Genomic DNA, 52,367 nt, shown 5'->3' with positions numbered 1-52,367 from the left:
AGGTCACCAAAGCCGCATATGAGCATCCACTGCATCCAGACCGGGGCTTTAAATGTTCATCTCTATATTTAGAAACCTAAAACCAAATGGCCAACTTTCCTGATGACTCAGCACCCATACTGACTACAGAAAAACGTGGATCCCCAGCAGGCCTCTATTTTATGAAGTGCTTAGAAAGTCAGCAGTTAAAGCTATGGCTTATACACTTTTCCAGACCAAAACGATACTACCATTGGTTTTAGGAAGAACTTCTAAGCATACAACCTTTTTCTTTTACCTTATGTTAAATATCTCTTCAAAGAACTTCTTTTTTCTCGTGCCTGGACTTTTCTTTAATTGGATGCTGGCCAATTTCCATTTCTCTACCTCCCAGCCTGCTGATGTTCTCTATGTTCTCATTTTATTTTTATAGACACACACACATATATGTATGTATATAATCTAAACCCTTTAGGCTTCTCTCTGGCAAGAACTGTTTCATTGTGCTTTTTAAAAAAAAAAATCAGGGCAAACCGAAATACTTGGCAGCATGCTCAGAGAGATTAAAAAAGTCGCTCTAGGCTCCCCTGGGGAAAGTTTGCACGCTCATTGCTGATCTCACCTTGCAAGCTGGGGATGAAAACCAAGAGGCCTGAAGCTGTCATTGTTCATGTAGTTACACGTGGAGATTTATGTGAAACTTTGTATTCATTGGCTTTATGAATACAAATAGTAATATTTAGATAATTTAAGTAATACGTAAGTAATAGTCAGTTACATTTCACTTGGGAATATCCAAAAGCTTAATAACGTAAAACAAGAAGTAGGGTAGTTGGAAACAAGAAGATGACAATTACATGAAGAACCACAATCCTCCATAAGGTATAGTATATCTCTACTAAAAATTGTGCTGGTAACATAGAGATGAAACTGTCCCATTCTTGATCTCACAGATGGCAGGAAAATCCACTGGAAACAACACTCAGTTAATATTTGCCTGCATTATCATCAACAATTTTGGCTTTCAAAGAGGGTTATGATGTTTGTTTTCTTTTTTCATCTGATGGACTGATTTAGGAAAAGAATAAACAATTTGGGAAAAAAATGGAAGCCCAAAGCAAAATGTAAGTTTAAATTATACTGTTTTACTGGCATTTGTTTCGAAACACAAACCACTATGCAAAGTTTTTTGGTAATGGAGTAATACAATTTCTATGAAATCTAAAAAGATAGAGAAGCATAAATATGCATTTTCGCTCCCCGACAATGCATTTTGAAAAGACATTTTTCCCTTACTGTTTTTTTTCAATCTTATCTTCACAATTTTTGTTATTTTGGACTTCGGAGGACTGTAAAGAACAGCCACAGTTTTTCACAGGTACTTTCTCAAGTATTTGAGAGAGAAGCACAGTGAAAATTAACGTCCTAAGCATTTTATTGTAAATCAGTTATCTTAATCAACCATGCTCTAGTTGGTTGTCAAGTTTCATACTTACTACCCGTTAGAGAATGTTGGAGGAAAGCAAAATGCTGAAAATCCTACACTAAAATATAAACACAGATATGTAAGCATCTTGAACCCAAGTGAGATTTCAACCCTTACGCAAAGTCAGAGCAGTAAACAAAGCTTTTGCCCCTGCGCAACTGATTTTTAATTCAGTTTTTTAATTATTAATGTAGATGTTCTTACTGACTGAATATTTTTGTACTATATGTTCACACCAGCTAATCTGGATTCTAATAGCAAGCAACTAATCAACATCTTGAAGTGACTCCATAGACTTCAAGAGTCTTCTGGACTTACATTAACATTAATGACCTTGGGAATCTGGGTCAAAGATTTTTTTTTTTTTTCAGGTTTAACCTTGAGGCCTTTTATTAACATTAATTGTTTCAAAGTAAAATAAATACTTACTGTTCCTGATACCCTGCCTCAAGTCAATTGAGGTGAGAAGAGAGTGTGGTCTGGTCGTTTGCTAAATATCTTAAGTAATATAATACTACTTACACACTTTGCAGAATGCGTGCTATGCAGTTTCCTTTTTCATCTACTTTCATTTGTACATGCAAAATAAAAAGAAACTAAAACCAAGGTTCTTGTTGATTATATTGATTCCTTGTAAACTTCAGTAAAATAGAACTTAGTACCAGCGTGACTTTGTTTTTCTCTCTTGGTACAAACTAGCTCAGTTTGTTTCAATTTTAAAAAACAGACCTTATTTCACAGTTTGATAACTATCACCACGTATTTCTTCAACTGACTAATATTTGCTCTTAAATAACAAGACAAAATGTTATCTAAAATAAGATTATGAGTGTGTTTGTCATAATTTTTATCTCAAAGCAAGTCATGCTCAGTGACAATCCCAGCTTTGTCACACCATCTTTTATTAATAAAAACATGTTTGGTTGTTAGATGACAAAAATTTTAAAAGGATTAAATGATTGATTTTGAACAGCATTATGTATCATCTTTGGATTTAGCTCAGACCCTGTATAAACAGGCTTAGCATTGTCATTGAGAATTACACCCATTTATGACAGGGATTAACATGCCAGTCTCTCTCTCTGTGAAATCACAGCTCCATTCAAAGATGCAGCTCCTTGCCACTGTTATTTTCTCTTCATTTTAAGTAAATGGCCATTTAACTACAAGCTGCACTGGTAATTTGCGAGGATGGAAATTCAACCTGAAGTGAGCACAGGAGATTCAACTCTGCTCCACTTCAGAGTAAAAGCTGTTTCTCAGAGGGATTGTCACCCACATGCAAGTGCTGGAGTGAAACCTCCTCCTTGAAATGCCTCACACTGTCTTTTCACTTCTCCACCCACCACTCTTTCTCATCCTCTCACTGTTGAGTTTAATCAATGTCATTGGAAACTAAGCTGCCCGACTCCTGAGAATGACATCTGACTACTGTGCTTAATAGGGTATGCAGCAAACAGACACATTAAAAATGGCAAAGCTTTTCCTAGCACAGAATAAAAGACTAGTGGTAGGTTCGGATTCTCTAAGCCCATCTGCTAAATCCTACACTGCACAACAACCCTTTCATTCAAGTTCAAAGATGCAGCTCCTCCATTTAAAGAGTACTAGTTATTTGGGAGGAAATGGAGGCTAAAGATTGCCTGACACTAAAGAAAGAGAAAATGAATGTTGGCTCTGCAAAGAAACCCTCCAATACAGCCAGTCTGACCCAAGCATAATTAATCAATTGTATGTGCTTTTAGTAAACCAATTACTTTTGGGTTTTGGCTTTCGGCTTTTCCAAATGCCAATTTACAGTGATAGGAAGTGTGGTAAGACTGATGTCTCTCTTCCTCTCAGGCACTGTACTTAATTTGTCACACTATATAAAACACTAACTGCTTTATGATTGCTACAGGACTACATGTTGTCATGCCACTTAGTATGTTCTCTTTTTTTCTACTTTGCTCCTGCTCCTGTCTTTTCTTTATTCAGTAAACTGTGCCAACTAGACCCATTTGGTATTCATGTTTACTCTCAAGCTCTACTACTGAGCCATGTTAGCACCTCACAAAAGGTAACGGGAAAGGCTGTAGGATTGTTGTTGGTCGGGTTTTGGGGCTGGATTTTTGGGAGGGTGGTGGTAATTTGGGGTTTTTTTGTTTTGTTTTTTAACTGGAGGCATTTTAAATTTTTTAACAGTAAATATGCAGATTTTCCTTTCCACAAATACAAAAAAAAAAAAAAAAGGAAAGATCAATATAACTCTTTTTTGGTAACTCACCAATCTTTCAGCCTTGTGAACATTGTGATTCCTCCTCTTTTTATATTATACTGCACACTGTACATATTTATCAATGTAGGTTTGTTGCCTGCCAACTTATTTACCCAGCATTTCGTATCATGTGCAGGGATAAACTACCTTCTACATACTAAAACATAATGTTACATGCCATCCTCGCTTTGCCCATGATTGGTTTCCTTAACCTGCCTTCAAATAGAGGGTTTAGAGAGGAAGCCATATGAGAAGCAGCTAAAGGCACTTGGTCTGCCCAGCCTGGAGGAGACTGATGGGAGCCCTCATTGCGGTCTACAGCTTCTTCACAAGCGGAGGCCGAGCGGGCACTCTCTTCTCTCTGGTGACCAATGATGGGACCTGAGGGAATGGCAGGAAGATGTGCCAGGGAGGTTTGGGTTGGATATTAGGAAAACGTTCTTCACCCAGAGCATGATGGAGCACTGGAACAACTCCCCAGATAAACAGTCACAGCACCAAGCCCAACAGTATTCCAGAAGCATTTGGACAATGCCCTCAGACACATGGTGTGAATACTGAGGTTGTCCTATGCACAGCCAGGAGCTAGACTCGATGATCCTTGTGGGTCCCTTCCAACTCAGGAATTTTTCTGATTCTTTGATTCTATATGAAGTTTTTTCATGTCTCTAGGACATTTTGATTGGCTTTATAACTAGCAGCATACACCAACACATCTGTGTTTTTTATTAACTTAATACACAGGAATACTCAGATGGCTCTTTGAGCATTTAAATTGTATATGTCATTAGTGGGTTTTGGCTGTCATTAATTCACTTGCTTTCTTAATCTTTCATGTTTCCTTCAAAATTGTAGCAACTTGATCAATAGAACATCCATGAAAATAGGACTGTCTTGTTGCTAACTTCTTTTTCACAGTAACAATTGACAAGACACCTTTGGCTAACATTAAGCTAACATTAGATTTGATACTCATGATGATGTACATTATACCTCAAAGAATCTAAGTTTTCAGCCTCTTGGGTGAGTGCTCCCCTGCAACCATGAGAGTGTTTTAAAATAGCAAACATATTCCTTCTCTAGACTGTTGTAATCCCAGATAAAACCTAAAGATCATTCTACTATTTTCCTTTTATATTGTATTTCTAGTTTATACAAATTCATTTAAGGTCTGTTGAGCAGATGTAAGTATAACAGAAACTGAGATTGGAAGGCACTTCAAGGTGATAATCTGCAGATGTGGTCTTAATTTAAATGGGACATCAGAACATATGGAGTAAATTTAATTGTCCTACCTTAGTGAACACTATCAGGAGGCAGACACTTCAGTTATTCTTTTGTATTTGCTTCCCAGGAGGCTAGGAGTGCAGCTTCAGTCACTGGAGAATTCTACTTGAAAGAAGTTAAAGACATTGTTCCCTAAGGAAAAAGCAAAAGCAGGTGTATCGTAAACCTGCCTGCACTGTTGCAAACACATGTGCATAGCACGTATGAGGTACAACAAATGAAACATTACATCTTTGTAATAAATTGAACTACACTGTGCACATATGGATAAAAGACAAAACTTATAATATTACATTACAATGTGAAAATACAGTGCCACTTGGGAGAAAAAGACTTCGAAGATAGGTCTTTCCACCTCCAATCCCTACCCCAGTTTCTTTGTTTAGCCAGGTTTCACCCTATTTCTGTGACACACCAGTCACCGTTTTCCTCTTGCCTCCTCCATTTCATTTCACTTATTCCTAGGACCAATGTACTCACCCTGCTGCACTGCTTCCTGTTATACATCTTCCTATATGGTGGCCTTCCTATATGGTGTTCAGATATGCATCTCACTCTTCTTGTTTTGTCAGTCCACCCAAGCTTCTTTCTTACCTCAGTTCTGAGAGGAAACACTCACTCCTCTTGTCTGCCTTTGAGCTGCACCTTCATCTTCCTCCCCTCCTGCCTGTATGGCTCTGGTTTTCAAATCAGGCAGGTTCTTCTTTTAGCTGCTTGGTACTAGCAAAGCGTGGAGGATTGTCACTGGACAGAGAAGTTCCCTTCTCAGCTCAAAGCCTGGTCCAGGCACGACAAAGAACCTGCTCAGATGGTCATGGCACCCTGTGTAGTTCTTAGTGCCTATATTAACTGTAGTGCCTTTAACAGGCTTGGACTTGTCCAATTTCTGGCTGATTCTCAAAGGAGGGCAACTGGCACATAACTGATGTAAAAAACCATTCATGTCCAATCTGTCTCAAACATAGAGCAAAGTTTACAGGTAATTACTGAAAGGCAAAGTGACCTGTATTATTAACAACAGCAATGTTTAACCACCCATTATGAAGATGCTCTATGAAGAAGAAATGGCTTATGTATGATCTGTCTACCATTATCACTGCAAGTACCAACAACATACACGAAGGTATATTTGGCTTAAAATAATAAAAAATACAGCAATACTACTATATTAATTTAGCACCTACACAATTCATTGTGTTCACACAAAACCAAAAAGAAATCTGTTCTGTACAGAAGAAAATAAAATTCTTGCTTTGATCCCAGAAATAACGCAGCCAGCAAACTTTACTGCAAATGTTTGTGTATGTAACTCCTGTGGAAACTTAATGTCTACTATGCACAGGAAAAAAGGGAAATGAGGGATATGTCAACAGATCAAAGAGCACAGTGGAGCAGTGAATAAAGATCACACCACAAATCAAAATGAAGTAGCAAAGTTTGTCTCCAGTGATTTCCACTGGTGTTTAATACAAATTTCAGGATGGTTTGTTACACGTTTTTAGTCAGTTTATTAAACAGCAGAATCTGCAGATTAGCTGAGTTGCAAGCAAAAGATAAACGAGAAACAGCAGTTTCCAATACAAGAAACTTTTCCCTAGTCTCACTAGAGTTCCTGCTGTCTCCACAATGCCTTGCATTTTGGCTGTCCTCTTCAGATTCAGTGAATTTGTAGATAGGGCACAAGCACTTGGTTTTGCTGGGGGGGGGGAAATCAACATTTTTAATATCAGTTAACTGGTCTTGACTAGATACTTCACAATTAGTGTAGGAAAAAAGGTTGGTCACTTTCTTGACCTTGTATCTGTCTTTTACTTGCTCAAAAACTAAAAGTAAGAGCTAAAACACTAAGTACTGTTCTCATGTGTTCCTATACATAAATGTTATTCGATACCAGTGGAGACAGGCAAAAATGTACACACTGTGGATAAAGCAAGCCAAAGCCAGTGGAAGCAAAGCTCAATTCTAACAAGACTGTCTTTCTCTACATCACCATTTTTATACATTCACAAGTGCTATACCAGCATAGGAAGTCATGCTGAACGGAAAAAAAACCCAAAAAAAACAAACAACAAAATCAGTTGCGATTAGCAATTGAAACATTCAGTATTTATATAATGTTTATTTCTATTAATTTATATAATTAGAGATTTCAGATCTGATTAAAGTAATTTCAGATTTCAAAAGTGAAACTTAAAGCCTTTTTCTATACTAGGCACACTTTACAATGGCCTAATTTTTCATTCCCCCAGAAATTAATTAAGTATAAGCCATTTTAAACTGCATTTCCCATGTAGTTGTCTACATCTTTTTTCTTTCAGTACTTCTACTTGCCTTTCTTTTGCCAATATTGTAATATTAATTTTCCCAACTAATACAGATAATTTGAAGGCATTTGAAAAATATGTCCTTGATTTGGCTTTCTGAAACCTGAAATGTCACAAAGCCAAAATACAGAAAGTCTTACCCAGATCCAAAAGTTCTTATCAGGAACAATGTCTTTGTCCACTTCCCCTTCTACCAATCTTACAGCTGTTCAGACTAGTTACAGTTCACTTTACAGTGGATATTCTACACTTACAAATAGCAGCTGATCTCATTACTTCTAAAACAGGCACCATTATTCTTAAAGAGGCAGCCAATATTTACGCTGCAAGGTGTGGAAAAGAAACAGCCGATTTTGCTCAAGGCTGTAAAAGAATTCTGGGTTTGGTTTCTTCTGATGTCACATTTTTGTTAAACTAACAAGACAGCATATTAAAATCTTGCCAGAATCAACATATCAGTGCGAGAGCCAAAGCAAACACGGAAAATCTATGTCACACACATGAATAAGACTGCTCAATGCTCAAAAGCTTATCATCACCATCACCCCCCTGGAAAATTCTACTACTGAAAATGCTGTGTACTAGACTAAGAGCTATACTCAGAAGTCACAATTAATAGCACAGGGTAGCAACCTAATTAAACATTTCCATGCAGATGTTACAGCTTCTTAAAACTTAGGGCCTGAAGAAACACAGTATGTTTTGACCTTTGATTTATACCAGAAGAGTTTTATTGCAGGTTACAATAATGCCATTGCTAACCAGAGCTTCCGAAGCCACTTAATTAATAAAACAGTACCTTACTCTAGTGGGAGTTTAGAATACACCAGAAATGCAGGATCAGATCTCACACTCAAAGACCCTTTATTGTACCTCATTCCTGAAACAGATCTGGGTTTATGGAAATGAACCAGGTCTCTCATCTTGTCAAAGGGGATGAAGATACTTAGTTAGCATCTTAACTTAGGTAATCTGTTTATTTTTTCTAGAAAACAATCAGTTTCCTTAACCTACCAGCTAACAACTTGCAAAAAAATGGGTTGTCAGCTGTGACATGCTTACCCTTCAGACTAAAATAAAAGCAAGAAAAGAGATTTTGAGAGTGTCACTATATTAACAGCACTCAAACCCACATGCGTTATAGATAACAGGCATTCTATATCCTTGTTGAAGTGCCTTCTAATGCTTGCAGCTAACTGATTGTAAAATTAGACTTAAATAGCAGAAGTGGCATCTTTAAATACTAGGTCAGCAGCTATCATGGTCTGCATCCAAAAACAGTGCTTGCATTTTGGTTTTCCACTTAAAAGCACCTTACATACTAGAATAGTCCTGTTATTTTACTGTATTTCCACAGGGTCAGGACAAAACCTATTGTGTCTTTTTTCTAAGACCCAGGCTCTAAGAAACCAACCTCTGTCTGTAAACAACAAAAATATCTCAGCTGCCATGCAGATTGCCATTTTAGTCTGATTACATTACCCCATAACGATATTAATAAAATGTATTCTGTACTCTTTTTACTCCTCTCTCCAATGTATCTGACATAGGATAAAAATAATGCATGTATTTATTCAGGCAAATGTTAACAACGACTTAGTTTCAGAACTATTTTGGCAATTCTTTTCTACATGATGTTCAGCTTACAACTTAAGGAACTTTAAATATGATGTATGTGTCTCTAAGCTGTTATAGAAACTCTAGTTTGGCATGTTTCTGATGAACATGTAGATGGAAAGGGGAGACTCAGAGGATTAGGACAGTCACAGTGGGGGATGCCAATCATTTACTGATCTGATACCTGTGCACATCACATGCAGTTAGTATGAAATAACAACTTACATGCAAATCACAAAGAGATTTTGTCTTCATTATTTATGCATCAAGAAATTTCACCCAAAGAGGAAATTCAGTTGCAAGACACACAGTGGATAAAAGAAACAAGACTCAGAAATTAACATGGCCCAGCCTGTAGTGATAATGAGAAAAGATATTCTGTTTCTCCATATCTCTGAAACAATTATGCTTCAGTCTTAAACTTTTTACATATTGTGAATTTCAACAGGAACAAGATACATGATTATATTTATTGACTATTCATATTCAAGGAAGTAAAACAGTGCCTGGTCACAGTTATAAATAAATTAAAGCATACCCCTTTATTGCATATAATGCAGAAGTCAGGAATGCTTTTTTCTTTTTTTCCAGATCATTTTCATCCACATATATTTACAAAAAAAAATCCAGGAAAGGATTCAAGTTCAATATATTTCTTCTTTTCAGTGGCTAACGCAAGATTTGTAGGAAATATACATACTCAAATTTGCTTCAGTCTCTGGAGTTCATGGTCCCATTATCTATAAGGGTGCCTTTCCATGTTTTTTCAGGATTATTCAGAGAGTGTGGCAATGGTTTCTGGAACTTGCTTTGTATCCAAACTCGCTGCATTTTCACTTTTTTCTTCCTGTTTACTTGTAATCGTCGATCAACTAAATTCTGTACTTCAGTTAATCCAGCCAAGTTGAACATGTTCCATACCTCATCTGTTTTCCCATATGAAGAATTATTGCAATTAAAAAAAAAAAAAAGAAACCCAAACATTTGTAGAATGCAGTAATTAACAACCTGCAGTTCAACCAAAGATAGAACTGAATCTGGTTTGTAATTTGGCAGATCAAGGAAAGTGCTTGTAAGTGTTCTGTTAGAAATTAATTTTCACAGCTCTCCATTAATATTACAGTAAAAAAATGTTATGCTGAGGCCTGAACCACATTGGTTATCATTCATGGCATTCATAGATCTCCCTTCTTGAGAGGGCTCAGTATGCCTGAGTTAAGGAAAATCAGATGCAAGCCATGTAGTCACTGTTTCCGTATTATCAAGATAAAGCTATTTCACCTGCCAAATGACAATCTACACATTAATGCCAACATAATTTTGTCCTTATCAGACACCACTGGAAAACTTTAAGCTTCTTTGTCATGAGTAAGAACAAAAGAAGCACTTAAAAACTAAGAATGCTCTTTGAATTCAAGTGATTTCCCATACGTGTCCCAGATCTTCATTCTCACTTCTAAAATTACTCAGGTTGGGAAAAATCCTGATCCATCTCTATTGCTTAGAGTCTAAGTTGCGAGGGTAAAACGAAAACAGGAATTGAAATACTGTGATGCTCAATTTCAGTTTCCACTAGTTGAGCTAAAACATACCAGTCTAAACAGACTGCCAACAGAACCAAGCGAGCGAATGGGCAAAAAGCAACAGTATCCACAAGCAGGAATTCCAGTTTAGCTCCTGCATGAAGAGCAGACTCTACAGATTCATCAACACAGCACAACAAACTATCAGAGCACTGCTACTAACTGTCCTTCCAAGCATGTTTATCTCAATTTTAACAAAGAAATCAATTATCCCTTTAAATAATAGAATCTGAGCATACCACCAGACACAAGATGCTTAGACGAAAAGGAATTCCAGTGATGTCTGCAAGTAATCTTTCAGGACCCCAGATGCAACAAGCGCACACATAAAGGGAATGATTTTTCATACCACAGTTAGCTTTGGGCTTCATAAAAACAGAGATTTTTTTTATAAAGCAAATAAAACCGTATTTAAATTTCTGTTCTAAGATCAGCTTTTACAACCCAAATAGCCTTGAGAAACACTCAACCCTTTCTATAAAACTACACAATTTCATACCTTTGGTAAAGAAATAGACTCTGGTTCCATCTCCTCGTACGTAAAAATTTTCTGACAAGCAATGACCTAAGAAATTAGAACAGTAATGAAAAAGCATGGGATTTTTTTAAGAAAAGAATTAAAATGAACAGTGAACTACAAATGGGTCCAAGTATTACCTTTTTTAAAACGAAGTTGAGCTCTATCATATCTTCCATAGTCTCGAAATAACAACATTCCTCCAGGTTTCAGTAGTTTAGCCAACCTATTTACAACCCCTTGCATCCTTAAAAAAAGAAGGCACACAGGTAAAATTTGTAAACTGTTTTTTTTCTAAACGGTTGGAATATACATAGATTTCTGAAACTTCACTGAGAAGATGTGTCTACATTTACTATGAAAAGGCCAGGCGCTAGTGAACAGGAAGAACTTTACAAAAAAGCCTCTAAACTAGAAACTTAAAAGGAAACGTAACTAACATTCTGGAAAGAGAAAAGGGGACCCTTTCATTCACTTCAAGAAAATCTCAAGGATGGATAAAACACAGATTGAGTATATGGGTCACATGGGACAGCTAGATACATGACAAACAATCATAGAATTGTTTGGTTGAAAAAGACTTTTGAGGTCATCAAGTCCAACCATACCTGTCCACTACTAAACCATACCCCTAAGGACCTCATCTGCCCATCTTTTAAACACCTCCAGGGGTGGTGACTCAACCAACCTCCCTGGGCAGCTTGTTCCAGTGCCCAATAACCCTGTTGGTGAAGAAATTTTTCCTGATGTCTAATCTGAACCTCCCCTGATGCAGTCCAAGGTCACGCAGAATGAACAGTTAGCTCTGTGCATTGGCAAGCTAGACTGCGTCTTCCTGATGTACAAAGCAAATCAAAGGCCTGGAAGGCAGACGGTACTTACCCAATTTCTTTACTAAATCAGTATCTCCAAGCCTAATGGTTGAGGATAGAAAGAAGAATCTGAGCTGCACCTCAGAAGACGAATCTAGCAGAACTCCATCTGGAGATATTGCTAGTTAGAAAAGGAAAATCTGCGTTCTCCAAAATGTTGACATGTTTGTGAATCTTTGTGGTATTTAACATCAGCTTTTCCTTATCAAGACTGCAACAGACTGCCATAGGTATGATAGGAGTAAGTACCATACACACTACTCTTCCTTTCACTAAACCAGAGCATCTTCATTCCTCTCTTTAACCTTACCTTGGAGCTTCTTATAAACACATTTGCATTACTCTGCAAAATATATTACTAATGAATAATGGATTGGGTTTGCCTCACTCTTTCAGAATAAACTACAGGACTCTAGTTTTCCAGTCATGAAAGATCACAAAAGGCAGTCTGCACCTGGCGGGCTGCAAGGTAGAAAAATCCACTTCCATAATTCAATCCCTCCTCCCACTGGGAAGCAGACAGGCTGTGTAGAAGACATGGAGCCAGACTGAATACAAAATTAATAGAAAGGCAATGCAGGGTGCAGTACCCGAAAAGAGCTAAAGAAGAGTAAGTAGTACTTAACTTCACAAAATCAGAGTACCATTACGGTGCACCAAGAGAACATCCTTACACTATCCCTGTCTCTGAGGTGGCCTCAGCCCCTTGCCACAAGAACGTCAGAACTCAAGCACTAATGTCTTTGGTCCTCACTCAACAGCAGCGCAGGCACTCTGCCTTAATTTTTAAGGGATAGAATTCGGAGGCAGTTCAACTGAAAATAAGATCATATCTACAAACAAACAAGCAAGAACAAAAAGCAGCATACACTCTTAAGCATGGAATTCCCTCAGAGGAATCCAAGTCCCTTTAAGGTTGTCCTCTTTGTTCGTGCTCAACACGGGCAACCAAGTGTGCTGTCACAGAGAGAAAAGGCAGCACTACCTAAGAATTAGAGACTGTTCAAGACAGGCAGGTTACAGATTTTGCCTATACAAATGTAAGTTTTGTGCACATTGAAAAAAAGGTACATGCAGAAAACGTGAAAGTGCTTTGAGAAACCTCATCCCACGGGACTAGAACACATTAATAATGTAGCTTGAATAAAGTTTAATCCCTCTCAAATTCTGCAACAGACTTTCAGAGGGGCCTTGTAGCAGAATTGAAGTGTGTTAAAAATGGGGTAAAAGAGTAGCAATTATCAAAAAACAAACACAACAGCCTGGAGAGAAATCACTAAGTAACAATGGTAGCAGATACCAAGGTGTGCCTCCCATGTATATTTTCCAGGTTTCTAAAGTACATAATTTCTGCACCATGATTCTCTTGGTTTTCTTTTTCATTTCCCACTTTCAAAGTTTCCAGAAAAAAATGTATATTGAGCAAGATGAATCTGGATTACATTTGCATTTATGTAGTCATTTTAATTCTATGAGATGACAGTAATAACTAACAAATCTTTGGAAAGTGGGTCTTACAACACAGATAATTACACGGAAATCTTTATGTGCACACACGTATACACACACCCAAAAGCAACCATGTCAGACTTTAGATGCTGACACTGGGAGCGAAAAAAAAAAAGACCAACACATTCTCAAGCGAATAAAAGGAAAAGATCCACAGAAATTCTGACAGAAATTCTGATTACTACTTCTCCAGGCTAAGTGATTGAATGAATGTGCCTCTATTGTCCAATTTCTTCCTGGCAGCATCACTGCAGTTAGAGATCTGAAATCTACCGCTTGAATTGTTTTTGAAATCTGGACCCAGACTTTGCATGACTCATGTGCTCATCTCTGAACAAACAGGAAGGGGTAATATCCTATATGTGAAAGATTTTTCTGTAAAGCTAATCATTAATAACTAAGGCAGGGAAACAGTTATCAGACTCAAGCAAATACTGTTCTGCTTGCCAAGCCCATTTTAATAACATTCCTAAAGTAATAAATGTATTACCACATATACAACCTGCATTTCCCTTCACATGATCTGGTTAAAGGAAGAGTCAAGGAGTTTAACTTACATGCTCGCTTTTGCATTTTCCTATTAAAAAAGGGCATTTTCACAAACAGCCAGTCTCCAGTCATAAAGTTTGGTTCATTAGACCTTATTAACAAGGCTAACAGCACTCAACATAAAACTATCCCTGAGAATTAGATCAAGTTTTCTTAATTCAAATAGATTACAAAATTCTGAATACATTTTGGCTTAAAAGGCCTTTGTAATGTAAGCATTTGTGTGTGGCTAAATCAGCAACCTAAGTCTTTATCAACACATTGTAAGGTGTTAAGTCATGAATGTTTTGGTTTGATATTAAAAATAATTTCCTTCTAGAAGATTAGAGTCTGGTTTTTAATTTGTAATTTTATTTTAATAGGGATGTATTTAGTTACAATATAACCCTTGTGTTTTGATGGAGACAGGAGGCTCACTAATGAATTAGCCTGACCGGCTTTTCTCTTAAAGCCTGACAATGGGAAACAGCATTTAAAATACCTTGGTTTATATATATTGGAGCTTACTAAATAATAAATTAAAGATTGATCATCTTCTTGAAAATCTCCAGTGATAAAACCAATTTAACCCATTTGCTTTGCCCTTTAGTCTTCATTTACCTGTCAGGATGAATAGTAGAGAGCACAAAGACAAGGAGAATGACATCCAGGATCTCATCTGGAAAAGGATAGGGTAAAGCATCATCACACACATCATGAACAAAGGCAGAACACCAGGCTGAATTGTAGGACGAATGTGACTGTCAGGAAAAAGATGAAAAGAGGCACAGAGAGAACAGTTAGTAGTTAATACGTTTACTGTGACTCAAGAAACTTTTTTTCTTCAATTATTCAGCATTGTAAAACATCCAATATAAAAGCCTATTCTGTCTGGTATCTTATTCAAGCTGAGAAGCAAGCTCACTGATGGTATTCATTCCTCTCTGCATAGAGTAAGACTTTGTTCTTTGGAATATGGAAAACTTCAGTTAAAAGTTGTCAAAGCCATCATGTTCTTTTTCATGAAGACGGCTTCCTGGCAGCCTCCTGAATTACAGGCTTATAAGGTACTCTAAAGCAAGCATATGAATTACCTTCACCAGCTCCACTGCTCCTGAAGCAAAATCACAACAGTACAGAAAGGTTCCAGGTGTATTGCTAGGAAAACAAACCCAACATCAGTTAAAAAATTGTTATTGTAAAAGATTAAAGTCTACATCAGTGTTCAAGGAACTACAGAGGGCCTTTTGGGGTTCTCCACAGGTTTGATCAAGCGTGCCTTATTGATGTCTGGCACATGGAAAGCTACATAGTTCGTAATGAACCAATAGGGCAGACAAATTCATAAGAATATCAACAGGCAGTTAGTACAAAAAAGGAGAATTATAGCCTTGTCAGGGAGGAAGTGAAAACGAAAAGAAAGAAGGTCACAGAGGGCTGCTAGGACTGATGACAATGTCCTGATGCTGTATTACATAAATGCACTTTAATAGGTCACATTTTTTTAATGAAGCACTGCATTAAGTCTCTATCATTAGCCCACATATGCAGTTTAATTAGCAATATGCTTTGGGCAGGGGTAGGCTGTTGCAGAAGTCATCCATAGTTCTGTAGAGGTTTGGTTTCCCATGTGCCTTCTTGCTGTGCTGTTGATTAGATTAAGCAGTATTGGTTGTTTCCCTCCATTATCCCCTTTGTTTTGCAAGTCCAGATGAATAAGAATTTCCTGTATTGCTGTTTTCCCTTCCTTTCCCATCCAAGACTAAGCCAGCTGCAAATTTCCTCATACCATTTATCAGATACAAGTAACTCCAGGGATAAATTATTTTCATCTCTAAAAACCACTCCTGAGAGAAATTGAGCAAGCTTCTCAAAACCTGCTGAGGGATGACCCGTGGTCAACTCATGATCTCTCAAAAAAAAAAAAAAAAATCTGAGATTTTGGACAGGCAGTTTCTTTAGAAAGGAAATTAATGACCTCTGGCAGTGCCTAGAAGATCTAATAGTATACACAGCTGAAGGCTCAACAGGAGAACCCTGGTGGACCAAAATATATTCCATCCTTGTTGCTGAACAAAACTTCTGTCAGCTCTGTGCCCACCATGAGAGTTGATTAGTTTAGGTATTTATCATGGATAAGGACAAGCAGCCAGCCTTTGGACCCAGACAGTCCTTTGGAGAAGGTTATGCTGACTGAATCGGTAGGATGTTATTTCAATTTTTTTAGAGCAGAATAGTAGCTATGTAGAAAGTCAACTTAAAACAAAGACATACATTGATCTGGATGGTGATTTCATGATGCATTGTATTAAAAAGTAGTAATAGGAAGGAGTTTAAAAGTTACATTACAAACCTAAGTGGAAAATTTTTTTGTAGCCAGGCTACACTCATGCTTGACACTGTCTTCTTTTTATATGCATACAAAAGGCAATTTTTACATTATTAAATTCAGAGTAAACCCAAATGTGCTATAAAGTTAGGACTGTTAAGAGATAAGAGATGTTTCCATCAGGGCATATATGAGACAAATGCATGAGCTGTTCACTGTACCAACCAATGCGACTGACTGAAAGATTTGCACAAGAAAAAAGATCTCCAGGAAAAAATACCTAATTGACTGGATTCTTAATTTTCAGAAATATCAACCTATGACTAATGACTCCTGTGGGGAAAATAGGAAGTTTATCTTGTCTTTTTTAATACAGACACCTGATATCTTTTCCCTATGTAGTGTTACTTTCCGAACTTTTCATTTGAAACAGGGCTCCCCTTTCATTACATGCTGTCTAAAGCAAAGAATTTATTGTAGAATGAAGATGCATTATTAACACTAATAAGTTTCATGTATGACCATGGCGCGTCACTAGACTTCCACTTTCTGTTTCCATATCTGCAAAATGGAGTATTTTTTGTATAGTGCTGATGCTAGCAATCAGAATTCATTTATAGAATAACCAATTGTGCCATACTCAAGCTCTTGGACGCACGAATAAAAAGAAATCTATCTCAACCCTTGATACATACACAGACTTCCCAATAAAACCCTCCTGCCTATATGGAAGGGAGGACATGCTGTCGTAACAGCGTTTTCTGAAATCAGAAGCTAAGTAGATTAAGATGTTTCAAGGAATTAAGTAATGCAATACAGGGCTTGTGCCTTCCTTGACACTAAAACCTGAAGCAATATGACAAAGACTACCAGACAAATTCAGAAATAATACAATTTCTTATGAGTAGATCACATGCCAAAATCTACTGTCTCTAATTTTGGCCTTTTGAAGAGGTATTTGGTAGCTTTATGGTGACATATAAGACAAGAGAATATTTCACTGGCCTGAGATTAACTACAAGAAATCAGTCTGAATGCACCTAAAGACAAACCTTGTCAGCAAATATGGTCCCCCCAAGAGTAGGATTGACCAGTATGAGGAGTCTATCAACATTATCTGTAGTCTACTACCAGTCAGAATTTCAGGGTTGTAAAACAGTCCACTCAACACTTCCTGCAGCACTGGCCTAGCACCAGTATTTTAAGAAGTCAAGAACAAAAGAATAAAATGCTTGTATTTTAAAATCCAGCACTACGTACCATAGAACTTTCAAAATAGGAAAGACACTGTTTCCAGCACCACAACCAACCTAAAATAAGGACAGAAATAAAAAGGTAAAATAAACAAGCAAATAAAACCTCGTATTCTTTTATTTTTGTCTTAAATTAGTTGGTGGATAGGATCCACTGAACTTGAAGATATTGGACAGAAAAGGTATAAACAGCCCATACCACAATTCCCAAATAACTTCTAAGATCTCTTTTGTCCTCAATGTCTTTCTAAGTTAAGAGAGAATCCATCTCTCAAACTGCATACGAAAACTCAACATTCTTGTCCAATTTCACCATTTGGCGAGAATGCATCAAGTACTTGGACTTCAAGACAGAGTACTTTAAGAACAGAGCACTTTAAGGCATAACTTTCCTTAGGAAATATGAAACCCCACTTCCACTGGGGGCTGGGGAAACCCCACCAATCTGACCAAAACTCTGATTTGAGAGAAACTTTAAAGGGAAAACACAGCCCAGATCCTAGGTTTCTCTTAAACTTTCTACCACAAATGAATACAGTATGTCAAATTCTAAGTGTTTATTTTCTTGATAGTTACTGTCTTGATCAGACTTTTGACCAATTAAGTGAAGTTCTGCATGAACATTTGCAGTGCATTACCTCTAGTATTCTATAAGTGGCACCACTACCAGGGAAGGATTCTAGACTGCCAAGCTCTTCTCTACAGTTTGCACCTTGTGGATTGTCAGTAAGTGATTCTCCTTGGTTTTTATTACATGCATTTCCTTGAGCAGCAGTAGAACGACCTTCATAATTCTTCCTGCAATATTTTTCTCCTTCCTCACAAATCTTTTTTTTGTGTGAAAAACTGTTTGTACTATTCATTTTTGTGTTTTCTGAAGATCTTCCTTCTGATTTCAACTCTTCTCTCTTTCTTTCTGGAAGAATTTCTGGAAACTCCAGAAACAGCCAATTCCGATCCTTGAAAAAGTTACTTTTATGAGTCTTGTAAAATTCATTCCAATATTTACTAGCTTCTCTCTCATATTTATCTGAAATTAAAACAAAACACATGAATATGAGCTTAGCTACAAGATATAATAAAGCAACATTAAATTTGGATCCCAAATTTACAGTTTAAAAAACCCATAGTTTCCCACATTGTACACATTTAAATACAAACATATGGGCTTGGGGTCTTACCTTAATATGTTCTCAAAATAACTCCCATAAGGGTTTAACTAGATTTTATGTCACTTAGGATGGGGCAGACAGGCTTTCTGTATCATCTTTTTTTTCTTTCAAATATAGTGACATAATAGAACAGCATCACCAAAACATGCAATCGTAATTTGCTTAGGCTTTCATTCCTCAAATTATGAAAGCAATGCATCTTTTAAATTAAACATTCTCTGCGTTTTTTCTATTTAAGAAATACTAAATTAAAATTAATTTCACAATTTATGAAATTGCAACTTTGTTGGTAGCTCATCACCTCTCAAAACCCCCACCAATTAGAAATCCAGTTCTGTTAATTGGAGTGATGAATGCTACTACATAGCAAATAGACAGTAATTCACTCTGTCCAACAATGCTGTTTAGACAAAAAACAATACAGTCAGAAGCAACATACTGGTTTTCTTACTTTAGAGAGTCTTAGAACAGACCTTTGTGTAAACTTCTATTCATAAAACATTCTAACTGAATATCAAAGAATAGTACTGGAAGGGATTTCACACAGTTAGGGAATTCATAATCCTCTCCACAGAAATTTGTCCAGCTTGTTCCTAAAATACCACCTTTCACATAGGTTTGACAACTTTCATCAGTAATATATTACTGTCCTTCACCATCTGTACAGTTAGAAACTTTTTCCACTACCTAATCTGGAATTCCCTTATTGTAATTTAAGTCCAGTAATTCTTGTCCCATTAACCAAGCAAATAAAGCAAAAATTCCTCACTTCTCCTAGCAACACCTATTTACTTATCTGAAGTCTTTTACTGTGTCTCCCACAAACAATCTCTTTTCTAGATTATCTAAACTGTCTTCTGCTTTCCACAGAAGTCACAGCATTTAGATGACTGAGAATTTTCATTTTTCTTCTCTAGATTCTCTCCATTTGTTTTACTACTTTTTGGTGCTGTGTTCTGGTAAAGGCATTATCAACGCAGAGCAAAAGGAATATTTTATGAGGCTTACAGGCTGTAACCCTGTTTATAACTCCCAGTTTGCCATTTTGCAACAGCGTGACACTGCTGATTCAGCTGCTGATTCACCACAACACTCAGATCTTCTTCTGCAAAATGACTACCTAGCCAATTGTTCCAGAACTTGGTATTTTTTTTCCTATGCAAAGCATTGTGTATTTATTTTTAGCAAATTTATAACTTTCAGATCCCTTTTTCCCCAACATTTGTCCAGATCTTTCTGAATTCTAATCCTGTCCTTCACCACACTTGAAACCTCTCTTCCCTCGATATCATCTGCAAGTCTCCCAGTTCCTGAGGTCACTAATGAAAATACCATGCAAAACTGGACATGGAACAAAATGCTTCTCTGCCCAGCAGAGCCTTCCATTCTGAAAGGATCTCTCTAGGCATTCATTCGCCCAAAAGCAGTTTCATTAGCTCTCGCTTGCCTAACTTGCTTATGAAAATGTCAAGTAAAGCAAGTCAGAAGCCTGACTAAGGATAAATTTCAGGACGTTTGCTGTTTTTCTGCTTATCCCCAGGGCTTCTAACCTTCTCCAAGAAGGAAATTAGCTTGATTTCACATGATTTATTCTTGAAAAACATTTGTTGGCCGGTATTCATCTCCTTTTTTCTTCCAAACCCAGTGTCTGCAAGCTCTGGATTATCTCTTCCAGCATTTTTCCAGGAATTAAAACTAATTATCTGACTCTTCTCTTTTCCCACCTCCCTTTTTTTAAAAAGTAAATACACTCTTTTCTGCTTCCCCAGTCATCCATGTACTCTATGGATGTACTTGGTAACCTGTTCTTTCTCAGTAGAAGAACAAGATCTTTCCTCCTTCTAACCAGCACTAACTGTTCTAGTCACTGAGCTGCAGCTAACCCTTTCAAAGCAAGGATGATAAAAAGATAAGAATTACAGCTTTTCCAGTGTCCCTTTTGTTGATGGGTTTCCTTTCCTCATCCCATCTGAGTACCAAACCAAATCTTTTTCTTGTTTGTTTTTTTTCCCCTCATTCCCAAAGCATTTACAGAACTGTTTCTTGTTACCCTTGGCACTTCTTGCTAAGTGTATATCATGTAATGTGTTGCCTTTTTTATTTTGCCCCTATTCTGTTACACCGACCCATTAGTTCTTGTAATATAAAGGCATAGAATAAATACATGGTGCACTTCTCCTACCACTCTCACTTAAATCTTAACGTATTATTCCCTAAACTGCTACAGTTTTTCAAAGATAAACAAGGCTGAGAATTATCATTAGAGACACAGACAGGCAGTGGGAAGTGGCAAGGAGGTGGCAGAATGCCTTGTCCTAGAAATCCGCATAATTTTTTAAATTTAACATTTAATACATCCAACTGTATTATTAAAGGGCAGCACCCAGCCATGCAGAGTAATTGTACAGACTTGTTTTATAATATAAGTGTAGAGCTGATTGAGGTCCTATGTATCAGATTTCAGCAGTGTACGCTGCACATTCATAGAGTGCTCAGCTTCACTATAAAAAACAAATCTTCTGCTGAAAGGTTCTTAAATCATTATCACCCATGGTTACTGCCACTACTTTTCTACAAGTCTGCTGAGAACCACTAAAATTCCCATTAAGCTTTTCAGATTTCAGAATTGAAGGAAAGCAATGGCTGAAGTCAGCCTTTCAAACCATATTGGTAGGGTATTACATAACTTCAAGCAAAAGAACAATTTACTTTCCATACTTTCACTGCCTGCTCCACTGTGTAATAACCAGGTACAGAGTTTTATTATCAATTTTTTGTTTCATTTGCATATTTAAGTAGCCTGACTACCAGATTTTCCAAGGCATCTAAAAATTGCAAAACAAATGAACATACAAGTTTCTGAGAAAAAAAATCCCTTACTTAGCCAACTGATTTTTCTCCTTAACAGAATCTTTCAATATTAACAGGTATGCCTGAGAAGAAACCGGACGTGCTAATAAGAAAAATCAAATCCCTAAAGGTGGTATCATGAGTTCATTCAGTTTAACTTCCCTGGTTAGAACCAGGCTCACCAGAACTATTCTCTTTCAGTGACATAATAGTATTGTTGAAATCTGTCTTGTCTTTTTCCCCTTTCTGTAGCTTCCAAGGCCCTAAAATAACCTGCTCGTTAGCTTCAGTCTAGTTCATTGTTTACACAAATAGGACAAAATGTACTTTCACTTGCAGAATAAAGCTGAAGCTTTCTGAAGGAACGCTATCAGCAATGCTCACCTATTCAAGTTCTGAACAGAGGAGTATTCATAGGAAATGTCCTTGTATTCTTGTATTTCTTGGCAAGAGACAAATGCCTGATTATTCCATTTCTCACCAGCACAAACTAACTTCTAATTGATTGTAGATGAAGAATGAAAGGTTCTGTGAGCCATGTAGTTATACAGCTTACTTTCCAATTATGAGCTCTTTTTCAATTTCTTATACAAACCAAATGAAAATATTAAATGTTATTTTTGAAAACCAAACATTGTACTCCTGTATTTTGATAGAGAATGCAAGAGGTAACAGAAAAGGGCAGAATGACAATCCCAGAGCATTCAAAGTGATGAATGGCATACAATCCAAGACACATTCACAGCTAATTTAAGTAAACTCCAACATGTGCCCTAGTTACATCAATGAAGCTGAGCATAGGATCATAATGACACTACCTAATTTGATAGCTTCAAGACATGCTAAGTAAATTGAGGCCAAAGACACCCAAGTTATGGTTTTCAGAACATCTTTCTAATAAAGGAACAAATTAAGAATTCAGCCTTCTCTGTTACCATCAAGCTGACACTCAGCTTTACCATACATAACTATCCTAGAGTCTAGGATAGACTACATCTACGGTTTAGTTTGCCAATTTGAATCTAGACCTAACATTCTTCAGAAATGCAGAATACATTAAGTTTCCCTTCTGAAGATGGGCAAAAAAAAATCTTAATCATTTACAGAGCAGACTCTGCATGATGTATTGAACGCCTTCCACACAAAGTGAAGACGCTGCTTCCTGAAGCACTCCCAGCTCAGCCTGGGCAAGGCAGCAAGCTGGGCCCACCTGGGACTAGTGCAACTTTCACAGCATTTAACAGAAATATGGTGCAATGTACAAACATTAGCTCTCTGAACAGTCCACAAATCACTAAAAAGCATTTGAATATTGTATATGAGAACTTTCATCCCCAGAATCCCAGCTGCTGCAAATGAATTCCCTTCAATGAAGTAACAGTCCTGCAAGGTAAGAGTTTATTCTGAAGACTGGCAAAAGGACCCAGAACTTACAACTGCACCATACTGTTGTACTTTGTTTAGACAGAATTCGTTGCCCGTAAATGCAAAATTGCTCAAGTAACGGAACTGCTAGAAAAACACAATCTTTTAAGGCAACAGAGGAGGAAAAAACCCACTAAACAGCAAATTTAGAACGTAGAACTAAGAAGTATGTTCCTGGATTTTAAAGCACCTTTAAAAGCTTTAATAAACAGTATTAAAACGGGATTTTTTTCCAAGCTGTTATGCATTTGTTACCTTGGTCTTCCCACTGGACTTTCACAAGCGAGTTCTCTGCTGCTTTTTCCTTGGCATTCTCCTCCTCTTCTTGTGACCACTGCATGTGGTCCCTGCAAAAGGCAGTTGAAGAGATAGCCTTTAAATAGGATTTTTAATAATATTTTTACCCAGAGAAAACAGTCACAAATTAACTAACGCTTTCTCAAACATATTTTCTTTTTGAATGCAAGTAAATGGCCACAAGAAGACTGACAGTTAAAAAATAAGTTTCAGTGTATGACAGATAAAAAATTAATTAATTAATTTTACTAGTTAGGTAAAACTCAAGTGATTAAGAAAAATCTTCCAACTGTAAAGAGGCTGCAGTAGTATGCATTTTTTGTCTTAATAATAGGATTAACATGTATGTGTTACAGGAATGTTTCCGAGTGTCCCATTAGGACTGTGTTTAGCTATAATAGATATAATAATAGACCTACCAACAAATACCTTCTCACCTTACTATTGTTTATAATGAGTAACAAAGAATATTTAGCAAAGGAATCAGCTGTTCCTGAAACAGGCAGCATAATCTGCCTATTCAAGTGGAACAGGTGGAATTGGTGGACAGGACCTTACTTATTGGAGGAATAGAGAAGGGAAACATTTAGATAAAAGAATCAGACATTCCTAAGAAAAGACAAGCAGTTCTATAATGGTTCCAGAGTTTATGCTATCCATATTTGTGTAAAGGGGTTCACTAAATGTTATATTTATCCATTAAATGGTCACAGAACCAAGCCAAGATCTGTCTCTGATGACTAAACCACCTTCCCTGATGATTCTGTGTTTGGATCAGGCCACAATAGTGAATGTCCAAAAACGTGCTGTTTGCAGCTTTTAAAAGGAAATTAGCTGTCCCTCCAAATCATCCAGTCTGAACAGTTTCAGAAATCAGATGAAATTATGTAATATAATTCAAGTAATCCATTAGATTCTAATCCTACTGAAATCAATTAACTGAAAGCCCTTGACCAAAATTCCCTTGGTTACTATGGGAGAAGGAACAGGTGCCAACTTGAAGAGAGTTGATTGCCTCTAAAAGCTAACGACCATCTTCCTGTTCCATGCTTGGTGACATACAGGTAATTTAATTGTTAGACCTTCACTGTTCCTCTTTTGCTAATTGTGGGAGACTAATTGGTATGTATTTGCCTGCTTGACTCAGACTTGATTTCCGCATCTTTACTGAAATATTTCTCATTATTGTCCCCAGCAGGTTGCCTCTCCCCTTCCTGTATTTGTTTGTATACCAAATGTTCCTGTGCAGCATCAAGGCTCTGACAGACGTGTGGTAGTAGAATAAAACCAAATGACCAAAACATTTCTAGGCAGCCATCCTCTTGGTAAGACTTGCCTCCCTCACTGATATAACTGATTTTGACCACCTATTCTAGCAAGCTGAAACCCAGGACTATTCAGATGGCAATAATATACAGTCAGCCCTTCTGACAGATGACTCGCTGTGGTATAAGCTTTAGCTGATCCATTTTAATCCATCATCATGTGTCTGTCAGAACCCTTAAGGGCTCTACACACAGCATAATAGGTGCCTTAAGTCCACCATCACCATTAACAAATTTTTTTCCTCTTGTCCCTCCATGGAAGTCCATAAAGCTGAAGAAAGATCTTTCGTCTCCTTGCTGGAAATTTCTACACAGACGACTTCAAACAACAGGACTGCAGCAGTGCCTCTCTATCAAAATCTGCAGAAGAGGGGACATAGCCTAGTTCTTGTGCAAACTATTTACATAGCTTGGATGCTTGAAATGAGGCAGCTCTTTCAGCAATACAAGCTGGCAGGAACACAGAATACAGAAGAATTCTAAGCACAGAAGTGTTTAAATGCAGAAGTGCTTTAAGCTGAACAATGACAGCAGCAAAGCAAGCTATCCATTTTAACCACACCAGGAGCTGTTAACATGAGCAAGCCTGACATGTGATCAAGCAATGCTACTTTCAGTGCAGGTTATTCAACTTAGTCCTTTTGCATTAACTTGTTTGCTAACATAGGGTTTATTTTTCTCTGAAAGCTAACATGCAAAAACTATGCCAATTACAAACCTGAATAGAAGCAGACATTTTTTGCTCCAATGTTTAGCATTGTTCATTACTCCTCTCTCAAAATGACAGAAAAGCACCACAGCAAATATCTAAAGCATTAGTTCCTAAATTCAATTTGCTTAGTATTCCTAGCAGCAATGGCAGCAGCTCTTGGCTCCCTGACAATTCACACAGGCAAAAAGAAGGATGCCACTTTATGAAGTACCAAAGATGATAATTGGAAAACAAAAGGACATAAATCCTCATACATCAACGCTAGGGAAGATGAAATTCCTGTGCTCACACTGCATTATCTATTCAGCTCAACTACCAGTCATCCTGATCCCCCTTGTCTCCCTAGTGAGAACCTTGCTGATTCAGCGAGCATCAGACCCAAGGACCTTCCCCACTTCATAGCCAGGTTCTTGATTTATCAAGACCCTTCCCACTTCCATGCAACCTCTGCTCCAACTGAGTTTCACTTGTTTTCTCTTTTGAGCTACATGGATTCATCTGAAGATTCATTTTCTGAACAACCCTATTCCTTCCAATCCCATCTTCACAATCCATCGCAACCACCTGCATCATAGTCTGATAATTCTGTATTAGACTGTCACTGAACGCTAGCAAGAAAACAGAAGCTACACATGATCAGTTATTTGGAAAGGAATTAAAAAATGAAAAAAAAAGTTTTGTCAAGGCACAATGTTATGGAAAAAGGGTGATCTTTTTCTTAAAATCTGTCCCTACCTTGACTGTATAGCCTACATTTGAATCCGCATTCACACAAGAATTTTTCCACCTATGAGGAAGTACTGAGCCTGGAAGACACTTGCAAATTACACCACATATAGATTTACAAAATGTGGAGATAAACTTTAAGCTCTTAACGAGCCAGCTTCCAGTTTTCTTAACCAAGCAACTTAACCAAGCAAGTACAAATAACTCCAGATCTGGCCTTAAGGTAGTATGTGTTTGGGTTGATGGCTTGGGGACATCTAGTTTAGAAAACTGTAATAGGTGGCAGATCTAGTTACAGATCTTACGTAATGAGATAAGCCCACATTTTGAGACTAAAAAGAATAGTGAAGATACCACTTCATTAACCAGATGACAATCTTCAGTGTCACATTCTTCTCATAAGACTTTTTTATTCATCAAAATTTTTAGCGAAACTTTTGAAATAATTGAGATTAAAAGTAAAACAAATCAATTAACTAAAATGTACTACTAAAAAGATTAATGGTTTTTAAAAAATTCAGTAAGTTGAAAACCTCATTTCAAAACAAAGGCCTGTCCAATAAGTTCTGACAGCTGCCAGCAGGGAACACCTCTGAGGAAGGGGCAAGAACTGCAGATTACTTTAATGAAGTAAGCTTAAACCCTGAAACTTTTCACCTGCTACTCCTACATGATATTACCCACTGGTTATCATTAGCCACATCCAGTCCCTATTCTAATTTTACTAAATCCTTGCTCTCAGAAATTGTGTGTGGCAGAATTCAAAAAAGTATTTTAAATTACATAGAAAATAATTTCCTATGTAGCTTCTAAATTCCCCACTTCTCATCAAATATTCCTTGTTCTTAAGTTATGAACTGTAGAAATAAAAAATCCTGGTCTTCCAGATAACTTAGGTAGACATTATTCTACTTTCTAGATAGATTTAGATGCTCTTCTGTCCTTCTACCACTTCTGTATTACTTCGTGTTTTGTATCATTCTCTGTTCTTTAGTTTTCTTTAGCCCTACTTTTACACATCTATTCTGGCAGTCTATTGATTCATATGAACGCAGATACCATTATTCATCACAGTAAATAATATGCAAAAATATATGAAACTCGGCCTTGAAGAAACACCTCACCACATGTTATGCTCAAAAACTTTAGAAGGATCAGTTAAAATCCGTGATCCAAGTGGAACAGCTGGTCTTCTGCTACTTTGGTGCCTCTGTTGCATCTTGCTCTTCCTCAGACACAAAGCAGAAAGCCTTGTAATGAAATTCATTTTGTTCAGAGACCTGAAAACACAATTAACTCAAATTACAGTTTTGCAGTAACTTAATTGTTTATGTCACTTACATGAGAAACTGGTCAAATAATCAAGCACCAATATCAGCTTCAGCAACAATCTTTTACTATAATATCAATTTAAATGCATTTTAGAAAATAGCAACATCACTTCAGTGTGTCGAAAGCCCAAATGCTCCCAAAATAGGCTACTGGAATGAAACTAGTTGAAAGATAATTATTTGGCATCATTGCAGAGTTCTGTCAGGTGGAGGGAGGAGAAGAAATAGGAAAATAATAAAGCAAGTTTGACATTGTACCTTTAAGAAGAGAAGTGAGCAGTAAAGAAACCAACCACTTGTTCTAATGGGTACATAATGTCATTGAGATCGACATTGTTCACCCCACTCACTAGGTAACCACCTTCAAAAGATTTCATTCTAGAACTGTGACAGTGGATTTACACTTCTAGATGAAAAATGACAGATTTTTTTTTTCCAAGTGTAAACATAATGCACCAGAAATCCTTCCAAAATTTCTACCATGTAGTCTCCTGATCCTTGTTTAATGCCCTCTTTGAAACGGTTTTAAATGTTAAAGTCCTGTTCATGCAAATTATAAAGTGCTTGAGATTTTTCTATTACATGCATAATTCTGTCTTATATTGCAATATTTTACTTTACTTTGAATCTCTTCATAAAGTTTTAATAATGAGATATAACAATTACATGTGGCTAGTACCAGCATTTTGTCTTCCTTTTTTTTTCCTCTGTATCCTCGTTAATACAGTCTCTCTCTTAAGAGGTAAGTAAAACAAAATATCCCTACTACTACTTTTACCCTGACATACCTTTGTTCTTTTTTCCTTCCAGTGCTCTATACATGACTTTAAAAATTATTCTTAGTCCTATTTTTTTTCTGCCCCCCTCTCCTCCTTTTTTGAGAGCTTCTTCTGTTTAAACCACACATACAAATTTAATGCACTGGAAATACAAAAGGTAGTTACAAAAGAACAGGCACAAGACATTATTAGATAACATTTTGTGCAAACTGGTTACAATATGAAGATTCTTATCTTGAAGAAAATAGTACTATTTGATCACAAGTCTTGTACTGTGAGTAAAAAGATTCATTTGTACATATCAATACAAAGCCTGGCAAAGGAATCAAGTAAATGAACAATTCCTCACTTAAGGTGTGCTTTTGAATGAGTTATGCATTAAGAATGGCACTGTTCATTAGTCTAAGCCTACAGAAAAAAGAGGAAAATGATGAAGATGTCTTCTTATTTGTCAAAGATTAAAGAAAACGGGCTTTGCATTTCAGCTGTCAAAGCCAAATAAAAACACTGATAAATTTTGGATACTGGGACTGCAATGCTACCAGGATATGGGACATCGTTATAGAGTGAACATGTAACAACTAGCCTTATTAAAAAACTAAAACCTCTTAAAATGTTAATGACTTCATTACAGCTCCTTTTTTTCAAATGTGGCTCAGCAACTAAACCAATTCCAATCTATACTTTAACTACTACAAACTGTTCATGCTTTGCTTTTGAACGTATATACGCATTTTTCATAACATAAGGCATGGGATATTATGAAATAATAATTATGAGACAATTTCTGCAGAAAGTGTAATTTATAGAAAGGCAATGTTCCCAAAAACAAGTAGAAAAACCTCCAACACACCAAACCACAATCTGATCTAAACCCATGATTATTAAATTATAGAAATGCCTGGATAAAGATTCCATTATTATATTGCAAACCATTTACAAATTCTCTTCCTCCTTCAAGCATTCAAAAAGACCTGAGTTAGTATCTTGCATTTCCTGTGCCAGCACTGATATTCAACATAAAATACAATGATTCAGCTGCTAGGCAAGTCACATATTTTTTCTTGGCTTTCTAAATATCTCAGTAAGAACATGAAAAGATGCACAGATGGGAATTATAGTCAGATGACTAAGATGATCTTGCAGCAGTAAAATACAGAGATGCAAGTCTCTCTATGAGAACATCATCCTTTGAGTGATAATTGCACAATTTTAGCCGATAAATTCTGAAACATTAAGAAAAGCCAAAGAGAGGGGAGTACATAGGGGAGTTAAGTTTACTGCTGCATCCAGTGTTAAATGTGAAAGAACTCCTCGGAGACATGCATGTGTATCCCTGAGGGTTAGTGTGATCCATAGATCATGAGATTAATAGGCAATCTGGCTACTAAAAGTTCAGAAAGCATCTAAATGACTTGGAAGTCTAAATTACATTTTCAGAAGCAAGTCATTGCTCAACAGTTTCTCTAATCGATTTTGTTGATGAAACAGGCAAATACCCTTTCTCATTGTCAGATAAGACAATCATAACCTGAAGCTATGACAGCAAGAAATGTTGTTGCCCAAAAGAATTAGGAGCTATTTCCTTGTTCAGAGCCATGGTCAGGAAGGCTTTAGGTTTGACTATTAATCAAAGGAATTGAACCTTCATCTTTAAGGACATAAAACTGAATGAAGTTAAAAATGCCTAGAATTTGTGGCAGCGTATCTGGTTTTAACAAAAAAATTTAAAGAAACAACACACTTAGTAACCATGCTGTGAAAAGCAACATAAAATTTTTTCCCTGTGGAGCACTGCCTTTTAGCCTTTAGAATTTTGTCATTGTTACAAACACAGATCCTCAGTTTAGCTGAGAAACCTTAAGAAAACAGCCTTAAAAATCCTCCCCTCACCAAATAACAACACAGCACCTTTACTACAGCTTTTTAAATGTGGGCCGGCAGTAGAAAGTATACATATCAACTGACCTGAAATAATACATTTCCAATATATTATACAACCCCCAAACCCACAGAAGTAACCTGCCACTTTTGTCCAAGAACCTAGTTCAATGAATTTATTGGATGAAAACATTTTGACCTTTGATCTCCAACTACATAGCTAACAACTTCTTCCATGTCCAATCACTGAGCCTACTTCCAGAGTCTCTGTTAGAAAAGAAAAAAAAATAGCCTATATTAGGAAGAGCAGCTTATGTTACGTTTCTAGACAGAAAAGTACACTGGAAAATGCAAACTTCACACAATTACTTCAGCTTAGCATCTAGAAGCTTATCTACACAAAATTTGATAATTAATTGCCCAATGCTCTCCTGTAAAGTGTAGCTGATCTGTTTTATCACCATCAAACACTACTAAAACTCAAAACACCTTACACAAAAACAGATTCAAGTGGCAATCATGGACACAGAGAGAATAATTCTTCAAGGCAGTGGTGACACAGAAGGTATAACTAGGAATTACCAGTGGTTATTTAGAAAATGTATACATATTAATATTTCCTGATATTTCAAATCAAGGTCAAGGGAAGGAGGAGGGGACTCTACTGTCAAGCAGACTCATTCACTAAATGAATGCTTATTACTCTATACTACCAAGTGACTAGCTATGGCCTCTTGGAACTTCATGATTAGTCTTCCAAGCAAAAAATTGTGCTTATTTGAAAAGCAGGATATTTCACAACTTTTCAAACTCAGCAGACCTAAAAGTCTAAACTGTTTTTCTTTCTCATGCATCATCATCACAGACGTTGCAGACCTCTCTGTGAACACACAGCAACTTCAGTAAAACTATAGCAGAGCACTGGCTGCCAAGATGAAATGAAAAGCAAAACTAAAAATTATTTTGATCCTTTCAGACTCCTGTACAGACGATACAGGTAACATTGATTATAAAGCAACAGCAGATACAAAACAAACAAACAAACCCCACTAGATATAACTTTAACCACATGTACACAAATGCTGAGTAAGAAGAGCCTGCTTTTACACCACCTGCCTGGTTGCCTGTTAAACAGAGTCAAGTGAAGAGAAAATAGTTTATACAACAGTAGAGGGAAGGAGGGAAGCAGATAAAACTGCTTATTTACTGAAAACATTTACTTGAATCACCACGCATCCAGAAGAAAAGCAACAAAACATTTAGTGGAATCACATGCATCAAGGAGATGAGCAACAGAACTTGAAGGTACGTTACCTGAGATACAATAATATATGTAGGCACTAAGTAATCCCTTCTAAAAATAAGAAAGCAGACAATCAGCTACTAGGGACAAGCAGAGTGCTAAAAGCCCTTCACCATTAAAAAAAATATTTAATTTCCTAATTTTGTGTTCACTGAGAATTGTATCTCAGCTATTCTCCATCTCTATACTCCAGTTGGAATTATTCTGCTATATAAACCTTTTTTGCATTACCTTATAAACCTACAGGTTTTACAGTTGTATTTCTATTCCTTTATTTTTAAGAAGCAGTCATACCATTCCCATAAAAAAAGGAAAATGTTCTTCAACTGAGACTATGAACTGCAACATTAATTCTTGTTGGCATGTACATCTATTGATCTCAGAAGACTGAAAACAAAGAAAGCTTTCTCCTCGGTACTGAGGGAATACAACTATACTAGCTAACATGTTTTTAAGCTAATGAAGACAGTTTGAAAAAAATGCTTCTAGAGATAAAATAATGGCAATTGCAAGACCACAGAGACAAGAAGGGTCAATAAGGAAAAAACAGTTACCTTAGAAATAGAGATGTCTTTTATTTACTTAATATTTAATAAATGTGAACAGTAGATAACCCAAAAAAGCATTTCATTTGAATTAATTATGTGGATAAAGTTGATACAGGTGACCACTGTAATCCGTTTTGTACTTAACTAAAACTGAGCACTTATTTCCTTTTTCACTTGTGAAGGCAGGAGATTAAACATTCTGACAGCAGCTCATAAAAAATGCTGATTCAAGAAAATCAGTTTTAAAGGATTGCAGCAATTATGCTGATGCTGTAAAACATCCAAACAGTTTTATTAATTTTTGGAATTTTGAAAGATTTTGTTTTGATCAGGACAAGTGTTTTGTTGAAACTGCATGACTTCAGTTTATAATAGTGACGTTCTGACTTCACTATGAAAGAGTATTTTGCCTTCAAAATGAAGCTTCAATAAACTATTTTGACTGAAATCAAGATACTTTAACTTATGAAGAATACTTTCATTCCAACTACATCTTGATATTCTAGAGTCATTCTTGGAATGCAATTTGTACTTTTGTACCAAATCTATTTATAATAACATTCACAGTGTTAATTGTTCTGGTATTCCCTGTAACACCTACTAAAGTCACACACAGAAACAACGAAATTATAAATAATTTGACTAATAGAAATTAAGACAATACCAGGCACTCTTGGTACAAATTTCTTAAATATTACATAATGTAAAGAGACAAATGATGCTTTAGGCTATAATCTTGTAAAAACTTGTGTGTCTGTTTAATTTTACAGACTTCTTCCTGCACATCAGTGTGTTTGTAGGATATGGGATCTGCAAGTATTCTGTTCAATCCTTTATTGCCCTCTTCCTCCATTTTCCACGAGGTAATTCACGTCTTTGCTCGTTATTGGTACAGCAGGGTAAAACATGAAACCCATTTACTAAATTCATCTGCTGACGAGTTTCACACCAAAAGGAAACCATCAATGGGAAAGGGGAGCCCAGCAACAAGGCTTCCGAGTTAACCTGCGCACCCTCTGCTGGCCGCTCACACAGGAAAAAGGAAAAAAAAAAGAGCCGTGTTGACTTTCTGTCTCCACGTACGTGCAAAGGGGCCTTTATCAGTCTCCAAATTTATCTTTCAATCACTTAAAACTGGTTTTCAACCCTGTTTTCGAGTTATTGTATCGCCTAAAAAAAGATAATTATTTGCCTCAGCACAAATCACGTTTTCCTTTAATTGAAGGCGCCGAGAGGGCAAGGCTGGCGCTACCGTCTGGAACTGAGATGGAAGAACCGTGTTCATTTCCAGCCTCGGGGGCCCCGCGGGGCCCGCCACGCTGCGGAGAGGCGGCAGCTACCCGTTACCTGCGCCAGGACCCCGCGCTCGGGGACGCTGAGGGACAGACACGCGGAGGGACCGGCAGGCCCCGCCTCGCCCCGCGGCGCCAAGCTCCCCCGCCTTCGCTCGAGAGAACGGCGGGCAACGCGCGCCGCGGGGCACGGCGGGAAAGGAAGGGGAGGGGAGGGGAGGGGAGGGGGGAGGTCCGGGCGCGACGCGACTCCCGGCGCGCGCGGGGAAAGGGCGTGGTTTGTGAAAGGGGGCGTGGTTTTATGAAAAGGGGCGTGGTTTATGCTTTGGGTGTGGGGTGCGGGAAGGGGCGTGGCTTATCGAACGGGGTGTTGTGGGAAGGGGCGTGGCTTCTGCCGCCCGGCGCGCGCGTGAGGGGGCGGGGCGTGGAGAGGGGACACGTGGTGCCCGGCCCCGCCCCGCCGCCGCTGCCGCCGCCGCCGCCGGAGGCCTCTGTTCGCGCTGCTCGGGAGGCGGAGAGCGGGACCCTCGGCGGCGCCTCTGCCCGCCCCGGGGCCTCCAGGGCCGCTCGCCCCGCCCCAGGCCGGGATGTCTCCGCGGGCCGGCGGGAGCGGGGCCGCCCGGTCGCCCGGTGCGCGCAGCGTCTGCCAGCTCCTCGCCCGTAGGGCCCTCGGGTTTTATGCCCGAGATGCCGGGGTGGCCCACAGGCACAACCTGGGACTGCTGAGGAGGATAATGTGCCAGGTGAGGCGGGGCCGGCCGGGCGGGGTCCCACGGGGCTCGAGGATCGGGAGCCTTGTGGGTCCCTTCCAGCTCGGGTCGTTCTGTGATCAGCAGATGTCGTCAGCTAAACAACCCCCTGACGAGTCTGTGACAGTTATGGTGGTGGGAGGTGGTTGAGTCACCTTCCCTGGAGGTGTTTAAGGCACGGGTGGACGAGGTGCTGAGGGGCATGGTTTAGTGTTTGACAGGAACGGTTGGACTCGATGATCCGGTGGGTCTCTTCCAACCTGGTGATTCTATGATTCGATGTTCAAGAAAAAAAAGGGTTAAACCTGTTACAGACTAAAGCGAACTTGATATTTTTTTATCAAAGCAATTTCTGCTCCCGTGCAGTAGTTGGCGATGGTGTTGTATTGAAAATATATTTATTATTAAGCGTCTGCTTACACAAAGCAATCAGTGGCCGAAATAAAAATGAGTATAGCTGACTTACTTAAAAGAAAAAACAAAAGTATTTGTATGAGACTGGGCCCCTTGTTACCTCTGTAGAGCTCCTGCTGTCTGTGATGCATGCAAGAAACTTTATGTGAGCGCTTTATCCCAGTAACGTTTCAGGCACTTTTTCTGAGTAACTGTAAACATTTTTCTAACTTTCACTCAGACATCAACAGCAAAATGGGATAGGATACTCAGTAAATTAATTATATATAAAAGAGTCATGTGCATATTGATAGTCTGGGGAATTATGTTCTTGATTTTAGAAGTTGCCGTTAAAGTTTAGTTGTCAGTTTTAATTTTAATGCAGGCAAGTTAGTGACAAAATACTCATAACCCATGCTGTCCATAATAGCTAATAAAAAGATCTTTGAGTTTGGTTTAAAAAACCCCACATTTTCCTTTATATATTTAACAGCAAATGTTCAATTAAAGTAGGTTATTATGCTGTAGGGGCCAAATAAAATATTTTCCAAAAGTAAGTTTTGTTACCAAAGCCATCACTGTTACAACCACTGTCTGTTTCAGGAAGCTACTAAATTCAAGAATGTTTGGACGACTCATTCAGCATCTCCTATCGCCTATGAAAGAGGAAGAATTTACTTGGACAATTACCAGTGCTGTATTAGCAGGTAACAAATTTGCAATTTAAAGTTCTTACAGTTGTAACACTGAGATTCTGTATTAGACATGTCACTAACTTCACTCATCCAAATAACCCCTGTAAATTAGGTGGAATTTACTTATGAATCAAAAATAACCAGGCGCGTAGATCTTTGTTAAATTACTCTCAGATGCCATTGTGTCTCAGTGTGACATCTGCCTTGGTGCAGGGACCACTAGTCTTACTGGTGCTGCGTGACTTCACCTTTCAGAGCTCTTCAATAGGAGTGAGATATTATTACCATTTTATAATTTTGTGCTAAAAAAGCAAATGAACAGTAGCACTTTGTGATCTGGTACTTAACAGGGTGCTACCGAACGTGTCACGAAGTGCAATACGCTTGAAACTATGTTTCTAAACTCTGCACTAAAGAAGCAGATGAGTGTTCATGTACAAATGCAGTGTGCAGAGTTCTTGCTGGTGTTTGTTCATATATTTTGTGGATCGGTTCTCTGATGTAATGTGCTCTCCTGTTCCATCATCTGCTGCAGAGGCAGCTTAGGAGGCAGTACAGGGCAGGGCAGAGGACGGGAAGTCCTGCAAACACCAGTCCCTGTCCTTCCCCACTGCTCTTGTGAGGGAAGGAGCTGGGACTTGGAGAACAGTGTTGCTGAGTAAGTTGTGGTCAGAACAGCTTTGGGACAGTGTCATTGATCCGTAAAAGACAAATTACTGTTGTCAGTGTAAACCACTGAGAGTTAATTGAATTAATCTATCACTTAGAGCAGAGATCCAAACCTATTTAGCAGCCTTTTATTGCTGTGTTGTCTGAGTGCTTTCCAGTACTGGGTTAACCTGTCTGACATCTTTCAGGTCTACTCTTCGTCTCATCCTCGCCCTGAGAGGAGAACTGTGTACAGTGCAGAGCTTTTATTCTAGTAGTGAGGGTTTTTATTTTAAATACCTATCACTGATGCCACGCATTTATATTATAAAAGGCAACACTGAAAGAGCTTGAAGGGCAGGTTCCAGGATTATGGTTAGTTTCTGGAATATGCTTCCTTTTTACTGTATATCACTAAGGTAAGAATGTTGCTGTTAAGTTTGTTATTTAAAAACCAAAATGCAACAACACACACACACAAAAAAAAACCCAAGCAAAACAGAAAGAATCCCAACACCAAAACACAAAATATAGAGAAGTTTAGCTTTTGTGTATTACATATTGGTTTTTAGGCCTTATTTTGAGAACAATTTCAGGTTATATTTACAAAGTAAAATTAAGATGTTTGGATTTTTGACCTGCCCAAAAGAGAAGGCAAGATTTATAAAACTGTGTGAAATTACTTGTTGATAGAAAGTCATTTATAGACTAATGATTAGCAATCATTTTCCTCCAGCATTGCACAAGAGCCAAGAATACTTTATCAAAAAACAAAGTGTTCCAAGTCAGAAAAAATTGAAGATGCTTTATTATTGGAATGCCCGCTGGTAAGATTGCATTTTATTAGAGCATTGCTGTGCAAAAATCCAAATTAATATATTTTAGTAAATCATATTCAGAAGAGAGCATTCTGTCTGTGCAAACTATTTTCTCAGTGTTTTTATGGAATTTAAGATGCACTGTGTGCCTATTTCTTTTGACTGAATGTTTAGAGGTATACTCCTCTGAATTTCTCAATCGTACATTCAAATGCTTTTTTGTGAGCTTTTGTGGAAGATTTTTAAGATGGTGCTTTTGTGCTCATGAAACTAACTCTTAGTTCCTTACAACATAAATTCTGTGTAATTTTTTCTTTGTTTTTTAATTAGCTGATAAACTGAAGACCCATTAAAGCAACTCTGCCCAAAAGCTACTCTTCTATTTCTAATTAATAAATTATATTATTTCCCCCTTCCCTAAGGAGTTTTTTTTCTCATCCAGCCTTCACAGAATTTAGGAATATTAACCCCCATCCTTGAATAAAGCATTACTGTTGAGTTACCACTGAATGCCTCACTTTGCAGTACTTAAGCAATTGTGTCTTCAAGACTGTTATTCATTAGATCACTAAGTAGTTATGCTTCATTTTTACAAGGCAAAGAAGTTTTAATAGGTGTCTTTTCTAGAGGAGATAACTGCCTTGCAAAAAGTGTAACAACGGGTTATTTATGTGATAGACAGAGGACTATTTGGCATAGCCCGGAGCTTAGAGATCCTGATGTCATTAGCTGGCAGTTTTTCATCTTTATTTTTTAAGGAATGTGTACTAACATCTGTTTTCTTTTTACTGCGTCAAAATGTTATGCATGCTCCTGGTACAAACTTTTTCTGATAACTTTTTGTTCTGTAGGGGGAAATGCTACCACATCCATCAGACTATAAATCTTCCCTGATAGTCTTGACGGTGCAGAACTGGCTTCTACGTCTCTCTGCTGATAGTGGAGAAATACTAGAAAAAGTATACCTTGCTGGTTCCTGTTGCAAGTTCAGGTATTAAACATTGATTAGGCTTTATATAATTAACAATCATTAGTACTGTACTGGAAACAGGGAATCGTGTCTATTTTAGTGCTATCCTATGGCTGACTTTAAGTTAGTTAGTCTAGTACGTTAACCAGAGTGCAGTTTCTAAATGTCTATGTGCTGTTTTCTATGGAAGAACTTCAGCAGTGTCAGTATTATGACCTCAAATTTGGTATCAAGTTCCACAAAATCCACAAAAAAATAGGCTACTATTGGCATTTCTATGACCATTTTACAGCCTTTGATATTGCAATAGCAACATACCAGGAGAGGACCTTCAAGAGCTGTAAAACAAACTTCATAAAACATAAGAAAAATAGATTTAAGCTATTTTTAACTTGCAAGCATTTTTCTCCATAGAGTAGCCATTCTGATCTTTAAAAGCAGAGCAATTACTGCTTCTGATAAGCTGTACATTTCTTTTCATTTCTCAGAGGAAATTATTTCCTTTAGGTTGAAGGATAAGAAGTAGTGATTTGTGAAGGGACAGAGGAAAATTAAGGTAGTTCTTCTCACAACCAAGTATGAAATCGGCCATTCCTCATTCTGGAAGTTTTACATTATTGCAGAGAGCAAATATATCAGGCACCTCTCCCAAATCAGATACTGAACAGTTCGCCTGGACATGGGGATCTGTGTAGTTACAGTATGTTGTATTTTATGTGAAATAATGTATTTATTATTAAATTAATTTTAGATTATTAAGACAGGCCTTTCTTGTCACAAATAGGTATCTGAGTTGGGATACTCCTCAAGAAGTAATGGTTGTAAAGTCAGCTCAGAATAAGCTCCCTGCAGCAGCACGGCAGGTAAGTTTGTTGGAAAACTCTGCAATTCTTGAATGTTTACAAAATCAATGAAAAAAAATTACAAGAGAGACATTTGTTGTTATGGTAGGAGATGAAGGTGTCCTGCTGTTAAGAAATGCCTTAAGTATAATAACTATATCCAGTATTGTTCCTTCCCAGGCAGGTATCCAACAGTCTGTATTGTTTTATCTTGCTGTATTCCAAGTTTTACCACTTTCGTTCATTGGAATGCTAGAAATAAACAAAAAGGTAAGTTAATTCTGCTATTAATTGTGATCTGTATTGTAATTGTATGTGAGGCATAATTTAGGCAATTGTCCCAGAATTTCAGAAGTCATACTTGCAGCTTGTAAACACATAGTGCCCTACAACATTAATTAGCAGTAATAGAATAGCTTGGAAGGGACCTTAAAGATCATCTAGTTCCAATCCCTCTGCGATGGGATGTTGTTCCTGTGTCTGACAGGAGCGTTGGGGGGAAGATTCTTAACTTGAATGACCAGAAGAGAGAATACACATGCATTCTGCTATTGGGTTACTCTTTGACATGGAGAAGGACTTTAGCCTTTACTTATAGCAATCATAAGAATTAAGGAATCCTATAATGTTTGTGGAATTCTTTTTACCTCTTTGAAGAAGGATATATGTGCATCTGACCCACTCCTAGTTATAGTCTATGAATTCTGTATACAATTACAAGCATTTTAAACTTACATCGTTGATACTGAATGGCAAAATGTAAATATGTTATCTTGCTTTATCAATTCAGAACAAACAGTCTTTCTGAGGTCAGTCTGTGACCTCAGAAAAATCAGTCACCTTTTGGGACCAAACTGATCACAGGATCACTGATAGTGTTAAGATCTTGGAACTTTGGGATTTTTTTTTTCTTTTAAGTGTTTTTCAGCCTGTTCTTAACCCTGTTTTAATTGCTTTTTTACATAGTGATTCAGATTAAAGAAATGATAACTACATTTACAAGCATCTCTAGTAAAAAAACCTACAAATATCATGTGTTGTTATTCACCAAATATTAAGTATTAGTTTGTTGGGGTTTTTTTCTCACTATAGGTGTGTTAAGCAGTGGCACAAAAGAATACTGCATAATTATTAAAAGGGCTAAGTCAGCTTCTTGTGTATGTGTCTAATTTGGATTCAGAGAGGATTCTGTAGTCTTGACAGCTGGATAATGTAGTTTTAGTACAGCTGTACACAGTCATAGGGCCATCATTAGACTAGTGTTTTACTCTGGTGATGAAGAAAGAACAAAATCTGAAATCAGTGCTTTTAGACTGAGTTGTTAGCTTTGCTAACATTTCTGTGGGATGCTGGGTAATATCTGTTCGTGTATGATAATAAATGGGTAACATGAGGATATACTGAGAATTGATTAGAGAATTAATTTGCTTGCAGAGTAGGACTAACATAACCTCAGGTGTTACTGCAGTGCAAAGATTAAAGAAACTTAGGAGAACAGATGAGTTCATGAACTAAAACACATAGAGTTTGGTTAGCAGGAAAAATTGAAGTGACTGCAAAATTAAGGACATGATGTCAATATTTTGCATTGTCTGTCAATTATTTCTTCCCTAATGGAATATTTTTCTCTTCCTTTTTTCCAGATATTTGGTAATAGTGTGACAGATGTTGCTGTTTCTAATGGAATCCTGATTGTAATGTATAGCATGGGTCTGGTCAGGCTGTATAACTTTCAGGCCATCTCTGAACAGGTAATGAAAAATGAATTTTTTTTTCATACAGCCCATGCTATTTTGGGGCAACAAATCATAAATATTCATGTAAGGCCACAAAGATACATGGGGGATGTGTCAAGGGATGGAGTTCTTGCCTAAATCTGTTTACAGACAGAAGGTGCAAATGGTTACACTCAGAAAATTCTACTCACACCAGCTACAAGTGGCAAAACATCAGAGATACAGGGTCAGACAGGCACTTAAGCACATATAGAGAAGGAGCTCTGTAAATGCTAGACCAGGGTGTGCTCTTTACACACCTAGTCTGTAGTTACAGGTGAGTGTTAAGGCTAGAAACTGATAAGCATGAGAGATAGTTTGATCTGAAACAGAACTGCAGTGAGACTTTTGAGTTTATTCTTCTAATCAAAAATCTAACCTTAATTCAAAAATACAACTTCAAGCAGTATCTAGCAAGATAAAGTAAGGAAGCAGTAAACTAATCAGCAAGTAAATATGCAGCAATAAAGCTAAATTGTTCTGTGTTATTTTAGTTCATGGAACAGCCATTTGATTTGGGAAATGAATTCAACTGGAATGGTCAAGTGGGAGTTGTAGGAAAGTATCCATATGGTCTTCCATGTAACATTAAAATAACAGGTATTTATCATCTTTGTATTGTCTTGGCTGGTGGCTTTTGTGAATTAATTATGACTTGGTTCACAGCAAGAAAACACATTGAAATTAGGGTATTCATATTGCACTGTACCTATATTGCTGGGTTTATGTTATAGTAAAAATGTGCTTTGCTCTACTTTCTAATTACGAGAATTAATTACATAGGACTTACCTAGAAAACAAGTACAGCAACTAAGCTATTTCAAAAACTTCACAAGCAATGCATGAGGTGGAAACTCCTTCCTTATTTCTGCTCACTGCTGCTTATGGGCAGGAGGAAGGGCTGGGGCTGTTAGGATGCCCAGAAACAGTGTACGGTCTTTAAGCAAAAGACATGAGAAGGTTTAATTGAACTTGCAGAGGGGAATCAAGGAGACCGAATACAGCTTGTCAGAATTGCATTTTGATAATTCTAAGTTGTCAGAAATGTGCCAGTTTCAATAAAGTTAATTCCTGATGAGAGAAAAGATAATTAAAACCAATTCTTATGCCTTGAATCATTAACTTAATTTTCTGCTTTATGTAATGACTTTAATTTGTCTGAAACCAATCATTTCTGTTGGTGCATTTGAGATTAGAATTTGGTGCTAATAATCTTCATGAATGACAAAAGCCTGAGACTTTATTTGAAATGCTTTTTAACTTCAAAAATACATTCTCACAAGTTTACACTTGAGGAATTTGAAAAGTAAAAAAAAAAAGCCAAACAAAATAGGTTTTACTAGTATCAAATAATGCGTGCTTCGGTGTCTTAAATCTTAAATGTTTCTGTATTAAATGTTTTTTCCAGGTGACTGTCCAAATAAAAACGTGCTTTTGATCTCTCTGTTTGCAAACAGTGTCAGATAATAACAGGCAAACCAAACCAGTTTTACATAAACCTGAGAAAATGCACAAAAATAAAATATAGACTTTAGATAGTGAAGGCTTTCAGTTACAATGCAATAATTTATTGAAACAAAGTGATAGACTGCTATAATTGACGTCTCTTGGTTCTGCAAAGCAAAATTTCTCCTCATTTTCCTCTCTGTCTTAGCCTGCAAAGCCACAATTTAATGTCAGAAGCCTGTTTAAAACATGCTGTGGGAGCTTTAATAGGAAGCTTATACCAGATATGCTCTCTTGTCTTATAGATCACTCTAGTTTTTAGTTTTGATATTTAACACCAAAGTACTAGAGAAAACACTTTGGATCTTGAATCATATTCAAGAATTTGTGGTTAGGAAGTTTTGAACTCATGACAGACATTTTTCGTGGCTGGTCTTTGCAGATAGTTGCATTCCTGTGGTTTTTGAGCTGTTTTCTTTTCAGAGCAAGATGCTGACTGACTGCAGTTTAATAGAACGCTTCAGCGAGCGAGATATTAACTGTTTCAGAGTTTAAGCTAAAGCTTAAGTATTAAGCTAAGTTTAAGTATTCACTATAATTTAACTATGTGTAATTTTCCTGCTTATTTAGTCCGAGTCTCCCTACAGAAACTGCCTGAAGGGATGGCAGTTATTAGGGCGCTGGTTTTATGATATGTTAGGTACCCAATGTATACGGAATCTTCAATATAAGAAGGATATGGAGCTGTTGGAACGGGTCCAGAGGAGGGCTGGCAGGATGATCGGAGGGCTGGAGCTCCTCCCATGCGAGGACAGGCTGAGAGAGTTGGGGTTGTTCAGCCTGGAGAAGAGAAGGCTCTGAGGAGATCTTATAGCGACCTTCCAGTGCCTGAAGGGGCTACAAGAAAGCTGGGGAGGGACTGTTCACAAAGGCTTGTGGTGATAGGACGAGGGGTAATGGGTATAAAGTGGAGAGGGGCAGATTTAGACCAGGCATAAGGAGGAATTTCTTGACAATGAGAGTGGTGAGGCACTGGTTGCCCAGGCAAGTTGCGGAAGTCGTGGCTGCCCCATCCCTGGAGGTGTTCAAGGCCAGGTTGGATGGGGCCTTGGGCAGCCTGGTCTAGCGGGAGGTGTCCCTGCCCATGGCAGGGGGATTGGAGCTAGATGGTCTTTAAGGTCCCTTCCAACCCAAGCTATTCTATGATTCTATGGTCAAAACTTACAGGCTCTTATGTACCTGCTATACCATTTACCACTACTGACTGGTAGGAAATATGAGTTTGATCACAGTGGACAGAATGGAAAAGTACCTATAGAACTTCATTGTGTCACTTCCTGAAAGGTCCAGAGTAGTTTGATTTATTATTAGAGGATACAGTAATTTCATACTAAACAAAGAGGAAGATGTTCTGCTGAGAATTATTTTTTTTATAAGTTTAGAACAAATACTTGTTAGTGCAGCCAGGAACAACCTTAGGCTTGATGTTTAGATGAGGCTGAGTAGTTTTAAGGAAGTGAGAAAAGAAGCTCAACTGGAGATTGAAAACTTGCAATATGAGGGAAAGGACTGAAAACCAAGGAGAACAGGAGGTGTTGCACAACAAGAGCAAATGACACACAGCAGGAAAGAGGGAGCTGAGGCAGCAGAGTCGTGCCATCACAGTGATTTAGGTGGCCGTGATCTTGCAAATCTTTGCCAAATGAACATAAAAAGAAAGGCATCTTAGCAGCCTGTACTGCTTAAGATTATTAGCTTAGTAGCTTGTTATTGAAACCCATATGAGTCTATCATTTAGTTCATCTACCAGAAATTTTGAAAGGCCTTGCTATATATGCTTTATTTAAAACTAAAAAGTCCATAGTGTAAAAAGTTAACAGATTTTCTGGATTAATTTTTCATTTTCTGACAGATTTTAATATCAGTAGGTTCTCTGCTTATGCTTCCGTTTTCAGCATTCTCTACATTTTCAGCAGATGCCTTGGCTTTCATAACCTATACTTTGTTATATCTTGCAGAATCTAGCATTGCCTGTGGGTTAGTCCAAAAGACAACTAGAGGATAGACAGTTTCCAGCTTAGGAAACACTTAATTTCCATGGGCAGTGAACTGATTTGTTTCAATCTAAATGGCTAAGTTGGAAACATAAATGACTGAAAAAGAGAAAAACACTGTTTAGGCACTTTCTGATGTCATGTGACATCTTCACGCCCTTGCCTAGGATCTGGATAATTATCTACACTAAGCAGGACAAAAACAAGTCAAAATTTGGGTGAGACCTTTGGGACGCGAAAATCCTTACAAGAACCTTGTTCTCACAGTAATTCAGCTTGGATTTTTATATTCTACCTGTCTAAATGCCCCATGTAATTGCAGATTTTCTCCACATTTTGTCCGTTTCTTGCAACACTTCTCTGTACTGTTAGAAAGAGCCAATCTTCAATCTAGAATTCATGGAGTCGTAGCAGCTGTAGAAATTGCTTTTATTTAGAGTTGTATTAATTTTTATGAACTCTGAGACAGATTGCATTCATTGTGGTCTACACTGTTTTGTTGTGTTACCCAGAAGGAGAAGAAATATTCAGATTTGCGTATCTTGCTGCATTTAATTCTGTTACTTGCGATTGCTGCTGTTAGCCTGTTTCCAGCTATTTATTACTATTTTTCCCAAGAGAATAGTGACCATTTTGCTATGCTTTTGGCCTGTTCATATGTACATAATCTCTCATTCAGATGAGCTGGATTAATTTTAAGTGTTTGCTGCATCTTTGCTTCTCCAACTCATTTGGAATGAAGTCAGTCAAATGTATCAGAAGAGCAGTTCAGCATGAAGTTATGAGAAGGCAGGAACCTTCCACGGGGAGCTGCGGATGTGTGCCTGCATGCTAGGAGATGTAGCATAGCTGGTGCTAGAAAAAGATCACAGCCAATGTATTTCCACCAGTCTTCAAAACTTCTGAAAAATTAATAGTTTTAATGCAATTTAGAATTGTAACAATCAAATGAATTATGATTGTTCTGCTACTAATGGTGTTAACATTACCAAATATTTGCAGATACCCCACCTTTGCTATTTGAAGCATCTACTCTGGAGAATGCATTTCAAATTGGAGGTTACCCTTGGCATTATATCATCACACCTAACAAGAAAAAACATAAAGGAGTCTTCCACATTTGTTCTCTGAAAGACAATGCTTTGGTAATATATTCAGGTAGCAGAGTCTCTGAAATGAATGTGGATCATGTTTGTCTTAATCTCTTCTTCTGAGTAGTGCTTGAGGTAACCATACCCTTGTTTTCCAGTGTGGTGCTCTCAGGAATCACCCCACAGTGTTATATCTGCTGTCCAGTGGAGTCATGTGTAAAATGTTTTCTTCTGAATCAGTAGTGCTTCTGCTATTCCTCCATTCTAGTACAGCGGTAGCACGATCAGTGCTACACACAGTGTATTCTCAGTTTAAAGTTAAGGCTCAAGCAGAATTTCATTAGCTGATTCCTTGCATGATAACGTCTTAATGCACTTCTGACTAGTCAGCCTGCTAAATGGCTTGAAAAAAGAAACATTTTAAGAAATTGCAGAATAAGTTTCCTTAATGTTCCTACTATATCCCTGATTTGTAACTTCTGTCTCTCTCCTTCAGAAGATGTTATTGCTCAGTTTAATCCAGCATTCCTAATTATTTTTGCTTGTTCTATTCATCATGTGTTTTTCATCTTGGGTTTTATTTTGGATTTGAATTTGACCTGAAGATCCTTCTGTAATACAAGCAGCTTCTAGGCCTGTTAGTTCAGGGTTCTTCACTAAAAAACTTCTAATCTGTAAATTTCCTCATCTCTCTTAGTAGTTTAATCAAATCAGTGACCCCCTCCTATCTCTTATTTTCAAAACAGATCTTTCATAACCTCTTTTGTTCTATGTGGGTTCATACATTTCAAAATTTGATCAGGGTCAGCTAAATTGAACTACAAGAAGTCACTGCCAAAATCCCAAGATGTTGACTGCAAGCTATCCCAGGCTTACCTGCTGCACAAATACTTCCACAAAAGAGGCTGATGTTAGAAGCTTGGGTCAAAGTTTGTGCCAATTGTTTTCTCATGTCTTGACACATCTCACATCTTTACCTTCAAATTGCTGGAATTGTTAAAAGTTTGCAGAGCATAGGTTAAATCTTCATTTTGTGTAGTTTCAGGAGAGGCAGGGCCATGTATAGTTGTGTGGTACAAGGTCATTGCTTACTGCATAGGAAAAAAAGTCGAAATTGTTCAGTGGAATATCTTGAGAATTGGAACTGAGTCTCTATTATTATTGTTCCATTGCCATCCGTTCTGGTCATGATTAGGAGTAATACTTAAAAACCTTCAGAGATATGTGGAGAGGAGCTTGGTATTTCCTCTTTAATTAGATCTGTGAGACTTTCAAAATACTAATATTCTAAGCTTTCCTTTCCTTCTTCAGGCAAAAAATGGCATACAGGATATGAAATGCTGTTCACTGGAACCTGACTGGATATATTTCCACCCAGATATGTCGGGCAGAATAATCCACGCGGGACCAAATCTGATAAAGTATGAGCCTTTTTTTCACAAATGTTATTTTCATTAGAGGAAAAGTTGAATAACTGCATAAATTCAGTAGTTTGACAATTTGCAGGCTAAAACACTCATCAAGCCCTAAAAAATGTAAAATCTATTAATTTGTCAGAATTGGAAGTTCTGGTAGAAGCATCTGCAGATTTCTACGTGATGAATGTAAGCATTGGCAGCAAACAGTAGATTTTGATCTCATAAATGTTCAAGGACCACTGTGCTAAAATTTCACTGATAAGTTACAAAAATAATTTATTTCCATTTTGGTTATTTCTGATGTTTTAATATACCTGATTATTTAATATTATAAATATAGCAGTGTTACAGCAGCTGGATTAGAATGCATGACTTATTTCATAATTTCTGTTTCTTTTGTAGAGTCTTGAAGTTTAAGGAAGTTAAAAATAACACAGATCAAATGGAGATTGCAGAAGATTTTACAATTGTGGCAAACAGAGAAAACTGTGTGAGTTCAGTGTCCGAGAACAAAATGTATGATTTTGAGCAATACAGAAGGTTTTTGCGTGTGTGAGTAATCAATGAGCTTAATTATGAGCTTAATTCAGAGTTTATTGAAAGATATGCAGTGTCTTCATTGAAAAAAAACTGAAAACAGTAAGACTTTTAGGGTAGCTTTGTGAAACCTCCAGTCTTTTCTCTAGGCTTCAGCATTCTTTATGGTGTACAGTATAATGAGGTACCGCTGATACAAAACATTTGTAAAAAATGGTGGCAGGTTACCTTCAACAGAAGGTGCCACCAACTGTGTGTGTTTCTGGTGCTCAGGTAAGTCAATCATACAAGTGCTAGAAATGTTTCAGGCCTCTCATAACTTGCAGGTAAGCCTTCATAGACAACAAAGACAATACCTTACATCTAAAAGTCATTTTCTTTTACTGGCCGTGCATACCTGTCACTCCTTTGTGACAGCTTTGGCATTCACCTAAACCTTGGTGAGCTGAATCAGTGCACTAAACATAATAGAATAATAACCCAGCAGAAAAGGGGAACAGCTTTCCATTTGCTTGATGAGCTGAACTGGAGCTCAAACAGAACAGAACTGAGTCACCAGTCAGTGAGAAGAGTGCAGAAACATGGAACCAAGTGGTGAGGGGATGATCTGAACCCTGTGGTAGAAATGAGCTGTTGAATCACCTTGATTGTTTCATGAAGTCTTTTATGAAAGAAAATCACAAAGACGATCTAAATGTCAGAAAGGTTAAAGGACACGCTTCTGAAGCAGATTTTTTTTGCATTGCCTGGAACTGTCATTTTGCTTCAGCATACAAAGTTATGTCTTTTATCAAAGAAAGTTTTTATCGTTTGAGTTCTGTAACGTCACTGGAAATTAGTGATACTAATTTTGAATTGAGAAAGGTTAAGCTTTGTCATCTAATGACTTGGCATACATTTTTATTTTAGGGTTTGTTTAGATAACTTCTGTTGCAGTAAGAGCAAAGAAATATGAGTTCTAATCCTGTCTGTGCTGTGCCTTTTCCTTTTGACCGGATATCCAAGTTTTGAATGTTTTTTGTGCTAATGAGGTCCAGTGGAAGCAGCTGTGGTAGTTTAAGATGCTACTTTCGCCATCTTCGGGAAGTAAGCATTTAAAAAACAAATTAGTAGTGACTCAGCTGTCTTAATTTGCATTCCAGCATCTTTGCTCCAGCCACTTTTGTTCTAAAAATTATGGTAGTTGAGAACCTTTGCCACCTCTACAAGACTGAGAACCTCTCAATACGAGTTAAACATCAGTAATACCTCAACTAAAGCCACCTAGTTCATGAGCCCTTACGAAGAAGAGATAGCAGCACTAGGGTCATACATAACTAGTGTGTAAAACAAGATCTGAGAGATAAAACACATGAAATGGAGATATTGTTAAATAGATAAGAAGAGACTAAAACGCTCCAGAGTCACTTTTTTCTTTTTCTCCCAAGGTGAATGACACTGTTACTGTAACAGCTTCTGGTCGCGTGGTGAAAAAACGTTTTAACTTGCTGGATGATGACCCAGAACAAGAGGTAACTGATGTAGTGGGTGAGAGCAAATCACGGATCTTGTAAGATGGTTAGATAGCTAGAAGTTATTCTTGTTTCCGGTGCAGTGGCTGTAGACATTAGTTGTGTTAATCTTTGAGTCCTTTATTCCTTTTCTATGGCTGCCTGTCTTCTTAGCTTCCAATATCTTCATTTTCCCTCTGTGTCTGTTGTCTTTTCTCCTTGGTTGACATTTGTGCTTTGGGTAGACTCTTTTAAGAACTGATCTTATGCCCCATGCTGCTGTCATAACTCTATGCAACTTCATTGGCACAGAAATTATATGTTAATGTGACGAACCATTACTCCTCTCTCCATTCAAACATCTCCGTTAAGCATTTGTTACAAATCATTTTATGAAATGAAAAAAATACTTCTTTTTAAGTAACTGCTTCTTGAGAGTGAAAACACCGTTTGCCTCTGAGTCTTTAAGAGGTTATGAAGAATATTTTTTAGCTCTCTAGGTAGAGCTGGAGCTGTAATTGACATAAGCACAACAGTTACATTTATCATTTTCTGGCAGTCATTTCTGTTTGTTTTTCTTAGGAAATAGATTTTACTATGGTAAAAATACAGGAATGTCCAGTATAACCCTTAAGGTCTGCAGTTCACTTCTATCCACTCTTTTTTTTTTTTTAATGGAATAAAAATTAAAGTCTGCACACTATTTTTCCCACTGCTATTATACCTTACTTGTGATTCCAGTAGGTATTTTTCCATTATGGAAGAAAAAGACTGGCTCAATTTTAAGTAGAAAGTTACTAGGTCCGTAAAAGTGAGATAGAGGCAATTAAGGCAGTTGACAACCTTCATCTTTTGGTCTCAGTTCTTCACTGTCACATATGCTGTGGAGCAAGAGAGAGCTCTGAACAGAACATGGAGGAGTTCATATGAGTGGAATTACCCTCATATGCCAGTAATATAAATATACCACTAATATATAATACCTCGTAAACCAATAATGATAAACCAGTAATGATAAACCAATAACGATAAACCAATAATGATAAACCAGTAATGATTTTAAGCTATTCTGTCTCTAACGTGTCTGCTTCAAGAGAGGGCGGGGAGTTTAAATATGTTTCTTCTGCCACTTTCAAAGTACTTTTTTCTATTTCCTGTATTATATATAAAGTAGATGTACTTGCACATTAGGATTGTTCAGAACATCACTTTCTTCTCTCCTGTCTTAACTAATTTTGCTGAAATACATTGGATAGCTTGTGTTGGCAAAGATGCCTGTTGGGTATCAGGCTGGCAGTTTTCTTTATCAGACCAAAAGACTTAAGAACTACAATTTTTTCCAATTCTCCTTTCACCTGAAAGAAAAAGACCTATGCAGTTTAGGTACTAGGGAATGCAAATTTGTTTGATTTGTAAACTTGAGGTTTTGTTTTTCCTAAGACATTCAAAATCGTTGACTACGAAGATGAATTGGATTTGTTGTCCACTGTGGCAGTTACTCAAATAGGAGCTGATGGAAGAGCTCACCTTGACTTTCATTGTAATGAACGTGGGATTCTGCTTAAGAGTATTCCGTTACTGGAGTCCTGGGATGTGGTGAGGAGAATTGCTGTCTTTGTTTATGCTAACACTTGTCTGTACCCATTTACCTACCATTTTTGTTCAGATTTGACACAGGTATATGAAGAGTGTTGCCATGTGCTATGGATGAGATTTGTACAAAATAATAATCATAGCTCAGAATTTACAAGTATTCCATCAGGCAGTAGTTCACTTGTCTGCAAATCTCCATGATTTGAAATTAAGATTTTGTTGTTGTTGTTGGCTGGTTTGTTTTGTTTGGTTGGTTGGGGGAGGGGTCGTTCTTAGGTATTTCTGAAGTATTTATCAACTTGAATACTCGCCCTCTGACTAGTCACATCAGTTTAACTTTACAGCTTGTAAGTGGTCTTACTAGCTTAGCTTGAACTACTCACACATAGAATTAAGCATGGACCTCACTACCTGTGTGTTTGGAGAGGCAGAATGGGCTGGTCATACAATCTGAGTTAAGGTGGGCATTGAACTTAGATGCTCTGAAAATTCAGCACTCTTGGTACCTCTTTTGTCATTGACTACATAGGCAGCTCCGGATCTTAAATCAGACACTTTGAATTGCACTTAGATTCCTAAAATAGGCATGTGGGGAATCTCTCAAAGATTAAAAAATCTGTCCTTTTCTGGATGAACAACCTGTGGGTATCCACAAAAAATCCCTGTCTGATCATGGAGGTCACCGAAGTTAAATAAATGGAAGGAGTATTAGGAAGTTGCAGAAAGAGAGACTACAATCAGATCTTTTTTTTCTTTCATTTCAGACTTACAGTCATGAAGTTTACTTTGACAGAGACCTTGTATTACATATAGAACAGAAGCCTAACAGGAGATTCAGTTGTTACATTTACCAAATGGTCTGTGATACTGCAAAAGATGATGAATGTTCAAGCTATGAAAAAACAGAAAAATCATTTTGTAAAAAAGGAGGGAGAATTTTTGAGTATAATTAAGCTACTCTAACTATAATTTATTTAACAATTATGGAGACTTCGATTTGGATGTTATTTAAGGACTTCATACATATGAATTGGTCAACTGCTGTTTTTCAGGCAGGATTTAATCTTAAACTTTTGTACTAGTACATCGGGGTTTGTTTCTTTTTTTCTCTGTAACATTATGGACATGTCTGTAATCCATCATGGCTTTTCCTGCATTCGCTGGTTCAATAAATGCTGCATTCAGCATTAATGATGCTTCTTTTCAGCAACTGGATTGAAATTCTGGACATCAAGGAGAAAGTTGTGGACTTACGGATAATCTACCATCTGCTGCAATCTGTCTTACGTAGTTTTACCTATGCAACTTTAATACAGACTGTTAGTTAAGCAAAGAATGTAAAATTGTATAGGATAAATTTTATATGTATTATGAAAATGGCAGTTACCATTAAACCACTTAAACAAAATCCTTCTGTTGGTTTTGTGTGAGAAATAAAATTACTCAGGTTTTCTGGTTTTGTGTGTTTTGGTTTAAAAAGAAGCATTACTACATTATGGTTTTACTGCCTTTTATATGTTTTTATATATATAAACATATATATGTATATATATAAAGTGAAATACAATTGTAGAAAGAAACAACATGAAAATGAAATTTAATGAGACAGCATTAGAAATAAAGAGCAGCAGCAACACTTTACTTTCACCATAGCTCCAATAAATTTTTGCTTAGTATACAGGAAAGAACACCTGTCTGTTACCTGCTCTTATATAGTTACTTATATAAGTAAGATATGAGTGTAAAACAGAATATGACTCTATACTCTTAGGCAGAAGATCCAACTATTAAGGAGGCATTGATATTTTATGCTCATTTCTGTTTGAATTTTTAAGGCAGTTCCTCCCAGAGCAAGACATTTAAACTTTGTTGTTTACTAAATAGTATAAGCACTTTTCAAGAGTTTGCTGTACTTTCTAGTTACCCTTCATTTTAAGTTATTGCAGACTTTTGCAGTGATATTCTGCTAAATCAACAATTGTACATCAGTACTTATCTTTGAAAAATGCAGCAATTTATAATAGCCAAAAGGAAACCCTGCCTTTGATCATGAAGATTATGGATTTTGTGTAAGAAATTCTACCTCTCTAGGTACACCATGTGATGCTGCAGTACAGGTAATGGCAGGTGTTCTGTCCTGAAGGTCACACATAGATATTTTCATGCTGAAACAAGAGAAACGTTTCTGTTTAATTTAAAACACCTTGAAAGCTATTTTAAGAATAGAGAATCCAGAACTGCCACCCCTGAGCTGTTCTACGAGTATCTTCACGCCCCTGCTTACAAATGGGCTGGGACGTACTGGAGAAGCAGAATCACTAAATGCTTAGTGGGTTGTGCTTTTCAGGCTGTGAACAGCAGTGCACATTTTGTACCTATGCAGAGCAACAGAAAATTCTAAAAATAAACTTCTGTTTGAATAGGAGGAAAATTTTGACAGCAAGCCAGTGTTTTTTACATTATTAACTGTCTTAACCCCCCCATATCTCAACCAAAGAAATAACCCCCATGCTTGGTGGCAGCCCGTGTGAATCCACAGCTTTTATTTCAGGTTAAATTTTGAAACAAACCCCATCCACCACAAAAAGGTAGTACTTTACTTTTACAGGATATTTTATATGTAAGCATTTTTTGGTAACTTGCTGGCAGGGTGGTACTATTGTGCA

General features: G+C 37.4%; 2 protein-coding genes across 2 annotated transcripts; one reads left to right on the top strand and one right to left on the bottom strand.

Annotated features, from left to right (window-relative positions):
- Positions 1-5,550: 5,550 nt before the first annotated feature.
- METTL8 (methyltransferase 8, tRNA N3-cytidine) lies at positions 5,551-33,359 on the bottom strand. Its single transcript, XM_069861146.1, has 10 exons — positions 33,238-33,359; positions 27,173-27,328; positions 23,244-23,335; positions 18,180-18,571; positions 17,549-17,598; positions 15,054-15,117; positions 14,581-14,720; positions 11,191-11,297; positions 11,033-11,098; positions 5,551-9,876 (listed from the first exon to the last, which is right to left on the bottom strand). The coding sequence occupies exons 2-10, from the start codon at positions 27,313-27,315 to the stop codon at positions 9,662-9,664; spliced, it is 1,269 nt and encodes a 422-aa protein (XP_069717247.1). The 5' UTR covers positions 27,316-27,328; positions 33,238-33,359; the 3' UTR covers positions 5,551-9,661.
- Positions 33,360-33,756: 397 nt separating this feature from the next.
- Positions 33,757-51,109, top strand: DCAF17 (DDB1 and CUL4 associated factor 17). The gene is made up of 14 exons (XM_069861125.1): positions 33,757-33,925; positions 34,928-35,031; positions 36,404-36,494; positions 37,337-37,476; positions 38,240-38,318; positions 38,478-38,567; positions 39,941-40,048; positions 40,567-40,672; positions 44,575-44,717; positions 45,975-46,084; positions 46,484-46,571; positions 48,046-48,129; positions 49,549-49,704; positions 50,466-51,109. The coding sequence occupies exons 1-14, from the start codon at positions 33,770-33,772 to the stop codon at positions 50,652-50,654; spliced, it is 1,644 nt and encodes a 547-aa protein (XP_069717226.1). The 5' UTR covers positions 33,757-33,769; the 3' UTR covers positions 50,655-51,109.
- Positions 51,110-52,367: the final 1,258 nt, after the last annotated feature.

This window comes from Phaenicophaeus curvirostris, chromosome 7 (genome assembly GCF_032191515.1).
Source record: "Phaenicophaeus curvirostris isolate KB17595 chromosome 7, BPBGC_Pcur_1.0, whole genome shotgun sequence".
Lineage (NCBI taxonomy): Eukaryota > Metazoa > Chordata > Aves > Cuculiformes > Cuculidae > Phaenicophaeus > Phaenicophaeus curvirostris.
This window is presented reverse-complemented; position numbering and strand designations above follow the sequence as displayed.

Excerpts from the sequence above, each read along its gene's own strand:
- METTL8 (XM_069861146.1), bottom strand. The coding sequence starts at position 27,315 with ATGAATTTCATTACAAGGCTTTCTGCTTTGTGTCTGAGGAAGAGCAAG. Across the intron at positions 11,298-14,580 it reads TCTACTATTCATCCTGACAG|GATGCAAGGGGTTGTAAATA; the intron begins GTAAATGAAGAC and ends TCTTTTTTTAAG. Across the intron at positions 9,877-11,032 it reads AGTCTATTTCTTTACCAAAG|ATGAGGTATGGAACATGTTC; the intron begins GTATGAAATTGT and ends ATGGGAAAACAG.
- DCAF17 (XM_069861125.1), top strand. The coding sequence starts at position 33,770 with ATGTCTCCGCGGGCCGGCGGGAGCGGGGCCGCCCGGTCGCCCGGTGCG. Across the intron at positions 36,495-37,336 it reads TATTATTGGAATGCCCGCTG|GGGGAAATGCTACCACATCC; the intron begins GTAAGATTGCAT and ends TTTGTTCTGTAG. Across the intron at positions 48,130-49,548 it reads ATGATGACCCAGAACAAGAG|ACATTCAAAATCGTTGACTA; the intron begins GTAACTGATGTA and ends GTTTTTCCTAAG.